Source organism: Mytilus californianus, unplaced genomic scaffold (genome assembly GCF_021869535.1).
Source record: "Mytilus californianus isolate M0D057914Y unplaced genomic scaffold, xbMytCali1.0.p SCAF_7, whole genome shotgun sequence".
In the NCBI taxonomy this organism is placed as follows: Eukaryota; Metazoa; Mollusca; class Bivalvia; order Mytilida; family Mytilidae; genus Mytilus; species Mytilus californianus.
The window spans coordinates 21,128,660-21,188,171 of record NW_026262723.1 but is presented as its reverse complement, the minus strand read 5'-3'; the positions used below and the strand labels follow the sequence as shown (position 1 = coordinate 21,188,171).

Here is a 59,512-nt window from a genome sequence, read left to right as displayed (position 1 = left end):
GGATAAAATTAGTCTTATTTTGCTTTAGTATAAAAACAAAGTGTGGTTTGAATGCATTTGAGACAGTTGAGTTGTCTTTCATTAAGTCATCAATATCTCGCTCATTGGTGTTACTTATGGATGGTTGTGTCCAAAGTGTTATATATCTTAAATTTTAGAAATATGGCTTAGTATTGTCGGGGCTAACTCAACTATCGTTATACAGAAAGAACACAACCATACAGTTTAACGTTTACTTCATATATATTCGAGCTGCTAATGCTACGTCCCGCATTGACGTCAACCCTAGATACAATTGGTAAAACGCGACGTCTTAACTCCCGCGGTATTCTCAACATTCTCCGGGCCGCTAAAAGTAAATATTAAAATTAAATTACAATAAAGTAAAAATAAATTAAAATTACTGTCTATCAAATCTAAAACTTGAACTTAATAACTTTAGCACAGTCATTAACTTCCAGATTAGTTATCTTCGAATTAAATCACAATGATTCTATCTCGTATACACAAATCACAGTATGTCTATATTTTCCATGCACCTGTTCCTTCTTTCAATGAAGTAGTATCATATAATAGGTTTTTGAAAGTAAGTCAATAAATCAAACATTTTCGTAAGGTCCATATTAAGTCACAACAGTTCATTAGATACGTATCATTCAGTCCATCTTTTAATATTTTCCCTGTCGGTTCTGCTTCCTCATCTCTCTCGATAAATCCACGACGTGTCTGTTCCTTTATAATTTCTTTTAAGCCAAATTCCTCTGATTTATTCGAAACCAGTACGTTCAAGATGCTGGATGTCGTAGATGAACGTACCCTTCTTGATAGTAAGTATCCAAGCTTTGACTTAACCGCGATCGGTCCGTCTCCTCTTATTACTTTGTCTTCGATAAAGTTCCAATAGTAGTCGGCACCAATAAGTAACGATATCTCAAAAGAATATTCCTGAGTAACTGGATGAGCGAGTCTTAATCCTTTGATATAATCCATATTTTGGTTTACGTACCGCATATGATTATGTATTGGAACTGCTATAGTAGGAACAATAAGGACTTCAATAGGAAATTTACGACTATTTTCGGTTTCGACAAATACGGTAGTTTTGCGTAGTTCTCTCGTACTTGTGTTGTCCTTTCCAAATGCCGATAGGTGTACAACTTCAGCTCCTTCAGTTTTCAAATTCAATTTCTTCGCTAGATCATCTTTTAAAAAATATCTTTGTGCACCCTCATCAAATAAATCATTCGTATCCATACATATATTACCTGACCATACAGGAGCTACAGCCGTTTTCAGTAGCACATTTGTACGCATCTGTGTCAATGAATGCAAAACTTTAGTATCTTCCTCGTTTTCAATGTCATTTATAAGATTGACGGGTGTAGATTGAATCTGTTTATTTGTATTGCTTGTAATGAATGCTAAACCTTCGCTGTTAACATTGCTACTTGCACTACAAAGTCTGGAATGATGTCTCTGGTTGCAGTGTCGACACGTTCGTTTCAATTGACACTCATTGGCATAATGATTACCTAAACAATTAAAGCATAAATTATCACGTTTTACGATAGACATGCGAGCTTTATGATTACTAACATTGGTACAGTGTACTGGTGCATGTATCTCTTTACAAAAAACACATGGTCTTTCCGTAATATTCCGGGGTTGACTTTTCGCGTTGTGTGATGTGTTTTCTCGCGATGATTCTGTTCCTGTATGAAACGTACATGTAGATGCAGTTGCGAACTGACTGAGATATGTACCTGTATTTGTCCTACCTCCATGATTTGAATTTCATTCTATATGCTCCTTCTCAGGTCTTTCAAATTCCAACTAGACGGTCCGTGTTCTCTGGCTAAGCGTTGTCTGATTTCACTGGGTAACTTTCTCATGATAATCGGTACCAGTAAAGTTCCATGTGACGTCTCAGGTTGTCCGAGCGAATCTAAACCTCTTACGTAGGCTTGACATCGGTCATAAAATAATCTTAAGCTTGACAAGGTGTGTCGTGGTTGGGCAATATCTAAAAGAGCTTGTAAGTAGGCTTCCGTAATTCTGTGTGTTTGTCCGAACCGTTCCTTGAGTACATTTATAGCCTCCATGTAATTATCATTTGTAAGCGCAAATCCAGTTATCATATTGAATGTCTCGCTTTCAAGTTGCGATTTAAGATAATTAAATTTTTCAATGTTTGTCAAAGTAGGATTGAAATGTACAGCAGATTCGTACGAGTCCCAAAACGTTTGCCAATCTAAAATGTTGCCATTAAACTTCGGTAGTGATAACTTGGGTAAACGATGGTTACTAGTACTAGCTATATTTTGTGGAGCAATATGACCTGTATCAGAGTCATTGTAGCTTGTCTGTGGTTGAACGGCGGATGAAGCATAGAGTGGTGTTGTGTTTTGAAAGTTATCAACATTTGCCGGGCGGAAAGGAGGGCTTTCTACATTGAGTACTTGATATGAAGATTGTGTTACATTGGAACTTGGTGTACGGTTTTGACCAATTTGTATGAAATTACGAAAATGTCTAAGTTTAGTGTCTAAATTATTTGAATACTCATCTGTATCTACTATTTCACTTTCAACGTTGTCTGAATCCGTTGCTTCCAATATCTGTTCGTTCAGTTTTTCATACAATTTCTTCTTTTGCGTAAGACTATCGTATGTTGCAAGTAGTTCATCTCTGTCGAAGCCCATGTTTTCCATCGCCTCCTAGAATTTTCGGAAAAGTCTCGTCACTGCACTTCTATTTCCAGTTCTTACATTCTTTAACTTCTCCATCTTCGATGTAATCCTTTGGTTACGGCACCATAAATGTCGGGGCTAACTCAACTATCGTTATACAGAAAGAACACAACCATACAGTTTAACGTTTACTTCATATATATCCGAGCTGCTAAGGCTACGTCCCGCATTGACGTCAACCCAAGATACAATTGGTAAAACGCGACGTCTTAACTCCCGCGGTATTCTCAACAAGTATGTCGTTCTATCTCGTCTTTACGCTATGTTTATTCGAGTGGCACTGGTTTTAAATACTTTTGAAGAAGCGCGCGTATGGCGTACAAAATCACAAACTTGGTATCTTTGATAAGTTTTTATCACATGAGAGGTTAATATTCGTTTCACATTAACAAGTTCTTCACCTGAAGCTGATTGTAGGCTTACACCAACTTTGCATCAATTTATTAAAAAATACTAATTTTCGATTGAAGGCATAGAATTTGTAAGTCTGTAGATCAATACTTGTAAACCTCATTGCCACTGCTGGAGGTTTACTTCTCGAGGTTATCACCAGGTCAGTAGTTAGCCACTGTTGATGGAGGTATCCTCCTCAAGGGAATCACCCGGTCAGTAGTCTGTGTTGACATGAAATATCATTGATATGTTCATATCTATGAATAAGCTGTTTACAAAAAATTGATTATCGATATACTAATGTTTTCTATCTGCGGAATAGATAATCTTACCTGTATTTGGCATAACCTTTCGGCATTTTGGGTCTCCTATGCTCTTCAACTTCGTGCTACATTTAGTCCTTAACTTTCTTTATTCGATCGTTACAGATGAGTCTTTTGTAGACGAAATGCGCATCTGACGTACAAAATTATAAGCCTGGTATCTTTGATGCCTTTGATGAGTTTTTTACACTACTGGGCAGATGTGACTGTTGTGAGAAGTTTCCTCCCCTAAGGAATTGCCAGCTCAGTAATCAGCACTTTTGTGTTGACATAAAATGTCTAAGGATTTCCTATCCCAGAAATAGATTACCTTAGCTCATTTTGGCAAAACCCTTGGGAATTTTCGGTCCCTTATAATCTTCAACTTTGTACTTTATTTGGCCTTTTAACTTTTTTTGATTTGCATCACTGATGAGTCTTTTAGACAAAACATGTGACCAGCGTACAAGATTAGGACCGGTATTTTGATGAATATTTTTCAACCACTTTGTCGATGTCACTGCTGGTGTTGGTTTCCTCCACGGTGATACCACCAGTCCAGTAGTCAGCATTTCTGTGTAGCCAGACGTTAAATATCATTGATATGCTCATATTTAAAGATTAATTGCCTACAAAATTTTGAATTATGAAATACTAAGCATTTTCTACACCAGGAATAGATTACCTTACCTCTATTTGGCAAAAGCTTTAAGAATTTTCAATTTTTGGGTCCCTTATATTCTTCAACTTCGTACTTTATTTTGACATTAAATATCATTGATATTGTCACATTTAAAAATAATTGGTTTACAAAACTTTGGATTTCAAAATACCGGTACTAAGGAATTTCTACCCCAGGAATAGAATACCCTAACTGTTTTGGGAAAAATCTGAATTTTTGATCCTCAATGCTATTCAACTTTGTACCCCATTTGGTATTTTAACTTTTTTAATTCGAGCGTCACTGATGGGTATTTCGTAGACGAAACGCGCATTTGGCGTTCAAAATTATAAGCACAGTATCTTGGTTGAGTTTTTTACAACCACTGTGTCGATGGCACTGCTGATGGAGGTGTCCTCCCCGATGGTATCACAAGCCCAGTAATCAGCACTTCTGTGTTGACAAAGACACATAAAATATCATTGATATGGTCATATTTATATATTATGATAATAAAACATCGATTTAGAAATACTAAGGATTTTCTACCCCATGTATAAATTACCTAAGCTGTAGTTTGCAAAATCTTTCGCAATTTTGGGTCCTCAATTTAGTACTTTATTTGGCCTTCTAACTTTTTTTTTTCAAGCGTCACTGATGAGTCTTTTGTAGATGAAAACGCAGGTCGGACATATAAAATTATAAGCCAAGTATTTTTGATGAGTTTTTTTTCCATAGGTTAGGTGCTGATGAGAAATGGAACTGTGCATGGTCACCAGCTGAGATGCATTATCAATTCCTTTGCCTCAGATACTGTATACAAAAGTTAACTGTAAGGCAAAAGTATAACAGCCTATGTAATAAAGAATAGGGAAACCAGTTCTTTGAAAATTACCTCAACATATTTGTCAAGCATTTTCTGTTGAATATTGCCTGCCAACTTGATTAAGTGTTGGAAGAATGAAAACTCAATTTGTCATCTTAAGAAGGGACCCATTTTTTCTGTGAAAATCACATCAACATATCAGTCTAACAGTCCAAAAATAATAGCTCAGCACGAATCTTTTGGTTATCATATGAACATTTCACCTTCAGTCGATTAAGGATAGTTTTTGCCAATCATTTAAGCCCTTTTTTGGACGCATTTCTACTATGGGGGATTAAGATATGTTCCTGTTCAATTTGTCTTTTGTGCATTTAAGAGTTATTTTGTTTTGTATTAATTTTTGTTTTTCAGAACATTCGCATTATGAATGTTACATATTACATAGAAATTCTAGGGATTAAACTCAGTGTCTCAATAGTTGAAGATGAAAATGAATTACAAAATACATGTTAAGTCCGCCAATAGTAAAGTGGAGAGGAACTGATCATTGTTCCTGACTAGTGAAGATGTGTAAATATAAAATTTCAAACTTTTGTGGTCTCTAAACACATTTGAAATCATTTACTACAGAATAGAACCTGCCATGCATACCGGAATTTAAGTGCTGAACATTTCTTTTAAAAACAAAAAAATACTGTTATATTATTTAAATTTTAATGAATATCAATTTACATCACATGTTGTAAAACATATATAATAATAAATATCAACAAAGAACCTGTTTGGGACACCCAACATCTATGCACAACTCTAGGGAGTCCAGGTTTTCTCTCAACTCCAGCAAGTGATTTTAAATGACTCTTCCTTTTATGTTTTGTGTTTTTTATAAATATAGTTAAGGAATTATGTCCAAAATATCCCTTTTGCTTATCGCATAAAACCCCATTGTGATATAGCTGGTAGGCTCTTCCATAAGAGCAATAATATTCTCCCCCACATGGAGCATAATTGTTATTGCCCTGAAGTCAAAACCTTCTACTTATAATTTCAATCTTGGTACAAAGTACTTTATTTTACCACTTCTGGTCTTATCACAAACCATAAGTCAAGCTGGGATTATGTGATCTATCTCAAAAAGTTGCAGACTAGTTTATAAGTATACAAATAGAGGTAAGGTAAAACAACAGATAGAATTTCAGGGCTTTCAATTACTTTTCAATGAACAGGCTGTTTACTAATTTGAAGTGGCTGACCCAAAAGGGGGGGTCAGGGGGGCTTGCCCCCCCCGAAATTTTGTTTGACTTTACATTGAAAATGGTGCACTCTGAGGCATTTTCACACTATTTACAAGTGCATAAAAAATGGGGTTTCATAGGTATGTTATCTTTTTTTTTAGCTTGTAAGGTCAATCTTGTGATATTGCGTATTAAAATAAGACAAATAAAAATATGTAAAAAACAATCTTAATTGTTATTGTATTGCCAGATTTCGCAAAAAGTAAGAAAGCAACGGAGGGTCAGCATAAACTATTAATACCAAGACTCTGTGTTGAAGGCCTTACTTTGACCTATAATGGTTTACTTTTACAAATTGTGACTTGGATGGAGAGTTGTCTCATTGGCACTCATAACACATCTTCTCCTATTTATGTATGACCTACATGTATATATGTCATCTGCAAAATCTGACAATTTCAGTTTTGATCCAGAAAAGAAATATTATTTTCATGTGTTCTATATTTCAATAAAAACATGCAAACCTGGGAAAGGACATATATGCTGAAGTGGGAAAATGTCCACCCAGTCTTAGCCAGCACTTTTAACAAAGGCTTCCATTTGAGATAGGTTTGGTTAATGTAAAAAAAAATCAAACTGAGGCAGGACCCATCCCAACATTGGTACTTTTTTCAATGAGTGGGCTAATGATCAGCAAGGGGAAATTATAACTGAAAAAAATAAAGAAAGCCTTTTCCCTAGCCTTGGCATTTACCCTCCTACCTACTTTTTCAGAAAACTTGAGGGGAAAGGTCCAACTATAAATAAAAAATGGGAAGCCTTCCTCCTATCCTAGGCTTCTTTGATGGCCCCATCCACAACAAATGGGCAGTGATAAACATGGAACTATATACTACAAACTGAAGAGAAAAGGTAAAAAAAAAAAAAAATGGGCAGCACCCCTCCTAGCCTAGGCACTATTTTCAACTCCCATTCCCTCCCCAAGAGTTAAAGGGTGGTAATAATAAATGAAATACTTGTAACATTATAAAAAGGGCATAGAAGGCAAGCTTGGGCAGGCCTCATTATAAACATGAGACTGTACAGACCTTCTAAGGCTTCTTTGAAATTTGATAACTTCAAATAAAAAGTTTTACCTGTAAATGGTTCCAATGATTTTGTCTTTTTGCTGGTAAAGAAATCATTCACTTTTGGTCTTTCATTTCATTCAGTTTCATTTAATTTATTGACATGCAATTTAAAAAATTGCCTCCTAAAACCTTTTTAATTTTGGTTTCTCATGAGTTATCCATTGATAACATACGTTTTTATTTTGATATCTCTCTTGATTTTACAATTATCAATCTTGATCATTCAAGCGATTGATTGAATATCGTATTTGAATGCCGGCAAACGTCTTACTGACGCCGATTTTAAGTTTACTTTCAGTCAGACAAAATGGTCCAGTCGGTTATAAAAAACCATCGTTTTTGAAAAATCTATGAAACTAAAAACTCCATGAGACAAAAGGTTAATAAAACTTTGTTTTTATTTTATTCTCTTCAAAAATATTTTTTGTTTAAGCATTTGAACCGGCGATTTCTGTCTTTTGAAACGGTGACATTCCGCCGGGTGCCGGCTCTTCATGAAAACCCTGGAATTTTGTTGAGAGAAAATAAAATTTCAGCTACATAGACTTTATCAATCTAGGTGTGCATTGCTCTGTCTTAAATGGTGATTCAGTTTAGATATTATTTACTGATGCATTATTAATAATAAAGTATTTTCTATACAATAATTATTACATTAAATATATGGTTTATCAGAATCAATTATTCTGATTGGCAGACAACAATCATGAGGCATTCCAAAATTATATTTTATTTCCCAATAAAATTCAAAATTTATGACGGCATGTGCTTCAAATGAAAAGATTACAACAATGTATAGGAAAACAAACTAAAAGCATGGTATCTTATCCAATGGTTTTAGCATAGAAATGTAATTAGAAGAACGGAATGCTCCTTTTTGTAATTTTATACTGTTGTTATGGGTTGATTATGTGCACATTTTTAGTATGAAGCACTTTCATGCTTTTACACCCCAATAAAATAACAAAAAGAAGCATTCAATTCTTTAGTAATATAAAGAAGTGGTTTGAAAAATAGTTGCTTCAATATCAAATCCAAACCATGAAAATGCAAATAAATGCCAAACAAAATTTCTGTTTACAAAGCATCTTATTTAATGATTCAAAACACACTTGGCACAACATTTTTCAAATATATCTACTTTTAGTAAAACAATTCATAACAGTAAATTTACAGATGTGGTCACCATTAACAAACATTCCTTAAGAGGAATCTTTTGATTCTCCAATACTTTTCTCAAATTTTACAAATTCTTGTTCACTAATACTGTCAACTTCGTCCTCAATCTGTTCCACTCCCATTACTTCTGGTATATAAAACTGTAACATATTTTGTACTCCATGTTTCAGTGTAACAACTGAACTTGGACAACTTGTACAAGAACCCTGCATCTTTAGTTTTACAATACCCTCTTCAAAACCCTGAAATTAAAATAAAGATTTAATAATTTGTAACAAAAGCAAGATAAAATACATTAATAAATTCTATTCTTTACCCACTCCTGTAGTTCCGCATCGTCCACAGTTATTTTCTTTTTTCAAAGTAGAAGGTATAAGATATGATAAGGAAACTTTTTTGGCCCCTTAAATGTCAAAATCAAAATCAAATAAACTGTTGACACAGAGATATGTTTCGCCTTTATGTAATTTGTACAGTAAAATGAAAATGTTGAAATTAAAATGGCAATACTTTAACATGTGAACTTAACATTCAAAGTCAATGAACTATGACTGAGGTTGCACTGCCAAATAACCTCAGTGGAAATTCGAAATTCAAATGCTAATACAACTGCATCCCAAATACCATTAAATGATCATAAGATGTCCCCTTAAGATGACCTAATCACAAACTTTAACATGTTAATTAAGCAAAAAAGTCAATAGACCATTAATAAGGGGACTGTGTTATCTTCATGGTAATGAGATGTGCCAATGGTGATACAACTGCATACCAAATATCATTGATGTTCCCCTTAAAATGACCTTATCATAAACTAATACATAGTATTGGCCACAGCCACCAGAAACAGTGTGCCTAAGTCTCACTTTTCAACTTCATCAAGACAAGACAGGGTTTTCCTGTTTGAATTGTTTTACAATAGTCTTTTGGGGCCCTTTATAACTTGCTGTTCGGTGTGAGCCAAAGCTCTGTGTTGAAGGCCGTACTTTGACCTATAATTGTTTACGTTTTACACATTGTGACTTGGATGGATAGTTGTCTCATTGGTACTCATACCACATCTTCTTATTTATATTATAAATAGTATTGTAAATCTATCAAATAACTTTCACCACATGTTAGCAAGACATAAGTCTGTGTGATATCATATACAGTATGTTTTTTTTTTCACGCAGGGTGGTGGTCCAACCCATGTCCAAGCAAGTTTTTATCACTCATTTAGTAGAAATGCAAATCATGTATTACAATAAACAAAAGCAATGTCATGTATACTCCATAGGGTTGGCAGAGTGGCAAAGCTTGAAATTTTATCCACTCTGAGCCCCAACCACACAATGGAAGAGTAGAAAAACAAAAACCAACTGTGCTGTATTGCATATACAAGACATAGAGAGTAAAAGAAGAACAACTGAAGTTAGAATGTATTAATATGTTACCATATAAACAATATCTCCACCATCTTCCTGTACAGTAGGTCTAATTCTTGTGTCAAGTAATTCCTTTATCATCAGGACAACCTCATCATCCTCAGGGTCTACAGCTGTAAAAATATATATTTGAGTTTTAAATTAATATATGGATAAACTCTGGGAAGAATTTTTTTTTTTCAGTATTGGCTTCAATTAAAGTTTTTTCGCCCAATCTTTAAACAGGAATAATAAACCAGACCATTGGTTTTCTCCTTTGAATTTGTTTTTCTTTTATTGTTTCATAAATAAGGCTGTCAGTTTTCTTTTTGGAGTTGTATCATAGTTTGTCATGTAGTATCAGTTTTGCTTATTGTTGAAGGCCATACAGTGACCTATAGTTGCTAACATCCACGGTTGATAGTGTCTCCTTGCAAGTCATACCAAGTTGCCTTATATAAAATATATGGATGAAATTGAAGCATAGAAATACATATTGAAGCTTTCTTTCACACATTCAACTGTGTGTTCATTGTAACTTGAAGATACTTTTCAGAAGGACACATTATAATTTAATCATTAAGAATAACTTATTGGTTTTATGTTCTTGAAATCTTTGGTTTAAATTTTAAAACAGCACAGGTTAATCAAAATAATTTTATATATATTACTCTTGTTTTACATTTCCTACGACAGATTTCCTTACAAGTAGTACAAAACATTTAATATAATATTCCTAGTGTTTTACGGGAAATAATACTGTTTTTCTTGGTTTGTAGTTCTGTTTTCAGAGAAGTCAGGTGATTTTTTTCCAAATTTGAATTGATTCTTTTTTTGAATTAAGATATTTAAGTTGAGTGCCATAAAATACCAAAACTTTCACTTTCCATTAAGGTGGCACATAACACTACAGGGAGGTAACTCTGTAAAAATCAGCTGAATGTTTTAATCACCTTCTATTGTTAAGGATATATTAAGCTTCTCAACGATCTAAATTAGTGATTGTCAAACTGCTATATATCCAATGAAATTTTTCCGATAAAGTGTAAGGTTCAAGTTTTTTGAAATTTTCATATTTTTTTCAAAGGGTCAAAGTAAATATTTTTTCAAAATTTTATGAAAATTAAATGAGCCAAATTAATTTTAGTCAAGGTGTTTTGTACCGCCTTAAAAAAACTTTATAGCATTGGCATTCCGTTTACACATTATATGTTGTAGTTACAAACCAGTATCAATAGAGGGTTGTTCATCAGTCAACACAGGTAAGCCACTGGCAAAAAAGTCCATAATAGTTCCATAGACGTCTGGCTTTACCACCTGCCAATCTACATCTTCATCTGTCTGTAAATTAATAAATACTGAATTATACCATAATAGCAAGTGAAGCAAGCAATAGTAAGGCCATCCAAAATCTCATTTGGCAATATGTGTATTTAATGAAAAGTCAAGAAAAATATTTAAGATACTATATACAACCCTTTTCTAAAAAGTATCCTTCTTAAAGGAGCAATCATAGTTATTATACTGGTTTTATCTACGTATATCATCTAAAGCTGTTAAAGGGTTTGACTTAATGAGTCCTACACTGTGTTCTCACACAACATCTGTTTTTGTTTTACCCTTACTTGAACTGTTACCCTCAGGATCAGACTGAGGGTTATAATTTACACCTGTTGAAAACTAATCAGAATTTTGCTTTTCATGACTTATACTTGTGGGTTAATATTTGTGCATTTTTCAATATGGCTGTTCCTTTCAAACTACAATGGTACCCAGGGAAGACACTTTCAAAATGGGGTTACCACCTATAGTGGCAAATTTAGTTGAGATTTCAAAGTGCCTTTCCTTGCCTTGGTCTCATGTTTGTTTTAATGGAAAAGCCCTTGATGAGTCTATAAATTGTATAGTTTTTTATGATATGAATCGATACCATACCCTTTGTTTTTCATTATATCCAAATATCCAAAAAGACTTACTTTAGTTACAGTTATAAAATCTGTTCCAAAAAACACACCCTTCACACCATCTATTCGAAACAGTTGTCTGAAATATTAGAAAAATGTTTAAACAATGAACGAGAACAATTTTAATTTTAGTAAAACAACCTCTTTCTTACACAATATAGAATGTGTTTTAATATTTGCTTTAGATGAAACATATTTTGCAGAAGCATAAGACAACAACAAAAACTGCAACAGAAGTATTTTGAACTGTTAAAAATTTACAATTTCATGATCATGATGATTATGATGAGTTTTACAATGGAGGTCTTGATAAGCATATTGCTTAATTCTTGTTTTATTGGATCTTACCAAAAAATTGCCACTTTTTTTTCTGCATACAAAAGTATCAATGTTTCTTGTTTTCTGGTAGTTAGGCCAGACTTTTTTTTTTATCTGTTTAACGAGAAAATTTGTAAAAAATTAGGGTCGAGGGGACGAAATAAAAAAAAAAATAAAAGTGCAAAGTTGGTCCAGTCGACACTAAAAATAAAAATAAAACCATTATAAGTGACTTTTTTTTTTTTTTTTTTTTAAGAATTTATCAAAATACAAGAACAATGAAATGAAAATAGACCAGTATATTTACCCTTCTATTAATATGAACATAAAAAATATCTTTTGATTCTGTATGTCCTCTAATTTAGATCCATGCATATGCACCAGGCAAATATATCAACCTCCCTGCATATACACTATACATGTATATATGTATATTACCAGTCAGGAACCTCTTAGTGTATGTTACATGTTTATACTGTATATACAATTCAATTAAAAAACTACTCTGTTATCATGTTCATGGAATTAATTATTTTTCATTAAAAAGATATATTCATTTAACCATTTAGTTTGGAAATAATATAATTATTTTATATTAGTGTAATAGACCAAGGCTTCCAAAACGGTCATATATTCCGGACATTTGTATAATGTTCGGTAAAAGTCCAGCTGGGCAAAGCATGAAACGGTCATCTACTTTTTAGTTTTCAAGGCTTTCTTAAGAGACGGTCATTTTAACATAATTCGCGATCTTTTTGACCCAACCTTTTGCCTTTAACAGCCAAACATTTCAGGTCATAAAAGTGACATGATCATTAAGTACTATCCAAACAACCCCTACTTTAATACCTTCTCATTTTAATCAAGGCTAATTCGTTGTGGAACAGCTGAAATTTACCTGTTCAGGTGACAGGTAAACTATTTTGAACCGGACATTGATCGGTCTTTTCAAAGTTATTTTCTTACATTTCAGCGGTTTGCATCTAATTAATTTAGTCAAAAAGATTTAAATTATCAGAAATACGTTTACAAATATGATTTGATGAAAAAATTAAAAAGATGAAAATGAAAAATTGTCATAACCACGTTGTTTGAACCAGAGACATGTCTCTGTTTGAACTAGTACAAGTGTGCGCATGTGCGCAGGTGTGAAATTTAATTATGCATCCTAATTTCTTCAAAAAATGCTTAAATTGTCATTGATACCTTTATCTCACGTTTATTTCGAATATTTTCTTCAAGATAACATCTGGTATAAGATTTTAACGAATGTAAAGTTTTTGACAACGTTATTTTGCACAAATAATGAGTCTAAGGGAGATATAAGTACGCTGATGCTGCACACTTCAAATGATGCACTGCCAATTTAACAGTTTACGTCAGAACTTCGAATTTGAATCAAAGAAAGTTTAATATCGTTTTTTTTTTAATGTCAATCATTGGGATGGCCAACTCAGCAACTGAATACCATAATTGCCTTTTGTTTATTTAGTTTTAAGGGATTAAAATCGGAATAATATATAAAATGTCCGGCTGGCTAAAAATAATTTTGGAAGCCCTGTAATAGACATGGTTGAGCAACATTAACTTATAAATTTAAACAGTGCATTAATAAGGAAATATAAACATTAATCAAAATATCTAACCAAAAGTACGTTAATGCGTGACTGGAATGCGTAATTTTTCCTTTTGGGATCAATTTTTGTCTGTCAGCAGTGCCATTCATGTGTCCGTAGTCATTATCGCAAGAATCCGGATTTCGGTCATAGCAGGTCCGCTTCCAATGAAATCCCGACTCCGATCCGTAGTTCTTCAAAAAACCCAATAATTTAAATGTCGGAGAAAACTTTACAAAAATAAACGATGTTTGATACGCTTTTTGGAAAGGAATATGACGTTTTCAATGCAATACATGGATTACAAATTTACTTCAGGCTAATTTCATCAAGTTCAAATGAAGTAATAACTTATTTAGCCGAAAGTTAGAATGATTTGTCTTTTGATGTACTCTCTCGTGTAACAAGTACCGTCGAAAGTGGTTTTAAACAAATTGTTTTTATGAAAAAACATGCCACCAGCTTAAAAAATGAATGCTTTAACCTCTTTTTTGAAGTCATAAATCGTTTATGCCTTTAATTTCTTTACTTTGAAATTGCTGTTTCATCGACTTGGTAAAAATTTAATATTTTATTTTTGTTCTGATGATTTCGTAACAGTCGGCGGGAAAAATAAAAATAAAAGTAAAAAGCACTTCTTTTATTTTTATTCTGAAATCGGGAAATTGGAGTCGGCGGATCTCGCTAAACAGATAATAAAAAAAGTATGGCCTTACCTTATCTTACAAATAACTTATGTTTTTATTAGTTTTAGGGGGATTTGCCACAATTTTCTGTCTTTGTTGAAGACTGTATGTTGACTTCTAGACATGCTAGATGTCTTTTATCTTTGTGTGTCAACAAAAAACAAATGTTTTGTATCATATGTCAAGCTTTCAAACACCCTAAGATAGACAAATTGTGTATAAAATATCTGTCTTTAACACCAAATTGGTTAAATTAATAAATAAATAAAAATTAAAAAAACACTTGCATACAACTATTAGAGCTATTTTCCTAATGCTTGTAGATTAAGACTTTGGTTGATTTGCTTGCTTTGTTTGTATAAATGTTTGCTCAAGCATTGTAATTAAGATTGACATCTTCAATCAATAGATAGGGTATAATGTATACAAGCTGAAGCCCCACCTATATATTGATTGCAGATGTCAATCTGAATTACAATGCTTGACTGATTGATTTGATTTTTGGTGTTTTTACGCCACTTTTAAGCACCGCTTTTGGGCTATTTCGTGGCAGTCACTTTTTATTGGTGGAGGAAGCCAGTGTGCCCGGAGAAAACCACTGACCTTCGATAGGAAAACTGACAATCCTAGTCAATAAAGATTGGAGTCTAGTGCACCCACATGAGCGGGGTTGGAACTCACAACCTCAGTGTTGACTGGCTAGTGATTACAGTAGTAACTACTTAGACCATTAGGCCACCGAGGTCCCTCACAATGCTTGAGCTAACGTTCATACAAACAAAGCAAGCAAGCCAACCAAACATTTAAACTACAAGCATTAGGAAATTAGCTTTAAATATATACAACTGATGAGGTTCCTGATGAGGTTCCTGATTTTGCATGATTAGTTTGGTTTTAGGTTGTTTTGTTCTAAAGCAAGTAAAAATCTAAACATTCAAAAAGTAATCTTCTTACTTTGCTAAGGTGGAACAGTAAGTTGATGAAGCATTGGGAAAATCTTTGGTTCCTGCCTCCAATACTTGTACTCCAGGTATGAACTTTAAACTGTTTGGATTGGGAGTCTCTTGTGTCTGAATGAACATATGTCTCACTGAAATTACAAGAATAGAAATTCCAAAATTATATATTCTTACAATTTTACTATCATTATAAGATCTGCAATTTAACAAATACATGTATTAGTAACATACAAACCAGGTTGATATTTTAATCTGGGAGAATTTATAAGTTGCTTTGAACTACACCATGTAGACATCAGTAGCTTAGTACTCTTGTGTCCATTGTTTTAATGCTAGTTGTTTTTGTGCACTTCCAACTAATCTGTTAAATAAAGCCATTTCCAACTGATTTTTACAATTTGTTCTTATCAGCACTTTTAAACTACTGTCCCTGCAGGTTCAATGTGTGTTAACTACTGCAAAATAATTTGATGGTGTTTAATATCCAGTATGCAAACAGACCACTTGCAAACAGATAAATGGTAGGATTTTTGTTCACTTCTTTGTTAAATGTAAAGATCCTTATAAAACTAACAAGGATTAATACATTTATGTGTTTTATGGGGGCGGGGGGAACTGAAACTTACATTTTTTTTGGAGGTAAAATTATCAAAATATTTTTAATTAAGCTGAGGACAACCCATGCTTTGCAAATTTTAGGGTGGGCGCATGCCCACCACGCCCCCACCTGAATCCGCCCCTGCTGCATACCAGTGGTATCCACTCTAGGGATTCTATTGCATTGAAGATTTAACAGGCATTGGTACATTGTTGTCTATAATTATTTTTTATTTGTATGAAATTGTACAAGTTCATGTATATTGTTGGTTGGCATTCATCACACTTTTGAAATGCATGTCTGCCATTCAGTAATTGAACATTATAAGCCTGGTATCTTTGACAAGATTTTTCAGTGACTTTGTCTATACTGTAAACCAACTTATTTTCGCGAGCAATTTATATTCGCGAGTAGAAAAATAACGCCAATATAAATCGTCGCAAATATATAAAACTTAGATCATTCCTTATTCAATTAATTCAAGTAAATTTGAAAATCGTGAAAAAGGGATAGAAAGGGCTTAACACAAAGTAAAGTATCCGCGAAAATAAGTTGGTTTACAGTATCATCATGATCATGACGGCTAGTTTTTAACATGTCTATAATGGTGGAGGATGGCAGAGAACCTGAAATAATCATGTTCACCGACCTTCAGCAGACTTACTAGCAATCCTTGTCAATTAAGATCCAAGTCAAAAACACTTAGCCACTAGCAGTGTTTGAACTCAATACTTCAGAGTAGACATGTTAGTGATCACTTTAGATATACTACTTAAGACAACTTGGTCATCAAGGTAGCTATATACATGTGCAAATTAAAATTCAAAAGTATATAGCAGTATAGGGCCAAACAAAATATTTGAAATGTGTTTTTGCTCTTACCTAATGATTTTCTGTTCATACATGGTGGCTGTAACAGCACTCTGTTGTGTGTATTTGGTATGGCCCTGCTTACATTGTTACATTGTGTACATGTGTGCATGCAGGAAACTCTAAGAAAGTGATAAAAAAAACTTTAATGCAGATAATTTAATTATACGAGGAATAAAATAATAAAGGGGACTTGTTAACACACTAGTTGTGTTAGTCTTAGCAGTTGGTCAACATCTACCTGTAATTACAATCATTCAGTATAACTAGTTTGAAAGTAGTTTTCTAGAATAGAAAATGGCATACAGTAGCTACAACTGATTGCAGACTTCTGTCACAGGTAAAACCTGCCAACTTACATTTATATTACATGTAGATTGTAACCAGTCTGTTTTATTTGATCACTGATCATATTGCGGAAGATCCTCATAAATGGGTATTATCATTTTGATTATAGATGAACGGGTCCTGGGTAAGTTTTATGTTACATGTATGAAAAGTACCCATATTGAAATAAAAAAAGTTACTTTGTATGGGAACCCAGGTCAATCGCTGATCTAAAAAGGCATACCCAGATTAAATATCGCGCAATTGCAATCTTTTATAACACTGATGGATGTTCATTGTCCATCGCTAACCATGTATACAATAAAATGCTCCGCTGGGGCGCAGCTTGATACGACCGCAGAGGTCGAACCCTGAACAGTTGGGGCAAGTATGGACACAACATTCAAGCTTGATACAGCACTGAATTTGGATTGTGATTAAATATTTGACACAGCATAGGTTTCTGACACAGAATGAATGTGGTCTAAGAACTTAAAAAATTTTAATTTACCTATTCAAACCATATCATTATTATTTGCTTTTATATACAAATCAGAAATAACCAATTTAAAATGGAAAATTTTAAAGAAAAAAAAAATCCCTCCACTAAATTTTTTGAACCCCCTTATGATTCATCACCCCCAAACTCAATCCCAGCCTTCCCTTTGTGGTATGGTACCTTGCAGTACAATTTCAGAGAGATCCATACACTTGAACACAAGTTATTCATGTTATTGTCTGGAAACTAGAAAAATGCTTGTTTTTTGCCCCTAATTCCTAAAATTTTGAGGCAATTACCCCCAAAATCATTCCCAGCATTCCCTTTGTGGTATGGTACCTTGCAGTACAATTTCAGAGAGATCCATACACTTGAACACAAGTTATTGTCTGGAAACTAGAAAAATGCTATATTTGGCCCCTTTTTGGCCCCTTATTCCTAAACGTTTTGGGCAATTACCCCCAAACTCAATTCCAGCTTTCCCTTTGTGATATGGAACCTTGTAGTTCAATTTCAGAAAAATCCATATACTTACACACAAGTTATTATCATGAAACTAGAAAAATGCTTGTTTTTTGCCCCTTTTTTGGCCCCTAATTCCTAAAATTTTGCAGCAATTACCCCCAAAATCAATCCCAGCATTCCCTTTGTGATATGGAACCTTGTGGTACAATGTCAGAGAGATCCATACACTAACACACAAGTTATGTCTGGAAGTTACAAAAATGCTTATTTTTTGCCCCTTTTTGGCCCCTAATTCCTTAACTGTTGGTACCATAACCCCCAAAATCAATCCCAACCTTCCTTTTGTGGTATTGAACCTTATTGTAAAATTTCATGGAGATCCATTCACTTAAACTAAAGTTAGAGTGCGAAAACCAATGTGTCTTCGGACGACGACGACGGCTGACGACGCCAACGTCATACCAATATACGACCAAAAAATTTTTAATTTTTGCGGTCGTATAAAAACCAATCCTACTTTTCTTTCTTTGAAAATACAAACATACAAATGTACAGCACCCTGGGTACTATAACACAAAACAAATAAATTTGGGTTCCATTTGATCAAGTAAAAATAAAGTACTTTCTTATTGTACCCAGGACGATAATGACCTGTTTAGCGATATTATATCCTTAAACACATATTAATTTACAGTGATCAAAAATGGATTTCAGGATATATGCTGTCATGGCACAAACATTCATTTAAATGGCAGCATTTTGCCCAAAGACAACATGACTTAAATATCTTCTAGATAATAGTGACCATCAAAAATTGAATTTCTAGAGTAAAGGCTATTAACATTTATTCAGTTCTAATTTGAACATACCCCAACATAGTCCAAATAATAAGGATGTCTTGAAAGCCTTTAAAGAGGTCGCAGCAAAAAACTAAAAGAGCCTTACATGTAGATGTCATAATTATTTGGATTAGAGTCAACAAGGAAAACATTGCCATTTACATGAAATGTTTGTGCTATTGTGAAAATACATGGATGGTACCAGCGGGATTTAAACCCTCAATCACACGATCTAAAGACAGTGCTCTAACCTACAGAACCATAGAAGATCTTCCCTAACTCAACCAGTTATACATGTACTTATATATCTCCAGTTATACAACACTCTTCCCCTTTTCTTTTTTCACGCTGCATACCATCCATCCAAGCAGCTCACAGGTCTACTTCTGAACAATCTGGGCAGTCTTTCACTCAGAAACCCTCTAGCCAGTTCCTTGCATGTCACCCAAACATGTCACGGTCATTTAATGACCTGGTCAAACCTCATGATCATATCTAACTGCCAGGCATTTACAGACACTTGTATGTACCAGTCGTAGATGCTTGCAGCATAAATATTGTGAAATCACATGGATGGTACCAGCGGGATTTGAACCCTCAATCTCGGGAACTAAAGGCAGAGCTCTAACTGATTGAGCCAACAGAGATCTTCCCCAACTCAACCAGTTAGACTACATAGACCTTATCACTATTTGGGTATCTGCAACACTTGACCTGAGAATCTGCGACACTTGTATTGACGTCATACAACAATCACTTTTCGTTAGTCATGTTAGTGGCGTCACACATTTTTACCTCAAATTTTTACGGGAACCTTTATGATGTCCAGTAATGGCGGACAAATAGCTATAAGGTGTATTGTACTTATATATCTCCAGTTATACAACAGTGCCATGACAGCCAGTATCATGAAATACAAAATTAAATTTAACTGACAATTGATACCTGATTTTGGGTTTAATATCAATTAATAAGGAGAATACAAATTTATGATGTCATCATGATCTTCCCCAACCTGTTAATGATGTTGATTGCACTGTGTCACCTTTTCGAGACACATACATAACTTGTCATAAGACTAAACATATAAACATCTTCCTAATAAGTGGAAATTTCCCCATTCCCTGTTCATTCAGCTGTGTTCTTCAATCATATTGAACGTTTATATAAAAATAAACCTTGTGAAGACGTGCTGTTTGCGAAAGAAAACATTTCTCAAGGCTCCGACGTTTATTTTGGTGGCCATATTGTCTAAGTCCTGGTGGCAAAAACGCTTGAAAAAGAAATATAAAAACTCGTCCCAAAGACAACTCGGACCTTGTTCAAAAAGACAATCTCGATATATCTAACATAAACCAATGAAGTATAGTAGATTGTGGAAATAATTTGAGCATAAGATATCAATGATAATGATGATTCTTTGGATACTTTCTGATCTTTGTTTCTCATTGATATGAAAAAAGTAAAATAACAAAATTTGAAAAATACCGAACTCCAAGAAAATTCAAAACGGAAAGTCCTTATCAATGTTTATCAAATGGCAAAATCAGAAGCTCAAACACATCAAACGAATGGAAAACAACTGTCATATTTCTGACTTAGTACAGGCATTTCCTTACGTAGAAAATGATGGATGATTTGGTCTTTCCTTTACCGCTCCAATTTATGTATTTAAACACGATTATGTCATGACTAATACAAGTGTAACAGCTTCGTGTTTTTCAACAGACTGTCGGAATTCCAATGGGAACCAATTGTGCCCCTCTTCTTGCCGACTGTTTCTTTATTATTATGAGGCTGACTTCATACAGGAAAACCTTAAGGAAGAAAGATAAGAAGTTAGCAATATCCTTTAAATCTACGTTCCGCTATATAGATGATGTTCTCTCACTAAATAATACAAAATTTGGTGACTATGTTGAACGAATCTATCCCATCAAACTAGAGATAAAGGATACTACAGATACAGTTAAGTCTGCCTCATATCTTGACTTACATCTAGAAATTGACAATGAGGGTCGGTTGAAAACAAAAGTTTACGACAAAAGAGATGATTTCAGCTTCCCAAATTGTGAACTTTCCATTTCTATGTAGCAACATTCCAGCAGCGCCTGCATACGGAGTATATATCTCCCAATTGATACGATATTCCCGGGCTTGTGTTCCCTATCATGATGTCCTTGATAGAGGATTGCTGCTCACAAGGAAGCTATTAAACCAAGAGTTCCAAATGGTGAAGTTGAAGTCATCCCTTCGTAACTTTTACGGACGCCATCACGAGTTGGTTGACCGTTATGGAATAACCGTTTCACAGATGATATCGGATATTTTCCTTATGTCGTAACTACAATACTCTTCCCTTTTCACGAATGTGACTTAACGAATTGGACTATTTACCGGATTTGTAATAACATAAGCAACACGACGGGTGCCACATGTGGAGCATGATCTGCTTACCCTTCCGGAACACCTGATATCACCCCCAGTTTTTGGTGGGGTTCGTGTTGCTTAGCAGTGGCGGATCCAGAGGGGGGCGTAGAGGGCGTACGCCCCCCCCCCCTTTGCATGAACTTTTTTTTTTTTTTTTTTTTGTAAAATGATTAATCAGACTAGACTTCGTGAACTTTGCCATTACCCGGCCGTGTATTTAATTTTTATGCGACAATTCTTTACTTATAAAGATATTTTTCGCTCGTATTTACTGTAATATATTATTGATTATGTCAAAGTCATGTGATTCGCTACGGTGGAGTTGATCAGTACGTCGAAAAAAACGTCACTCAGTCATTTTGAAATTTAAATTACAGTAACACATTGCTTTCGGCGGAGGATGACAAGCATGACTCTTTCAAAGCGACAAAGGTTTGAACAAGAACCACGTATTGACTTCTATTTCACAATTCCACTCAACAGAAAGTAATACTCTATTACACTCTCATAAAAAAAAGTTCCACAGCAATATTATTTACCTACAAAAATATGTTGAACCCCAGACGCCCCAGCCAATTAATAACATTGCTGAATAGTGATCCCCAGTCAGTAAGCTCTAGATAGATTTAAAGTCTAAGGTACGGACCATTTGATTTGATAGGGCAGTCGGAGATATTTTAGAGAAAAAATTCTGACCCTGATTTTTGCCTTAAACCAAAATTCTGGCCGTATCTGTATTGAAAACAATTCTCGTGTCCCCTTTTTGCTATCAGAAAAAAAAATCCAACAGAATTATTCAGCATTAAATGAACATGGTGAATAAAAAAACGGGCGTAAATTTTTTTGGGGGTTTGCATGTAAATCCCATATCTGACCGAAATGTCTGTTTCGCCGAACTGATATACTGAATACTTTTTTCAAGGCCCAACTGCAACCTGCCTGCTGGGTGTGGCCTGTCTCCATTTGTCGACCGTCATTCACAACTTCGTTGTCATTTGATTTTCAGACTCATTCGTAGCCTTTGGTTGATTTGGGACCTCTCACTTCCCTTGTTGGGTGAAACATTTCAACCAAACATTTGGATAAAAAATGCTTGTTTGTCTTTGTTCGTGTCGGTCGTATTATAAACTTCATTGAATAGCCGCATATCATCATACATGTTTACAAAAAGAAATCTGTGAGGTTATGCTAACTAACCATACAACAAACGAGAATTTTCCATGTCCATTTTTTACTGACAAATCCCACATCAAATATATTAGTTGTACATAGCTTTGGATCCATTCAGTCATTTTATAATAGACAATTAATGGGGAGAATGCGGCATCAAAAATGTCCAACCCTAGCTTACACTTTATTTATAAAATATACATGCCTCACATCAGGAACCGTTAAAAATGTGCATTTTACACTTATTTTATGTTTTTTAGCCCCAAAAGAGGTCTAAAAAATTTTCGCATCGCTCCGCTCGGCGAACTTTAAATACTACGCCCCCCCTTTCCAAAATCCTGGATCCGCCCCTGCTTAGTCTTTGGTTTTCTATGTTGTGTCATCTGTACTATTATTTGTCTGTTTGTCTTTTTATTTTTGGCCATGGCGTTATCAATTTGTTTTCGATCTATGAGTTTGACTGTCCCTCTGGTATCTTTCGTCCCTCTTTTCATGTACATGAGACACCAATCACATTAAAAATAAGAATAGACATTTTCTTAGATTGGAAATCATATATTAGGATTATTTACCTTAAGGGCATACGATACAGTTACAGGGGAGGTAATGACGTTGCTAACGTAAATTGTCATTTTCGCGACGTCAAACGTTGACTTATCGGGGAAATATGCAGTTTTCGGCTGATTTTTATCATTTCAAACTGATTTAACTTGAAAACGAGTTCATGGATCCCTCTTTTTTAAAATGACATTTGGTTTGATTACGTAAGAAGATTATGTGTACCAATTTTCATGAAAACGTAAATAGTGCAATTTTTTTAAATTTGATTAATATACAGCAAAAATTGACGGTTTTTTTCTACATTCATGAACATTTGAGAAATTTGAGTTATTTGTAAAAATAAAATGTACAAATTTATACAATATTTATATAACATATTAATTACAAATTATTTAACAAAAAAACAGCTCGTGTTTATCTTTTAAAACAAAAAAGTTATGTATTTCTATCGAAAGGAAAAATAAGTCCATAAATCCGTATTTTGAGAAAATATCTGAAACTTGAACCTCAATTTACTCAAAAAGTAGCACATGAAGGGATATTTTTTATTACATATTTGATTTAATCAGGTAAAAAATAGCCTACATGCAAATTTTTATCAAAATTTCAATATGGGATCAAAACTGTATCGTATGCCCTTAACTATTCACTGTGGTAAGTTTATATTACGTCATTATAGTATGTACATGTACATGTACATAAAGATAAATAAGATAGATATAAAGATATTTTTATTCCAAGTAAAGGGCCCATGATAAGCAAAGTAATTTCTTACAATGATTTTTTTATAATTGAGAGACAAAAATAATTTTGACAATCTTATACAAATATGAATATAATCTGGAACATAATATTAGTATACTATTCCCAGATATAATCAACTTAATCTATGACCGTACGCGCCAGACCAAAACCATAAGCACATGTGTAAAAAGCAGTAATAAAATACATTATATAAAATATTAACAGGAAAATATTCTTAATTGGTTATATATGAAAAAATAGAAGATGTGCGGTTTACGTCGATGACACAATTTGACAGGCCAATGATAAAATATATCAAACGACACTAAGCGGGCAACATACAGTTTTTAACAATGGGTAGTGCTCTAAATAATCCCGAGTCTATAAAAATTGTGAATAGATTTAATAGAAAGAGATCTACATGATCTGTTTAACAATGTCAAAATACTAAGGAGGTGTGGTATGATTGCCAATGAAACAAATATCCACCAAAGACCAACGCCGTTACGGACGTGGATGTAAGCAACTATGAGCCAAATTGCGGTCTTTAACCACGAGTTACGGCTATTGACAATGAGAAAAACCATAATGTAGTCACTGGCTACAGTGGAGTAGGGGTAGACTAAAAAGTAAGGGGCACACTTCAAAGAAACCAGCAAAAAAACTCAAAAATGCTATATCAGGCTAAAGGTTAGTCAGTGTCCTTTTCCATTTAGTTTTTATTTCTGAGTCAGGAAATCTTTTTGGCCAAAAGGGGGGAGGGGGAGCAAAAACATAGGTTTGCACCCACGGCTCCTACTCCCCTTGTCCATAAAGGTCCCGGCATGACAAATATGATACAATGCAAACGAGAAAAACCAGTGGCCTGATTTATTCTAAATCAATTAACTAACTAACATGGCAGACAGCAACCCACAGCAACCACTGAATATACACGAAGGGCAAACGAAGACTGCACTGCGCGATAAAACATGTTTCTCATGGCTCAACCCTACCACTAAGCTTGAAACAGTGGTGTAACAGCAATATATTAATGAAAGAAACTGTAAGAAACTGTAGGAAAGTGCGTGACTCATCACAAAAAAGGAGATAATAAAAAAAAAAAAAAAAACTCGCACATTCTGAAATAATATATGTAATTAACAGCTCTTAATCTGACTATCATACAAAAATTCTGAAAGAACACAGCATATTAAATGAAAAAAAAGGTATTTGAATAGAGGCAAGCGTATACAATATGATTTATTTTTTCAATATTTTTTTTGGGCCTTCAGATACGTTGCGCGTGATGTCAGCGATCGACCCCCAATGTGCCCAGATTGTAGGTGATCAGTCAGAATATGTATTAATCAAACTCGTGATTATAGAAATATTGAATCGCACGATATAAGGTGATTGAATCTATTTCACAAATGAATTGAGACAGTATGTAGGGAAGCTTTGTTCAACATTTGCAATGAACTGTAAAAATGATGTGGTATTTTTCAGCATGTGTCATTAGGCGTGTTCACATTTTTTGGTAACGCCACATTCAGAAGAAGACAGGAATTTGTGACGCTCTTTTGTAGCTTTGACAAATGATGCTAAAATTTCTAGTGAATACACCGAAAGAAATTACTGGTTAAGCATATTCAACCACGAATGTGATTGATTATTTTTTTCTTCACTTATCACGTGTTAAAATTTGCCTCAAAAGCTAACCAAACCTTTAAACAGATGTATTCGGAACGGATATAGTTACGATACTTTTGTCAAGTCATTAAGGATTGCATAATTTGGTATTTCTTCTTCCGTTAATACCCATATATCAGAACCTCATATTATTCTCATAATAATAATAACAAGAAATAGTAAATTGCAATACCACACGACAGAGCCGATGGCAGGTTTAATTACCATTTAATAATTATATATTACATATACAGAATCCTAAACATCTTTATAATGTCCTCATATAAATATGTAAATAGTTCAATGAACACAAACACTTATGTAAAGTGAACAAATCTCTTAATGCATGATACAAAATCTGAAATAACGAGTATCTAAAAAATTAACGTGACCGATTGAGTAGACCCTGTCGTGCCGAATGATTTAACCGCCAAATCACGTAAAACACATAACCTAAAAACGCCACCTATGGGCAGACAATCCAGAAGAAAATAATTTCATTCTAATTCTTAAAATCAACCGATTGAAATTATATTAATATTGATTCACTCATAGGGTCTTTGCATCGGAAATAAACACATTTATTCTAAAACCAGTTGTTGGCATAATACGGGTTTTGTTCTTCTCGTATATTTTATGATGGTATGATACTAAACCCCTAACAGGAGGGATTGTACTTGATTTTCATATGATGACATAATCTTTCAATCAGTTAAATTGAGGTCTGGAGCTGTCATGTCAGTAACTGCTAGTAGTCCTTTGTTAATTTATGTATCATTGTCATTTTGCTTTGTTTCTTTTCTTACCTATTCTGACATCGGACTCGGACTTCTTTTGAACTGAGTTTTACTGTGTGTATCGCTGTGTGTTTCTTTATTCTACATTGGCTAGAGGTATAGTTGACAATAGTACTATATATAATTATGCTGATGACAACACCTTATCCTTTGCTGATTTTGATATACAGAATGTCATAAAAAATTTAGAAAGTGATAGTCTTAAAATGTTGGACTGGTTTGATTACAATTTAATGAAAGCTAATCCAGATAAATTTCAAGCTCTGGCAATTGGCAAAAAAACTTTTGATCATGATATTGTTTTTAATCTTAAAGGAAATAGAATAGAATGTGAAAATGATATAAAGCTACTGGGAGTCACATTAGACTACAGATTAAATTTTGATAAACATATATCTGAGATTTGTAAGAAGGCCTCTAATCAACTTAATGTTCTTAAACGTATTGGTAAATATCTGAATAGACTTGGTCGTCTAACAATTTATTATTCTTTTATTTTGTCTAATCTTAATTATTGCCCAATCACCTGGCATTTTTGTAGTGAAAAAAACACAGTTAAGATGGAAAAAATCCAAGAGAGAGCCTTGAGATTTGTTTATGAGGATTATAATAGCTCCTATGAAGATCTTTTACACAAGTCAAAACTTCCATCTCTTAAAGTCAGAAGATTACGAGCAATAGCTATAGAAACTTTTAAAATAACACACAAAAAGAGTCCATCTTATTTACATGATTTGATTAATATAAAAAATCACAAATATTCTTTCAGATATAAAAATACAGTTGAACAGCCCCAGGTGAGAACAACAAGCTATGGCATCAATTCTTTTAGATACACAGCTGCAAAAATTTTGGAATGAACTACCCCAGAGTTTTAGAGATGAAAACAATTTTAACCAATTTTCTAAACTTATTGTTACCTGGAATGGTAGTTCATGCCAATGCAATGCCTGCAAATAATTAATGCTTTAATTTTTATTGCTTTTTTTCTTCTTAATGTGCTGTAATTGCTTATGTGTTTTAAAGTGCTTTATATGTTTTTAATATTGAGTTGCTTATTGTACTTTTAATATTTCTGCATGGTATTACATACTTAACTTCTTCGTGCCATGTGTACTGTATATGTATGCTTCAATGTAATGTTTTGTTTTGTGTAGCTTTTGTGTGTGTAGCATGCTGCTTTGTTTTAAACGTGCACGTTTTAGATGTTTTGTTTGTAATAATTAAGACGATATAAAAGCTCAATAGAGCTTATGTTTTCTGTATAATGATCTCGTCTATAAATAAAGTTTTGAACTTGATAGGGGTAGATATGTTTTTATTGTTCGACATTCAGATTGTCTTCGACTCTTCATAGTAGAGGGTTGCATATCCTGCCTAACAGACTGAGTCACATAATAACTCTTATAATGCACAAAAGGGTAACAGAAATCCCAAAAATATATTGGACAGAACAACATACATAATATAAACAAATTATAATTGAACAGAATTTGGATAATGATGTCAGAACCGTTTTCACAATAACAATCTCCCGTTTGCAGATAACTTAAAAAAAAAAACACCCCAAATTTCATCACCATATGTTAGAATTTGATTCACTGTGTGGTCAAATACATGTAGTCAAGTTTTTATTCAAGGTTTATGGCCTTAAAAGATTTGACATATGGCGTGCGGTGAAATGTCCAGCACAATTTAACAAAAAAGTCTTGTATTGTTATATGAAAAAATCTGTTATGCTTATGCTATAAACAGCACAGTATGGACTTCGGTCTTAAACCTTTAATTGAAGATATGAAATTCGACGAGTTGTCTTTATAAATGGTCCGAGTTGGTTTCGGGTCGACACAAGGTTGACTCCTCCATATTCGTCACAACTTCAGTCCATTCTTGCAACCGACACAAGAATAATTTCGCGGAGTATGTAATAGTTCTATAAGAGTGGCTCTTACCTTAACATAGTTAATTTTTTTAGCATGTTTTTTTTTTCAATAATATTTAAAGATTTTTTTATACACGTATAAAGAACCGAATGCCAATGGGGCGAGTTAGTCTATTTATTTTCAAGCGTTCACAAGACTAAGATCAAATAAGTGAAATCACACTTCCTGGAAACACGACGCCGAAAACTGAAATACCATCCAATACCTGAAAAAGAAAAGGTTAATAACTTACTTAGAACACAAAGTATATTAAATTTATATTAGAAATACACCTGTATTTGAAGAGTTACCACTTATATCCCGTCAGGAATGCGATTCATTCAGTGATTCACCGAATTGGTTGAAAAATTAATTTTCAATACAAGTTTCACAGGCACTTGTTTCTATCCATGGGAAGCCCCACTATCAACGTATACTCGTAAATATACGTTGATAGTGGGGCTTCCCATAGATAGAAACAAGTGCCTGTGACAAGTTTGCATCACCGAATGTGACCTACTACTTACCATGAGTAACAACGACGGGTGACACTAGTTGAGTAGGACCTGCTTAAAAGGTCCATATATGAAAAATGTGAAACTATTCAAAAGAGGAAACTATTGGCCTAATATATAACAAAACAATTCATCATAAACAAATATTACACAGACATGAACCAACAACAACCACTAAACTACAGCTACCCTTTTCACAAAAAATCTTACGAGTAAAACTGATCGTAAGTTATAATGAAATGTGTATGGCTTATGAATATTTTTATTCTTCAAGAGCTGCTGGCTCCTAGCTTTGGACAAGGACATGAATAATATGGCAGGGTTAAACAGCAAAGAAATTTGGTAAATAAGTTAAAAAGGAAATCTATGAAAATATATTTTTTAGAACGCTGTTCTGGAGGATCAAATAGTGCTGATTTTTGGAACACTGTCAAACCTTTCTTTTAAAAAAAATGCAAATCCCAAGGGCAAAAGACTATTTTATTTGAAGAAAATAAAATTATAAATAATTCAAAAGATGTATCAGATATTTTTTAATAAATTTTTTGCTACTGTTGCTGAGAAGATAGGAAATGATGTTATATATGATCCATTAAACCATCATAGCATAAATGCCATACATGAACAAAATTACTTGAAAACAGATACAAAATTTGAATTTAAAAAGGTGACATCAGAAAAAGTGGAAAAAATCATCAATAAAGTTAACGTGAAAAAAGCAACAGGAGCAGATGGGATACCAGCAAAAATAGTTAAAGCAAGTAAATCTGTCGTTGCACCTCAGCTGACCAGTCTTATAAATTTGACTGTAGACACGGGCATATTTCCAGATCGACTTAAAGAAGCCCAAGTTACACCCTTAAATAAAAAGAACGACCCACTACTGAAATCAAACTACAGACCAGTCAGTGTGTTACCTATTTTTCCAAAATTTTATGAAAAGATATTTCTTTGCTTCCCTTTTTAATCATTATCTATGTGCTTTCCGTAGAGGACATGGATGTCAGACTACGCTGCTCAGATTACTGGAAGACTGGCGTAAAGCCTTAGACAAAAATTTTTATATAGCTGCCGTTCTTATGGATTTATCAAAAGCTTTTGACTGCTTACCTCATGATATTTTACTAGATAAATTATTAGCATATGGTGTTTCTCCACATTCTGTATCTTTATTAAAATCATATCTTTCTGACAGAAAACAGAAAATTAAAGTAAACAGTGTTCTGAGTAGCTGGGCTGCCATCCAAAAGGGGGTACCCTAAGGTTCTATATTGGGGCCCCTTTTATTTAATCTCTTCATAAATGATATTTTTTATTTTGTTAAACATAGTACCTTATACAATTATGCTGACGACAATACTCTGTCTTTTTAAGCAGTCCGGATTATGACCATCTCGTATCTATATTAGAATCTGAGTCTCAAGTGCTGATTGATTGGTTTAAAGAAAATAAGATGCAGGCAAATCCTGATAAATTTCAAGTTATTGCTGTAGGGAAAAGAACCTTTGCAAAAAATCTATCTATACAAATTCAGCAAAATATTTTATCATGTGAAGAAACCGTCAAGTTACTTGGAATTGATATTGATTACCAACTAAAATTTGATGCACATATAAGTAACTTGTGTAGAAAGGCATCACAACAGCTGAATGTTCTCAAGAGAATTAGATCCTTTTTAAACAGATTAAATAAACTTACAATTTTTCATACTTTCATTTTGAGTAATTTTAATTTTTGCCCTTTGGCTTGGCATTTTTGTACAGAGAAAAATTCTAAAAAACTGGAAAAAATACAAAAGAGAGCATTAAGATTTGTATATGACGACTATTTATCATCCTCTGAAACTCTTCTTGAGAACGCAAAGGTTCCAACCCTACAAGTAAGACGCATCAGGACAATGGCACTTGAGACTTATAAAATTTTAAATAATTTGGCTCCTTTATGTTTACAAAATTTACTCCAAATTAAACACACTAAATATTCTTTTAGATACAGTAATATTTTGGAAATACCACAGGTAAGAACTACCTCATATGGAAAAAAATCTTTTAGCTTTGCTGCTGCTTCTTTATGGAATAGCTTACCAGACCATTTCAGGACTGTTAACAGCTTCTCACATTTTAGAAGTCTTGTTCATTCCTGGAGTGGAACAGACTGTTTTTGCTCTGCCTGTAGGTAATTTGTGTTACATTATATATGCTTTTTATGCTGCATTAACAGCTTGCATTGCAACTGAAATTCTGTTTTGACATTTTAATAATTACGAGATTTGAAATTTTTACTTTATAAATTATTTTAAAAATTTTAAACTGCAAATTTTTAAAATTATTCCTGTATTAGTGCTTCATATATATGTTTCGGCATTTAGCAAGATACATGTATATGCTAAAGTTAAATGTGGTGCTGTTTTTTATTATTTATTTGCATGCTGCATGTCTTGTTTTATTTGTTATTGCATATGTTTTTATATTCGGTGAAAAGCTCATTAGAGCTTATGTTTGTATGTTTGTCAATATGCCGAATCAAAATAAAGTTTTTACTTACTTACTTACATGTTTGTAAGAGCCAAATCCTCCCTCTAACTTGACGCAGTGGTATACATGTAACAGCACTTAACATAAGTGCAAACTGTAAAAATCAGTTGAAATTGTTCAGTATACATTATACAATGTACTAACAAATTGAACTTGGCCATAAGTAATTGTCTCCTACAATTTTTTGCTATATATTTACTATACAGCTTTGTCTGAAAAAAAATATTGTGCTGTCATTTCTAGTTGGATTATAATCCACTTGGTATCAAGAAGAAGAATTGTTACACGTTTATTTGGTTATATTTTTTTTTCTAGGCATTCTCATTGTCTAATGTTGTAAGGCCAAGTCTTATTTTTTTACAGAAATTTTCTACCTGTTTCAACCAAATTAAAAATAGAAAAAAAAATTCTGGATCTACTTCTTTAGTCATCCTAATTTCTTTTGGAAACGTGTGTTAGTGTATGGATCAAATTTTGATCGGCCGAGGTCTGTTTTGCTGTTGCTGATGAGTTTCTGTCTGTCATGTCTGTAGACCAGATTGATCTATCTGTTTGAAAATCATCATTTATGGCTGGTGGCATTTCCATAATCTTGTCCTGTGTTGTTTGTAAAAATAAAATATAAAAGTAGAGAACTATTATAAATGTATTAAAATCATCTTATTTAAGATTCATTCTAGCTGATAAAAAGTTTTACAATTCTGATTTCCGCATATAAGTTAATCATATAAATTAATAAAAAGGTTTCATTCATTATAAAGAAAGAAGATGCCACCAAATGCTCAAGTTCTTGTAGCCCATGGTCCATATGAAGCATGTGGAAATGTTGATTATAGAACTTCAAGACTGGAAGGCTTACAAGGTAAGTCAGTAGTGCATTGTGATTCTACTAAAGTCACTCTTGTTAATCTAGAGTGAATCACTGTCAATCAAAATGACTGGTGATTTTGGGTGATGACAATATTGTTTTATGAACCCTAGTTGGTATGCTGTTAAAGTTACAGAAATTTCAATGATTCTATTTTATATTGTTATACTTTAATTTTATTCTTCATTACATTTGAATTATTCCCCCTGAATTATGTGTATAATTGCACTCCTGTTTACATGTACATAAAGTAGTGATAATTTTGGGGAGGTATTGGTGAAATGTTTCAAATAATACTCCATGTAATAGCTGAAGGACCTCATCTGTGAAGTTTAATCAAAGTTGATCATAATTTCTTTCTTAAATTAAGTAAACAAGATAAAGCATATTTGACAAATTACAAGTTTCAAAATTATCAACATTTCCTGGCATGAAGAAGAAATACTTGTATCATGTAACTTAAAAGAGTATAGAATCAGTCTTTTTTTTTTTAAAGAAATCCTCAAATATTCAGGTTTTTAATTTATTTTTCTAAATTTTTGTAAAATAAAGTAAGCAACAATTACATTAGTGTTTCCTGTCCATTACAGCAATGTTACATAAAGAAGGACACACAGTAGAACTAGAGGAGATAGAGGACTGGAACAAAGTTGAAATCTGGGTCAATGGCGAAAAAGTCTTTGATTGTAAAATTCAAGATTTAGAATATGGTAAATATCTCGGTATAAACATTTTTAGCTCACCTGGCCCAAAGGGCCAAGTGAGCTTTTCTCATCACTTGGCGTCCGTCGTCCTTATACTTTTACAAAAATCTTCTCCTCTGAAACTACTGGGCCAAATTTGACCAAACTTGGCCACAATCATCATTGGGATATCTAGTTTAAAAATGTGTCTGGTGACCCGGCCAACCAACCAAGATGGCCGCCATGGCTAAAAATAGAACATAGGGGTAAAATGTAGATTTTGGCTTATATCTCTGAAACCAAAGCATTTAGAGCAAATCTGACAGGGGTAAAATTGTTTATCAGGTCAAGATCTATCTGCCCTGAAATTTTCAGATGAATCTGACAACCTGTTGTTGGGTTGCTGCCCCTGAATTGGTAATTTTAAGGAAATTTTGCCGTTTTTGGTTATTATCTTGAATATTATTATAAATAGAGATAAACTGTAAACAACAATAATGTTCAGCAAAGTAAGATCTACAAATAAGTCAACTTGACCAAATGGTCAGTTGACCCCTTAAGGAGTTATTGCCCTTTATAGTCAATTTTTAACCATTTTTCGTAAATTTTTGTAATCTTTTACAAAATCTTCTCCATCGAAACTACTAAGACAAATTTAACCAAACTTGTCCACAATCATCATTAGGAGATCTAGTTTAAAAAATGTGTCCGATGACCCCACCCGCGAACCAAGATGGCCGATATGGCTAAAAAATAGTACATAGGGTAAAATGCAGTTTTTGGCTCATATCTCTGAAACCAAAGCATTTAGAGCAAATCTGACAAGGATAAAATTGTTCATTAGGTCAAGATCTATCTGCCCTGAAATTTTCAGACCAATCAGGCAATACATTGTTGGGTTGCTGCCCCTGAATTTGTAATTTTAAGAAAATTTTGCAGCTTTTGGTTATTATCTTGAATATTATTATAGATAGAGATAAACTGTAAACAGCAATAATGTACAGCAAAGTAAGATCTACAAATAAGTCAACATGACAAAATTGTCAATTGACCCCTTAAGGAGTTATTGCCCTTTATAGTCAATTTTTTACAATTTTCATAAATTTCGTAAATTTTTGTAAATTTTTGCAAAATATTTTCCACTGTAACTACTGGGCCAAGTTCATTATAGATAGAGATAATTGTAAGCAGCAAGAATGTTCAGTAAAGTAAGATCTACAAACACATCACCATCACCAAAACACAATTTTGTCATGAATCCATCTGTGTCCTTTGTTTAATATGCACATAGACCAAGGTGAGCGACACAGGCTCTTAAGAGCCTCTAGTTTAATTTGCACATGATATTTACGGACAAAAAAGCTCATATTCATTTAAAAGTGTAATTGGCTCGTTTAATTTTCATAAAATTTTAAAAAAAATATTTACTTTGGACTGTTCACAAAAATTTTCAAGAAATTTGAACCACACAATTTACAGGAATCATTTCATTGCATATATAGCATTTTGACAAACACAGATGTTGATCATTGAGAAGCTTGGTTCCTTTCTACTATTAATATCTTATTAGAATGTTAAGCTGATTTTTACAGAGTTAACTCCCTTAGGTGTTTGCTACCCTCTTAAAGGATGTTAAAGACTGCTTTTATGAGCAAAATACAATAAATCGATTTATTTTTTTGATTAATTTTACTTATTTCAGTGATTTTCGAATTTTGTTGATGTTTTCATATAATAACAGATTCAATTTTGACATTATATTTGAGATGATTTATAATATTCATATTATATATCTACTTACTAAAATCATGTAAATAAAGCATTAAAGGGAAAGTCCGCGATTTTTTACTTATCATCTAAATATGTTCATCTTAACATAAAAAACACATTCACAAAGTTTTAAATTTATATTCTTTCTAATAACGGAGAAAATCAAGTATTTGTAACTTTTTTGGTTGACCTACGTCACTGGGTTGTGACGTTTTAACCCGATTTGTTGAATCATGGGAAAAAATAAAATCTGTTAAAGTCTTAATTGCTTATCAGAATTTTACGTAATTAAAAGCGCATAGATGACCGTTGGTCGTAGTTAATAACCACAATACAAGAATGAAAGAAAATGAATATGTGTGTACCGTTTTGTATTGATTGAATAAAACTTCCTATATGAAGTTATCTAAATATAAATATTTTCGAATTAATTTCATAAATTATTGAGATTTTTTCATAAAATATCTATAGAACATTTTTACTGATATTGAACTGAAAATATTTTAAGTTTTATTTACCGTTATAACTTTGATAACCATTTCAATGCAAAATATTTGTGAACAGAGTGTGTATATTATTTTGTAAAGTCATTGTTTATTTCTCGATTTGAGGAGAATTCGTTTGAACTTTACCTTGCAGCAATTTAGCCTCAGGCGTACACAGGTGTGAATTCAAGCGTACACAGGAGTGTATATTGTCATTTTGAATGGATTAACAGAAAGAGTATAGCGTGTTTAATATACCCAGATGAAATACCCGATGACAATAGAGAAACAATAATTAAATTGTATAAATTAATTGAAAATTAACATTCAACTTTTTAATTCCGGAAGTGTTACAATATTAAAATGGAACAATTTTCGGTTACGTTCTATGCAATTAGCATAAAGTTAAGATATGAAGTTAAAAGAATAGTACTTTTAATCTTAAAAATTAAATGTTATTATTCCCAATTAATAATCATTGCACATCTGTTTAATTTACTTTACCGGAATTCTTTAACTTGTATTTAAATCTGGCGATGTTTAAATGCTAACAAACGTAAAACTATCGCAATTTTAAAGTTTCAAGTTAATTGAAAAAATACAACAGCACAACATGCATGATTTTTTTAATTTTCTTATTAACATTTCATTCTTACATAATTAAATTCATTTGACAATCACTTGCACAAATTATTTGTGAAAAGAATACCAATTATCGTTTATTTCATTAAGCAATATACATACATTATAAATCTAAGCTAATACATTAATTTGTTTGAGGATTATTTTTAGGATAGCCGTCATTAATCCAAATTAGTAATACAGTTGTTGTAATTAAAGACATATCTTAGTAATGTATTACTGATATTGACGATTTTAGAACAGTTCGTCCTAACCTCGTTGTTCTTGAAACAATCTTTACTAGTATACTTGTAAGTTTCCTGACGTATAAGCGCCATTAAGGATGAGCTCCAGAGATAGCAGACTAGTAGCGTTTTTGTTTGTTGGGGAAGGAGAGGCCATGCAACCACTTGTACAGATAAACAAGCTTATATGTTGTCAACACTATCAGAAAGAGTTCCCATCGTCGGATGGGGTATATGTAGGTTCCAAGAATGAACTATTGACATGTCTGACTCTGAACAGTTAGTAAACGGATTTAACAATGATCTATAGACATCGACCACTTGTTCTTGATATTTGAAACTGCATGCATATATACGTTTATGAGAGTGATTATTTATCTTATGCCTGACGAAAACTAAATGCCTGCATGGTTATATCTTGCCATACGTTTGTATTGGTTTGGTGGGTGTTCACTCAAAATCGTAATTCAAAAATTGTGTTTGTGAGATGTAGATTTACTTCAATACCGAATTTCGTCTATATATTTCACAAGTGTATACCACGGAGAAGATCTGAAGGTATATTACTCCCATTTTGTTTGGGTGTGAACCATCGATGTTTACCGCAATATTTAATGAATAAAATGATGATGGTAGAAAGAACTATGAGCGTCATGTGGCAAATATTACATGCATGTCGGACCATGAGTTGTCAATCTGTATGAAAAGATTTCCAATACAACCATATTGAGTAGGAATTTTTACATGCTTTACTCTCGTACTAGTATTACAGGGTTCTTGTGTCGTTTAACTCAGACACACATCTTTTACTTTAAGATGTATGAACGGTTCTAAATATATATATATATATATATATCTTAAATGTAACAATAATCAAACGCCTATAGGCAATCACTAAAATGGTATGAAGTTTTTATACAGATTTATTCTTATTTACACAATCATTAACAAACTAAATAAATTTAACAAAATAACACTGTGACACTACGATATAACAAATGGGATACTAATTATTTTTAACCATGCTATGCAGAAACCTAACACATCAAGCAGGAACATATATATTAATATACTGTTCCCAGCATCAAGTTAGTGCACGTGAATACCAATTAGGAACACGATGTGTGATTTTGTATAACTAAAAAATATCAAAGCGAGCAATAACTTAATTTGTCAAGCAAACATTTTTTTTCACTATGCCTCTCTTTATCTCCGCTCCTTTACAATAACTATTTCGCTTTTTGTCGATCATTCTCTATATTGTTCTCTATTCGGTAATTTTTTTTCATTATGCCACTCTATCTCCGCTCCTTTTTCCCCTGTCGTCCTAATCCTTATAAAGATAGGAACATTAGACATAGAAGGGGCTCTCTTATCTTCAATGAATTAATATTGATAGTGACTATAAGTGCTGCATTACTTTAAATATCTGCATGTTTGCCATTCAACAAAAGCTTGTATTTGCGTGAAGAATTTTTTTCTTTCAAAAATATGGTCCAGAATCATGACAAAACAATATTCATTTCACAAAAATGTTCAAAGGTCATGTTTATAATTTTCTTTAAACTTATTATCAGCAAAAAAAGTGGATAATATTATTATCAGAACATCATTCATTAAAAGGTTGAATTATAATTTCAAACACACACAAGATAAACAACGTTAGACACAAATATATGGTTCAATAAATGTTACCTGTGCACAGCGGGTACCTCAATAAAGAGGCCATGCATGAACCTGTATTATATAATTGTGTAATACGAATTTTTAGTTGACAGGATGTCACTGGAATACCCAGGGACGTGTATCTAATATACGTTCCTGGAATACCTAACTGAATGTGTCGCTCTGACACGACATCTATCAATAATTCTGACATACCTATTATCAATTCGGGAGGAAGCCAAAATATATATATAATAAGATAACGTAAATAAAATTTAAAAAGAAAAAAAACCTATAAAATTTTCACCGAACATACCAGATAGAGTCACACATTTAACTGTAAAGCTAAGTGTCTTTATAAGTGACCGTTCCGAATTGATCCCGTATCAATTTGATATAATTTAAAGATTAGTTAAAGAAAACCACTTTTAATAAAAAAAAATTGAGATGTCCGATATTTACATATTTACATATCTATAACCTGGGAATATTATACTATATCAACATATTATGTCCCAGCTTAAACCTCTTCCTAACATTGCTCCTTGTCAATAGCCGTTAAATATCATAATTAAAAAAATGTTATTCTATATCGTATAACTTTATTAATTGAAAAATTATCTCGTCTTAATACGGAACTATTCTTTATACAAATCAATGCACTTTATATAAAAGAGGCATACTAATGAATCTTCTGTAAATCAGTGATTGTTACAAGAACACTGCATTTGTCTTTCTTATAATTAAAACTGTTATTCCTCATCAAATCTATATTTTTTTTTTATTCAACGAAATCTTATCATATAAGGATTTGATAACTATAGCTATCAGAACTGCTAGGTTATTTTGTTATTAAAAAAGGATAATTACCATCGAATCTCCCTCGAAACAATATTGTTCAAAATGGTCTTCACACACCAACTTGTGCTTGCTATAGATGCAACTATTTGCTGTTAGTTTAAGGTTGTACAACCATGTCTGATACAATTCTTTCTTTTTTTGTGGGATTGGGAAAACTATGTAGACTTTTGTCATAACTTTGTCTGACAGAACAACCTTACGCTTGACAAGACATTTTGACACTGAATAACCGTCTACGGTAATCCCCAATTGATGATGGGAGTTTTTAACGCACGGTCAGTAAATCCCCGATTCTTTTTGTTCTTTGTGGTTTATAGATATCACGTGACTTTTTAGATCGAACATGCCGACAAGATGGCGATATGTCGAGAACTGATAGTGAATTTCAAAAATCGATTTTGATCTCTTTACATAGAGAATAAAAGTTTTTTATTTATGAACATGACGTTTTTTATGCTTAAAGAACAAAATATCAATTTTTCATTTTTTTGCGGAGTTTCCCTTTAAACGATTTGTAAAAATTAGATGGTTTACGGTATATCTCTCTTATATAATGGTAATTGCAATAATGGTACGTCTAGAAATAGTTATTATTGGGACAATTTGTGAATTTTTCATCACGTATGTTTTATTTTGGTTTCTTATATATTTGCCACATTAATTTAAATAAGCATCAATTGGTAAAATATCCTTTTGAAAACAAAATATCCCTTTTTCTATTCCTTGGTCAATTAATAATAAAAAAAATATTCTCTCATTTAATTTTTTAGGAAGTGATGGAGAGCTGGATCCTCTTTGCCAGAAAGCTGTTGAAAATGTAAACAATGCATTCTGATCAGGAAAAAAATGCAGGAACTCATCAAGGGGCAATAATTTATTTTGACAATTATATTTATATGTTGTAAATAGTTTTACTGTATAATGTACTGTAAATAATGACAGAAGTAAAGTATGTTTTTTAAATTTTGTTTTTTTTTCTATCATAGTTTTTTCGAAAGAAAAAATCAGGTGATTCATTTGTGATAGTAAAGGTGGCATTCAGGTGGAAGGGCGCCACCAAACCATTTACTGTGTGTTAACTTTTTATTTTTCTTTCAAAATCTTATATTTTGTTTCTTTACAATTTTCACTTTTCCAGTTCAGGAGTTATGATTCCTGATTGATTGAAAAAAAAAAAATTTTGGGTCTAGTTTGCTTTTGACAATTTCAACTTGTGCTTTCAAGGAGTTACAGTAATTGACTTCAGACATTAAATTGTGTCACAATTGCAAGACAATATGTATCCAACCAGTAGCATTTTCAGATACAAATAATAGAGAGGCAAAAGATTCTAAAGGTATAGTCAAACTCATACATTGTGTAAGTCAAATACAAACAGACAATGCCATGGCAAAATACGAAAAATTACCAAAACACAAGCAACAGTATACAAAACACAACATAGAAAATTACAGACCAAGCAAATAATCTTTGTCCTATGTTAATTTGTATACTGTTGAAATAAACTTTTGTATATTGTTCAAATGTCAGCTACTACTTTTCTATTTCTGTTATGAGGGAGGAGTATAGTAATTTTATCTTAATTATTGATTATGTCACAATTTGTTTTTGTGTCTTCTTCACAGTCAACTTCAAGGCAATACATATTTCATTAATTAAAAAAAACAAAAACAACATTAAAAACTGAAATCTAAATTAACCCCCAATGTTGAATAACAGGATAAAAACAAAATAGTAGCTAGGACGATAGGAATAAATTATATTGATTCACTTATAGGGTCTTTGCATCGGAAATAAACACATTTATTCTAAAACCAGTTGTTGTCATGATACGGGTTATGTTCTTCTCATATATTTTATGACGGTATAATACTAAACCCCTAACAGGAGGGATTGTGTCTGATATTCATATGATGAAGACATAATCTTTCAATCAGTTTAATTGAGGTCTGGAGCTGGCATGTCAGTAACTGCTAGTAGTCCTTTGTTAATTTATGTATCATTGTTATTTTGCTTAGTTACTTTTGTTACCTTAATTCTGACATCGGACTCCGACTTCTTTTAAACTGGGTTTTACTGTGCGTATTTCTGTGTGTTTCTTTATTATACATTGGCTAGAGGTATAGGGGGAGGGTTGAGATCTCACAAAACATGTTTAACCCCGCTGCATTTTTGCGCCTGTCCCAAGTCAGGAGCCTCTGGCCTTTGTTAGTCTTGTATGTTTTTTTAATTCTAGTTCATTTATATGTTTTGAAGTTTAGTATGACGTCCATTTTCACTAAACTAGTACACATTTTTATTTAGGGGCAAGCTGAGGACCACATCTGGGTGCGGAATTTTCTTGCTGTGTTGAAGACCCATTGGTGGCCTTTGGCTGTTATCTGCTCTTTGGACGGGTTGTTGTCTCTTTGACATATATTCTCCATTTCCATTCTCAATTTTATTTGAGATTGATTTTTGCCTGGGTACAACACAGTTGAAAAGCAAAATATCCATTTAATGTCTCGCCTTGACGGAGTCAAAACAGGGGCGGATCCAGCCGTTTTAAAAAGGGGGGGTTCCCAACCCAGGATAAAGGGGGGGTTCCAACTATATGTCCCCATTCAAATGCATTGATCGTCCAAAAAAAAGGGGGGGTTCCAACCCCCAGAACCCCCCCCCCCCCCTCTGGATCCACCACTGCAAAAAGCGAGATATATGTATGCTGTTTCCGGCGGCGGCGGCATCAATAATGTATTAGTTTGTGATTAGGTCTAGTTCATGGTGAACCACTAGTGGTAGGTCAATGATATTTGGTATGCAGTTGTATTAGCATTGGCACATCTCATTACCATGGAGATTATTTGGCCCCGCCCCCTCAGTCAAGGTCTATTGACTTTGAAACTTTTCATAGTTTACATGTATTAGTTTGTGATTAGGTCAATTTATGGGGAACCACTAGTGGTAGGTCAATGATATTTGGTATGCCTTTGTATAAGCATTGGCATATCTCATTTCCATGGAGAATATTTGGCCCTGCCCCCTCAGTCATGGTCTATTTACTTTGAAACTTTTGCTTAGTTTACATGTATTAGTTTGTGATTAGATCAGTTTAAGATGAACTGCTAATGCTAATTAAGTCAATGATATTTGGTATGCAAATTTATTGGCATTTGCAAGTATCGTTTCTATGGAAATTATATAGCCCCACCCTTGATCATGGTTCATTGACTTTGAAACTTTTACATAGTTTACAAGTTAATGTTTGTGTTTAGGTTTGTTTAAAGGGAACAACTTATAATGAGTCAATGGTATTTGGTATGCAGTTGTATTAGCATTGGCACATCTCATTCCATGGAGATTGTTTAGCCATGTACTTTCAGTCATGGTTCATCGACTTTGAATATTTGCATAACTTACATGTTAAAGTATTGCTATTTTAATTTCAACATTTGCATTATCAAAATTACAAAAAGGCGAGACATATCTCTGTGATAACAGTTTATTAGAATTTTTAAGCAATTGATAGATAACGCTCAGATGTTACAGCTTGCTTCTGACCACTTTATCTTAAAGGAGAAGGTATGATCAGAGCAATTATTTGGCGCTGAAATTGCAGAAGAATTAAATTTATTCTAGCCTTTAAAAATTATGTTAACTTTACTGATGAATGAGCTGGCCGATATAATCTTGACAATTTAGTGCAATTTCAACTTGTAATGTCGCTAAATCGTTATAGACATGTAAAACTGACAGGTTTGACTGAAAATGGCCATTTTACACATAGTTTTTGGTCAAAGCAGATATGAGCCCAAGCCATACCCAAACGAGATATATACTTCTTGTAACAAATTATCCTTTGCAATAAAGCTTTTGCTCATAACTTAATATTAACGACAAGATCTCAAAATGAGGCCATTTTTGGCAATGTTTACACAAAATGCAAGAACTTTGAAGACATTATGCAAAAATGTATGGTTAAATGTTCATATTTTATCATCCTATTCATATGTCAATAGAACTAACATATAGTTTAAGAATTTTGATAATTTCTGGATTTTCAGGGGCCGAATTATATGACTTAATATTTTCTATCATGATTTCCTTGATAGAGGTTTGCTGCTTACAATGAAGTTTTTAAACCAAGAGTTGCAGGTAATGAAGTTGATATCATCCTTTCAACAATTTTACCAAGGACGACATAAGTTGGTTAACTGTTATGGAATATCTGTTTCAGGGATGTGTTACAATTGTCGTACCACAATCCTTCTTTTCCTTGAATGTGACATAAGGTGCCACACGTGGAGCAGGAACTACTTACCCTTCCAGAGAACAGCGCTTTTATTGCTGTTCTTCATCTCAAAGTCACAGTGAGGCCTTCAACACTAAGCAGAAAAAACTCCCACCTCACTGCAAGTTCAAGACGGCCCCTAGCACCGGCTGGAGCGGAATTCTTTGCAAAAATAATTTGGATAGTCTTTGTAAGGGGACGACCATTTGATATTCTAGGGGGGCCAGGAGGATTTTGAAAATAAATAACTCCGCCTTGATAATCACAAAAGTAAATGGTTTGTTCTGTGGTAGTTTGAAAATAAATTACCTGACTTGCAATGTATTGAAAATAAATAACTCAGCAGGTCTAATCGAAAGTATGAGATGGCACCAGATTCTTCATAAATTCATCTTTTTTCCAAAAAAAAAATCGGGAAACACTTCCCATATCTTTTAAATTAATAATAAAAGTATAAATATTATTTAAATATACTTGCTGTGACCTATAATGGTTTACTTTTATAAATTTTGACTTGGATGGAGAGTTGTCTCATTGGCATTCATACCACATCTTCTTATATCTATTGAAATGTCAGAAAACTGGTTTCATTTAACCTGAGGTTAATTGTCTCAGGAACACTTACCTCACTTTTATTAAATCAGGGCTGTAACTACATTGAGACAAATGCCTCATGTAGGAAATTTCAAAACCAAACGCTTGTCTCCATATCAAATTGTGTTCACCGTGAGTGCCTTGCAAGAAGCAAGTTCTGTTCTCCCTCAGACGTAGCCCCTGACTTTTCGGGATCAATGTTTCTTGTTTATTTGTCTTTTGTTCTTTGATTGCCCTTCTGTATTCTGTTAGTGTTGCATTCATTTTGTAATTTAGTAATTTTATTATTAACTTGATACTGAGTTTAAAAAAACACAGCAGCCACAGACTTAACTATGTGAATTACATTTTTGCTTTATCATGCATATTTGTCTTTTGATGTTGTTCCTAGAAACTTAAGTCTTACACTGAATCTATAACGTGATTTTGCTTTGAGACCAAAATATTGTCATAAAATTATTAAAACAGAACTTGCATTTTCAGTTTAAGAAAGGGTCTGGGGAACACCCAGAAGGCATGATTTTGCATCATTTGTTCTACAGCTTCTTGGGCCTTCAGCGGTTCAAAAACCCTTCAAAAAAATTTTTGCCTCGCTCCGCTCGGCAAAATATGTTTGCCAATACTTTTAAAAGAGTTTTAGTTACAAACAAACTTTAATACTGTGTATGTATGTATGCAATACATGTATATGCATTGGGGGATATAGGAGATTCATTTCTGCAGAGGATAATAATTAATTCTGATTAAGTGGTACATAATGACTTGACTATACATGAATTATTTATAATAAACAAATAATTTAAAAATTGTATGTTTTCGAATATATAAATATAGTTGTGAAAATAAATAATCAGTCCCTTGCTTTAATGAAAATGAAAAATCTTGCTTCAATAGTGCAGAAAATAGATAATCTGTCCTAGTAATCTGTCCTCTTAGTTTACAAAAATAAATAACCCATCCAAAACAAATCCTCCTGCCCCCCCCCCCCCCCCCCCCCCCCCCCCCCCCCAGAATATCAAATGGTCGTCCCCTAAGATGTAATACCACCAATCGGGCCTGGTCAAAAAAGAACATACTGGAAAGTAGTACATACATTGTATTTAAAACAAAATAGTTCCTACGCATAAAGGTACTGTAGCATATATTCTAGTAATTAAGGTATCAGATGAAAGGTGAAGGACTTGTGATCCTTGTAGAACACACAATTTACTGATAATTTTGAGGTTTGTTTTCAACTATTGAGTTTGATCATCCCTTTAGTATCTTCCGCCTCTCTTTTTGATAAAAGATACATACTTTTTTTCAACCAGCAATTGTTCTGCTTACTTCCATTAATTACGCGACATATTAAGCTAGAGATAAAGAGACAGCCTTTGATAAGTATCAACTATTCTTCAAAGTGATAGAATTTCTATACTTTAAGAAAAGAAATGGAAGTATCCAAAGGGATATTCAAATTCAAGTCGATAACTAACTTATAATAAACGCAATGGGGAAAAACCGAAAAGCGATCAAATACAAACAACAGATGGTTATCTTTAGGTTTGTTTTGTGTGTGATATTTTTTTAATCTATTGTTTGTTCGAATTTTACTGCGTCGCAAAAGGCGAAAGCAGGTCTTATAACCGCTCGACTCAGTCCGGGTCAATCCATTTGTCTGTCATTCATTCTATCCGTCATTAAAACTTTGGATAGGAAACTTTCACCTTCTATGAAAGGGAAGTACTTTATATTTTGTCTGCAGTTTGATATATTGAGCTGTAGAGTGTACATGGTGTACGCAATTTCTACATCCGCCGTGCAAACACTTTTTTTGTCAAAAGTTTGAATTTTTCAACGCTCATTACACAAGGAAATAATCGTCAAACTTTTCTTGGCTTCTATCAGAGGGAATGATTTTTATTTTGGTCTGAAGCTTGATAATGGTGAGTTGTAGCGTGTAAGCATTTTTTACAACTGCAGTCACGGTATAAACACTTCCTTTTTGCCGATAGTTTGAAATTTTACAACTTTCTTTGTGTACGTAGAAACTTTCGTCAATTTGCCGTTCCTGGCTTCTATGGTTCTATCAAAGGAAATAATTTTATTTTTGGGTTGAAGCTTTACAATGTTGATATGTAGCGTGTAAGCATTTTTTACATCTGCAGTATAACCACTTCTTGTTTGATGATAATTTTAAATTTTACAACACTCATTGTACAAGGAAAATTTTCGTCAAATCTATCTTGGCCTCTATGGAAGGGAAGGATGTTATATTTGGTCTGTAGCATAATAATGTTGAGTTGTAGCGTTTAAGCACTTTTACATCTGCCGTGCAGCCAACTCCCTGTTTGCCGATAGTTTAAAAGTTTACAAAACTCTTTCGGTACAAGAAAAATGTTCCGTCAAAGTTTTAGTGGCTTCATTGATTTTAGGAAATGATAATCTTCTTCAGTATACATGTTACCTCAATCAATTGCACATAACAACTCAGGTCCAGACACGGTATTGGTCTTGTTTCTTTTGGACGTGCTGTTGTCTTTCTTTTCTAATCATTGTTTTTTATTACACATTAGTATCTTACCCCCTTTTTCGGGACATTATGTACGGTAAATTTGTATTTTGTTGGAGAGGATTTTTAAGGAAGCTTAAATAGCATTTGGATCTGATTGGTTAAAAGGGTCCAAAAGAAAAATGCGATATAATAACTTTTCCTAAAACCAGGTTCATATTAAATAGCTATTGATCATTTTATATTCAAACCCCTGTCATATAACTTTTTACATTGAGTTTTCTCTCCAAATTGTTGGATATCCGTGTCGAAGTACACTCAGAACAATACAAAATGTAATTTCAGTTGATTACACTTTATCTTGTTTTATTTGATTGTCAGATAAACAGAAAAAGTAGTTAAATTGAACATCGAAACACTGACTGTTCTTTCATTCATGTAGGGCCGAAAGTTGTATTATTCACTAAATTGGAAAAGTTCTATTAAAACAATGTAAAATTAATCTGATTTTAGTACATACATAGTTTCCTTTCAATATTAAACAAAACTACACAAAGAAGAAGGATTTTTTTTGTATTCGTTATTCATAAAAATATTGTCAATAGGAGAAACACCTTGATATGTTTTGGACCCTTAATTAAGTACGTGTCTGATATTTTGCCAACATTATAATTACTTTTCGCATCCAATTAACTTAAAAGTCAAATATTTAGGACGAATCGATTAACATGGTGGTTTTCATTGATCTACTTGTTACTTAAATTCCATTCTCTGGCTTACTTAATCAATGTAAGTGAATATTATTACCCTTGCAGTTTAATACAAATTGGGAAAAAAAAACAGCAAATTAAAATTATTAGCAAACGTTTAACGTGCTCCTAACGCAGAAACTGCTCCAACAAAGTTATGAGGAGGACAGATTTAAAATGACACTCCGTAAATTTTACGGACACCATCACGAATTGGTCGATCCAATTGATGGGTCTTTGTCCAAACTAACTAAGGACATTTTTACCACGTGTTAGATTGTGGTTTGACATTACGTCGTCTGATCTTTTAATTACCAAACGTGACTTATTCCCGATTGTAACTGTTTTGCTGAGTGTGAATTCGAATTACTATAAGACGTGTCACGGTACTTTTCTATCCAAAATTCATGTATTTAGTTTTGATGTTATATTTGTTATTCTCATCGGATTTTGTCAAATGTCTTATCGTTTGTAGTTGTAAATCTTATTTTTTTTCTGTTGTATTCGTGTGTTATGGTAAAGATAATTAATCACCCATTTCCTTAATTGGATTTTAGTTTGGGTCAACTAAATTTATACGATATATTTGGTTTACAGTTTGATTTAGAAGAAACATCGACATAGCTAGATAATACTATTAATTATCTAATTACTACCACATTTTATATTAATTAGTATTGTAATTTTCATTGTTATTAATAAATGTTATACGAGTATTTTAAACCAAATCTTGAATTCTATCCTAATTCTATCCTATTTTGGGGAAATTTCAGAAATTCAAATGTGACGTCACTTTTTTTTTTTTTTTTTTTTTTTGCGTTGATCTCTTTGGCTAACTCGGCTGCGAATTTTTATGTGCTGGTTTATGTTGTTTTATGTATCCGGTCTTATTCTGTAGTTAGTCACCACTTCGGTGTTATCATGTATATCTATTATATAGTCATTTTTATAAATTTACTGTTTGCAAAAGTATGAATCATTCTAAATACTAAGGATTTTCTTATCCCAGACATATAACCATAGCCGTATTTGGCACAACTTTTTTGACTTTTGGATCCTCAATGCTCTTCAACTTTGTACTTGTTTTGGCTTTTGAACTTTTTTTATCTGAGCGTCACTGGTTAGTCTTGTGTGGACGAAACGCGCGTCTTGCGTATTAAATTTTAAACCTAGTACCTCTTGTTAGCTATTATTCGTATTTTCTCTGTCCTATATGTTCTCCCATTTATTTGTATTGTTGTCCTGTCATGTAATGTTGTCATTTTAATGTTATACTGAACATTGCCATAAAAGCGGGAGGTTTGGCTAGCCACAAAACCAGGTTCAACCCACCATTTTTTTCTTAAAATGCCCTCTATCAAGTCAGGAAAATGGCCATTGTTATATTATAGTTCGTTTCTGTGTGTGTTATATTTAAATGCTGTGTTTCTGTTGTGTCGTAGTTCTCCCCTTATATTTAATGTGTTTCCCTCAAATTTAGTTTGTAACTCGGATTTGTTTTTTTCTCAATTGATTTATGAATTTCGAACAGCGGTATACTACTGTTGCCTTTATTTAAGCTGATAAACAACGAAAAGTAAAACAAATGTCCAATGTCACGAAGATTTATTGACAGTGCTTTTTTTCCATATTTCCCCTGTATGCCTTATCCCCACTTGGTTTCTATAAAAAAAAGTACACACAAAAGTAGCATTTTGAAGTAACGATAGTTATAGAATTCAACTTCAATCTATAATTTCGTAACCTTTCCAAAATTTTCGACCGAATGAAACTGTGCATATAACTTTTCCTGTGAAAATATATAGAGTTTGCGTATCGTTCTTTCGGTAAAACACATTGGAACATCATGAGTGACCGACACATTAAAATAGGTTACACAAACTTGACACGAAAGATTTGTTTTTGAATGAATACCTAAGACTGCTATGCACTTCTCTGTCGCATTTTTTTTTCTTGTTAAAGGATTTATTATGTATCATATGAATGATCTAAAGCAATAAACCTTTGCAGAAATATTTCTACTTGCATTAAGTAATTTGTGTACACGAATACTTGACTTAATAATTTACCAGTGATACATAAATCGCGGTCATTGAAATCTAATACGTCACTACAGACACGGGTATAGCGAACGAATTGGGATATGTATAAACACCAGAAGATGGGATCAAGGAACATCGCCGTCCGAAAAGGGAAAATTAACAATAGGGAACGAAAAATTGATGCTTTTGTGGTAAATTTTTGTGAACAGTGAAACTGGAGTATCTAAATGTAGGAAAGGACAGATATTGCTGTTTATGATTGATTTACTTAAAGTAAGTTCCTTTGGGTACATTGTGGCAGTATATTTAAAGAAGTCTTGGTTATTCAACGAAAGAATATCACCAAGATCAGTGTTGTTTTGTTGCTCATGCAAGTACAAACCCGGTGATTAGTTGAACTCAGTATGACACATTCTAGGGAAAGAAGACAGGATTGTGGTTACCACAATTAGAACATGTATGTCGTCATCTGTTATTCCATCATCCATCACGTCAACCAACTCGTAATGGCATCCGTAAAATTTTCTTAGGGATGATTTCAATTTCACCATATGGAAGCATTGGTTTAAAAGTTCCTTGTAAGCAGCAACCATCTGTATTTGTTGTATCCTTTACTTCAAGTTCGATGGGTTAGATGCATTCAACATAGTCACCAAACTTTGAATTATTTAATGTGAGGACATCATCTATATAGCGGAACGTGAAGTTTAAGGATAATGCTAGATTCTATTCATTCTTACGAAGAAGCTTCTTACTGAAATATATCTCATATGAATATAGGAACAAGCCGGCGAGAAGTGGAGTATTGATTCCAATGAGAATGCCGATTGTTCGTTGAAAAACACGTTCTCCAAACGTTACATATATGTTGTCATTAAAAAAAACCAAGCATCTTGGTGATGGCAGTTTCAGAGAATTTTTGTTTGAGTTGTTTTTTACAAAGTACATTTTATTTCTCCCCAAGACAAGATACATCCATCAACGTTGGCCATTCTTTTTTATGAAATAAAGCAGGACCAATTCTTTAAACCAGTTGTTTAGTTTTGAATGGGGAATAAAACCATACATCCTGACAAAACCAAATACTTTATCAATCAACGAAACGAATGGAAAACAACTGTCATATTCCTGGCACCGACATTTTCAGAGGAAATAGTGGGTTGAACCTGGTTTTATAGTTAGCTAAACCTCCTACTTGCATGACAGATATGATAATAGTTTTCAGTAAGAAAGTGAAAGCTGCCATGAATGAAATAGTAAACGCATATGGAAACGTTCTTTAATTCCATTAAAGATCACTGTTATATCAACTGTTAACAAAACTTTGAAATTTTCGAGATACTAAGGATTTTCTAATCCAGGAATAGACTATCTTAGCTGTTTTTGGCAAAACCTTTCGGAACTCTGGGTCTACAATGCTCTTCAACTTCGTTTTTATTTGGCCTTTTTTTAAATCTTTGATTCTAGCGTCACTGGTGGGTCTTTTGTAGATGAAACACACGTCTGGCGTACAAAATTTTAATCCTGCTATTTTTGACGAGTTTATCATATCGCGATTTAACAAACCAAAACTCAGTTTTCTAGGATCTTTTAATCAAACTGACCGGCATTAATATACAATCAAACAACAGTTCATTACAAACGACAGGTGATAACGGATTTTTCCCGGAATTACGATCATGTGTGATTTAAGATTAATCTATATAAATCAAGGGGGACTTGTTGTTTCGTTTTATCACTTTGCTTGTCGATTGTTTACTGATATACATATCTCTTATAAGATGTGATTCACGAAAACGGATACCAGAAAGATTGTTTCTACATTTTGGTACTTCACAATGTGTACATATGAACACTTGGGGTTTTGAATACAAACATCATTATCTAACAAAAATGTAAGACTACATGCTTGTCGATGTTTCAATTTGATTCTCCACATAGAATATTTGAACATAAATTCATCTAGAATAAGTTGAAACACGAATATAATTTTTACGTAAATCCAAATCCAATTTACCTGCTTGCTAGCGTTAATTTCTGACCATGATTTATTGCTGTGAATATTAAGCTTATTGTGATTAATCAAATTGCTTTTTCAAATAATATGAACAAAAAAACACTTTATAAATTTTATGAGTCTTAAGTGCTTTTCTTGAATTACCTTCAACAGAAACGCTCAAAGGCAAAAAGTTAAAAGCAAAATTACATTTTGTTTTAAATTCTGTTTTTTTTTTCGGATATCAGTTCTCTTTGATGGTAAGGAGGTGATATTTTATTTTGTGAAATTACTTTCTTTGAAAATGTTTAACCCAGATACTTCAAACATTCTAATATTTATTGGCAATATATACTGTAAACATCTCAAAGTGTGTAAACATTTCGAAAGTATTCTTTATTGTGCAATTTACTAAATTTTTCCCATTTTTATGAAAATTATTCAAGAAGAATATTTTAAGGTGAATTTTTTAAAACCTACCATACCGTTAGCTGATCTACAAGGAGCTTATTGAAAACGATAGCATGATCAGCCCAATAGTCTGTTGTCAATATAATGGAATTTGATGCGACTGTCATACAAGTGAGAGGTTTAGCTACCTATAAAACCAGGTTCTATCCACCATTTTCTACATAAGAAAATGCCTGTTCCAAGTCAGGAATATGACAGTTGTTATCCATTCGTTTGATGTGTTTGAGCTTTTGATTTTGCCTTTTGATTAGGGACTTTCCTTTTTGAATTTCCTCGGAGTTTAGTATTTTTTGTGATTTTACTTTTTAATTATTCCTAAAGGTTTTACGATATTGGAACATCGGTAAACTACTTGACCACTATTTTATATTGTTCGGTTCAGTTGATAATGAGTGTGCATAATCATTTTGAAATCAATCAAAAATGTTCATTGACTATGTGTTCCCCTTACATTTGTCTTTTAACGTTGCTGATAAGAAAATCCTAGTATAATACTCGTACGGAGCAAAATAGATATATTTGACTTTGAATTCCTACAACCAGGTGGAAACAACTGCAAGCGGAGTCTTAGTTTACAAAGGTTTCATCTGCATAGATGTCAATGTGCTTCAAATGGGCATTATTATTTTTTTTATGAGTTCTGAGGTGACATTTTACCAGTTTTTGTGAAAACTTAGAGTGCAACTACCTACTACAGAGTTAAACCATTATAACGGTTTAGTTGCAAGTATTATTTCACAGCTCTTTTCGTAATAGAGCAAGCAGTGAATTCATGTCTTTAGCATTAACATGTAGTTACAAGAAATTTTTTCTTTTTTGCAGTATTGGAGTATGAAAAAAAGACGTTGACCAAGAACATTCCGAGCTTCATACATGATGTGCTCCGGCCAACGCTTATATACCCCAATAAAGCTTTAAATGAAACATTCAATTCCTGAAACATAATCGTCAAAATGTGATAGTTAAATGAAATAATAGATACTAATAAAAGTAATAAAGGTAACCATTTATTGACTAAAATATGTTGGTTTACAGCTGCTTAAATTACATTTGTAAGCAATAACGTGTAATGCATATTGTCCAAATTCCTAGTCAGCACTGTTTCTTTGTTACGATAATAGTATGCTTCTAACAATAAAATAAAAAGAAATTAATTTAATCCTATGAACCTGAAAAAACTTAGACCTAAATGAACAATGATATACAGAATTCTTTTTTTTTTTAATATAGCAAATGATTAAGAAATCTGTGTGAATTTATGGAAGTATGTGAATAAACTCCTCATAGATACCAGGATTTCAAAATATAAACGACAGAAATGCACACCTTGAGCAACCAATTTTTTTTCGAATTGGATTTCCTTGATATAATTGTTTTAATGATGCACTAAGCTTTACATTGATAATAATATAGCAAAATAAAATTAAAATTGAGAATGAAAATGGGGAATGTGTCAAAGAGACAACAACCCGACCATAGAGCAGACAACAGCCGAAGTCCACCAATGGGTCTTCAATGAAGCGAGAAACTCCCGCACCCGGAGGCGTCCTTCAGCTGGCCCCTAAACAAATATGTATACTAGTTCAATGATAATGGGCGTCATACTAAACTCCAAATTATACACAGGAAACTAAAATTAAAAATGATACAAGACTAACAAAGGCCAGAGGCTCCTGACTTGGGACAGGCGCAAAAATGCGGCGGGGTTAAACATGTTTTTGAGATCTCAACCCTCCCCTATACCTCTAGCCAATGTAGAAAAAACAAACGCACAACAGTACGCACAGTAAAACAGTATAAGAGAAGTCCGAGTCCGATGTCAGAATAGGAAACAACAGAAAATAAACAAAATGACAATAATACATAAATAACAACAGACTACTAGTAGTTACTGACATGCCAGCTCCAGACCTCAATTAAACTGATTGAAAGATTATGTCTGCATCACATGAATATCAGGCACAATCCCTCCTGTTAGGGGTTTAGTATTATACCGTCATAAAATATATGAGAAGAACATAACCCGTGTCATGCCAACAACTGGTTTTAGAATAAATGTGTTTAATTCCGATGCAAAGACCCTTTAAGTGAATCAATATTAAAGCCAAAATATGCAATCTTTAATGACCTGACAACAGTATCGTAACTATATCCCTTCTTAATAAGTCTGTTTAAAGGTTTTGTTAGCTTTTGAGGTGAATACTGACATTTTTGTGCTTTGTAAAGAATATTACCATAAAAGATTGGATGTGAAATACCCGAACGTATAAGATGTCTGCATGTTGAGTTATATTTACAAATGATGTCCTTATACCGATGATAAAATGTAGTAAATATTTTGACTAGTTTATGATATCGAAAACCCTGATGTAATAATTTTTCAGTAATACATAAATTTCTCTCGCTAAAATCTAATACGTTGTTACATACACGAGCGAATCGTACAAGTTGAGATATATAAACACCATAAGATGGTGACAAGGGAACGTCACCATCTAAAAATGGATAATTAACATTAGGAAATGAAAAATCATCTCTTTTATCATAAATTTTTGTATTAAGCTTACCAGTAAATGATATAGATATCAAGATCGAGGAAAGGACAGTGGTCATTGTTAGTATTAGCTTTATTTAAAGTAAGTTCAACAGGATAAATTTCTTTAGTATACATACTGAAGTCGTCATTATTGAGAGCCAATATATCATCCAAATATCTAAAAGTATTGTTAACTTTTTATATCAGATGTTGTTTCGATGGGTATTTGTTTTAAACATATTCCCTGTCATTGTATTTACGGAAATACTAAGTGTGCAAAAAACTGTTATAAACGTTATAAATTAAAACATGTTGGTTGTGAAAAAAGCCATACTTTTGATTTATTTTGTTATTTTGATTAACGTGCTTCATATTGTATTGTTAAATGTGATATCAAAAGTTTATACAAATAAAAATTTAGTACAAAGTGTTTACAACAGGGGTATTTAATTTTGTTGGGGGAATATATATATATGTGTATACACAGAAGCGCGAAATGTTAAGTCTTTCGTACTCAACAAATATATCTTCAGTAGAAAAATAGAGCATCTTTAAAATATATCTTTTCAAATCAAGAATGAAATTGTATTAGAAAACATTTTCATTAAGATGTGATCAATAAAATCTTATATCATTGTTTTTGTCACTGCAGGAATACACATACACACTTGGAAGGTAGATGTCATATTTACAGATCATCATAAACTTCGTTAGGAAATCCATACAATCATGTTTATACGATTTTTCATTAAACAAACAACCCAAACTAGTACATTATATAAACACAGATTCGTATATTCATATAGCAGCAACCAGCTATTCACAGAAACAAAGAATGATGAACAAACAATGAATCCAGAAAATAAAGCAATAATTACCATGAACCTTATTATAACTCTACTCAGTTATGAGCATAGGGTTGATTGTAATCCCCTTACGTCCGTGCGTCATACAAATATTTTTGCCAGAATGACTTCATGACTGCTGTACCCCTATTTTTGACATTTTTACCTATTATGTCTGTTTTTTTTGTTCACACATCACTGTCAATATAATGGAGTTTTATGCGACTGTCATACAAGTGAGAGGTTTAGCTAGCTATAAAACCTGGTTCAATTCACCATTTTCTACATAAGAAAATGCCTGTACCAAGTCAGGAATATGATAGTTGTTATCCATTCGTTTGATGTATTTGAGCTTTTATATTTTGCCATTTGATTAGGGACATTCCGTTTTGAATTTTCCTTGGAGTTCGGTATTTTTGTGATTTAACTTTTTTCATATTAGTCAGCAGATTCACAGCGATGAGTAGTAACATGTGAATCACTTTTCTTATCTGTTAGATACATACTTCCTCTTTGTCAATACTTTGAATTTGTCAATATGTGGAATGAACTTAATATTTTCGTCACGTAATGCTCCAGTGCAACTAAACATAATGACGTCATATCTAGTCCCCGGTTTGCCAGTGAAGATTTATAACGTGTTAGCACCTTTCGGAGCTGTCGGATACAAAACCTTTTGTTATTCAATACGTTTTATTTAAAGTGGGATTATGCTTAGTATGACAAAGCGTTGAACTTCTTGTTCAAAGATTAATTGTCTACGGTATAAAGAAAAGGTACACATTACCGCCACCACTACTAATATTTGTTGCGTACTTTCGTATAAAGTTTCTGCAGCGCAGAAACGCTCCATCAAAAGTAGGCAGTTAAGACTATCACTGTAATTGGGGAAATATTATATGTAGAGGGGATATGGACTCATATTTCTTGTCAGTATTTTTATGTCGCATGAGCCGCTAGGGCACTGACAGGGAATATGAGCCCATATCCCATGTAAAGCCCGAATAACAATTATATCATATTGAAGTGTCCTGATGTTAAGGCCACACCAATTTGGTTAATAGTTCTTTGGATTTTCCCGCTCCTAGCTGTTTTTGAGAAATTGACTTTTCAATAAAAAAAATAATTACCGCTTCCGCCAATTTTTGGGCCGCATGCCGCTCCAAAATCAGTTTATCGTTGAATTTTTTTTCTCTTAGACGTTTTTCTTGTGCACATATTGCTCCGATCGATTCAAACGCACATGTGATAAATCGATTTGTAAATAAAAGGTCAAAAATCGGGATGCCAACATGAAGTTGTGTCAGATCATTGCCGAGAACAAGTAGTTATTAAACACAGTTATTTGAAATGCATTTCGTTTTACCTATGACGACCTGTTTTAGGAGACAAAAAAAAAAATCATTAGATGACCACGATCACATCAGTACATGTTAGAACCATTGTCATCCTCGATCATAAACATTGTTTTAACAGACATAGACTGTCATAGTCCGAGATTACTCTGACTTCCAACGGCTGTATTGCCAGACATGATGGGGCGCTGTTGTGCCACGGCCCCAGCTTGTCTGGCAAAACAGCCGTTGGACGTCAGAGTAGTCTCGGACTACAACAGACATAGATAGAGCTATCAGTCTTGGATGAAATTAATATTAAATTCACATGAATTTAAAAAAAAATGACAAATGAAAACCCCATATCCCCTTGTTAGTCTATTGACATGCAATCAGAAGTCTTTTGTAATGGAAATTTTAAGAGTTTCAACGTTCGAGACCAAAATGGTGGTATTGTGATTGCCATGCTTATAATAATTAGGGATGTGTTATTGGTGCAACTACTTTCAGTTTGAAATACATTGCAGGTTTCAAGGGCAAAACGAAAAGGATTTTGCTTAGTCAGAATAATGCATGTGAATGTGGTTAAAGGTATTTTAAGGGAATGTTTTAATACATTGAGATCTACATGCATAGCAATATAACTATCTTACTCAGAATGTTGTTGAAATATTCACCTCACTCATTATGTTGATCCTATTATGGATAAAAAGTTCCAACTGGATGTCAAGCAGCCAATAAACAATCATTACCATATAATGAAATAAAATGCACCGCTGGACGCAGCTTGAAACGACCACAGAGGTCGAACCCTGAACAGTTGAGGCAAGTATGGACACAACATTCAAGCTTGATACAGCCCTGAATTTGGATTGTGATTTAATATTTGACACAGCACAGGTTTCTGACACAGAATGAATGTGGTCTAAGAACTTAAAAAAATTTAATTTACCTATTCAAACCATATCATTATTATTTACGTTTATATATAAATCAGAAATAATCAATTTAAAATGGAAAATTTTAAAGAAAAAAAAAGGGAAAAAAAATCCCTCCCCCAAATTTTTTGAACCCCCTTATGATTCATCACCCCCAAACTCAATCCCAGCCTTCCCTTTGTGGAATGGTACCTTGCAGTACAATTTCAGAGAGATCCATACACTTGAACACAAGTTATTGTCTGGAAACTAGAAAAATGCTTCTTTTAAGGCCCTTTTTTGGCCCCAAATTCCTAAACGTTTAGGGCAATTACCCCCAAACTCAAACCAATCTTTCCCTTTGTGATATGGAACCTTGTAGTACAATTTCATAAAGATCCATACACTTACACACAAGTTATTGTCCTGAAACTAGAAAAATGCTTGTTTTTTGCCCCTTTTTGGCCCCTAATTCCTAAATTTTTGAGGCAATTACCCCCAAAATCAATCCCAGCCTTCCCTTTGTGGTATGGTACCTTGCAGTACAATTTCAGAGAGATCCATACACTTGAACACAAGTTATTGTCTGGAAACTAGAAACATCCTTATTTTTTGCCCCTAATTCCTAAAATTTTGAGGCAATTACCCCCAAAATCAATCCCAGCATTCCCTTTGTAATATGGAACCTTGTAGTACAATTTCAGAAAGATCCATACACTTACACACAAGTTATTGTCATGAAACTAGAAAAATGCTTGTTTTTTGCCCCTAATTCCTAAAATTTTGAGGCAATTACCCCCAAAATCAATCCCAGCATTCCCTTTGTGATATGGAACCTTGTGGTACAATGTCAGAGAGATCCATACACTAACACACAAGTTATGTCTGGAAGTTACAAAAATGCTTATTTTTGGCCCCTTTTTGTCCCCTAATTCCTTAACTGGTGGTACCATAACCCCCAAAATCAATCCCAACCTTCCTTTTGTGGTATTGAACCTTATGGTAAAATTTCATAGAGATCCTTTACTTAAACTAAAGTTAGAGTGCGAAAACCAAGTTGTCTTCCGACGACGACGACGACGCCAACGTCATACCAATATACGACCTATATCAAAAAACTATATCAAATGCTATTTAATATTTTTCAAGGGCATTTTTTGGAATACATACACATATTTTAATAGTATTCAACACATTTCATTTGCCTAACTAACTTAATTCCTCTTGTTAAACTGCATCTGCTATGCTTCCTTAATATATACACATGTATGAATTTAAATGAAAATTCACACAGTCAAAGGTTATTTGACGAAAATAATCAAAATTATACTAAACCAAAGCGAACCAGAAAGTTGGATATGGTACAGACTGTACTACAGGCACAAATACATCATATTATATGCATATGAGCATGTTTCTTCTCCTTTTTCTTTGAAGTAACTTAGTCGTAATATGTACATAAAATTTTAAATCGCACAATTAAAAAAAAATCATACCGCTCGCTCCACTTGTAGAGCACCCGCCTCAACAAAACTCATTTTCAAGAAATAAATACAATCAAAAAAAATTTCGCTCGCTCGCCCCATATTTTTGGAGCTTTTGTCCGAAGAACTAAAAATCAAATTGGTGTGGCCTAACAATAATTGCCATTTCTATCTTTATTTTCCTTCACAAGGGATATGGGCTGTTTAGGTAACCAATCAAATTTAATGATTAACCGGGATATCTCAATCCAGTATTATATACACCGATATCCCGGTTTCTTTGCTGATGTACACAAATAAATAATTCAGACTGAAAATATGAAACGGAGGTTGATACGAAAATCATATAGAAGTCTCGCAAGCACCTTCGATTTATAATACTTTGATTTTACTCATAAATGAAATCTTTCGGTAAAGATTTCAAGTAACAATATCAGTGTTGTAATTTTTATATAAATGAGTTGCCCAGTTATCCCCCGGATTTGAGTTATTTTTATTCATTGCCCCTTGGTAACACGCATCAAAGATACCAGGTATATAATTTGGTATGACAGATGCGTTTTACGTCAACATAACACTCATCAGTGGCGCATAGAAAATTAACAGTTTAAAGGTAAATCGGACACGAAGTTTAATTGTTCTCTTTTTTCAAAGCTATGTCGTCAATTCGGTTTGAATTAACAAACAAATTTTTCACAAACCTTAATAATATATTGAACTAATTAGTTAAAGAGGTTTAAAAAATAAACGTGATGTAAATGTCCAATATCTAGGTAACTTCCTTAATCTTTATTGACCTGGTTATATTTAAACCGTGCAATTTAATTGTATTCCTGTCACATAGTGTTGTCATTTTAGCGGGTTTTTTAACATTGCCATATAAGCGGGAGGTTTGGCTAGCCATACAACCAGGTTCAACCCACCATTTTTTCATAAAATGTCCGGTACCAAGTCAGAAATATGGCAGTTGTTATCAGATAATCCATTTCTATGTATGTTGGAGTATGCTTTTGTTGTAGTTCAGTGTTTCTGTTGTTCAGTTGTTTTCTCTTATAGTTGATGTGTTTCCCTCGGTTTTAGTTTGTTATCCGGATTTATTTTTTGCTTAATCGAATTATGACTATTGAACAGCGGTATACTACTGTTGCCTTCATTTAACATTGTTTTTTTTCTCATCTACTTCATCTATGATGAACGTAGATGTCACTTAGTATGAAC

General features: G+C 33.2%; 2 protein-coding genes across 3 annotated transcripts; one reads left to right on the top strand and one right to left on the bottom strand.

Annotated features, from left to right (window-relative positions):
• Nucleotides 1-5,629: 5,629 nt before the first annotated feature.
• LOC127707774 (NFU1 iron-sulfur cluster scaffold homolog, mitochondrial-like) lies at nt 5,630-20,279 on the bottom strand. The gene is made up of 7 exons (XM_052212535.1): nt 20,202-20,279; nt 16,906-17,015; nt 15,421-15,556; nt 11,859-11,925; nt 11,109-11,223; nt 9,913-10,016; nt 5,630-8,718 (listed from the first exon to the last, which is right to left on the bottom strand). Exons 1-7 carry the CDS (start codon nt 20,267-20,269, stop codon nt 8,500-8,502), a joined length of 819 nt encoding a protein of 272 aa, XP_052068495.1. The 5' UTR covers nt 20,270-20,279; the 3' UTR covers nt 5,630-8,499.
• An 8,191-nt stretch (nt 20,280-28,470) lies between these two features.
• On the top strand, nt 28,471-39,524 carry LOC127708051 (UPF0728 protein-like). 2 transcript variants are annotated; one of them, XM_052212848.1, is made up of 5 exons: nt 28,479-28,558; nt 30,823-30,850; nt 32,129-32,229; nt 32,826-32,945; nt 39,336-39,524. In XM_052212848.1, exons 3-5 carry the CDS (start codon nt 32,136-32,138, stop codon nt 39,398-39,400), a joined length of 279 nt encoding a protein of 92 aa, XP_052068808.1. In that variant the 5' UTR covers nt 28,479-28,558; nt 30,823-30,850; nt 32,129-32,135; the 3' UTR covers nt 39,401-39,524. The 2 variants fall into 2 exon arrangements, with proteins under 2 accessions (XP_052068807.1, XP_052068808.1); XM_052212847.1 differs by lacking the exon at nt 30,823-30,850 and having other exon boundaries at nt 28,471-28,558.
• The last annotated feature ends 19,988 nt before the right edge of the window (nt 39,525-59,512 follow it).

Coding starts and splice junctions, on each gene's coding strand:
- LOC127707774 (XM_052212535.1), bottom strand. CDS start 20,269: ATGGCCACCAAAATAAACGTCGGAGCCTTGAGAAATGTTTTCTTTCGC. Junction 11,926..15,420: donor TACTGTTCCACCTTAGCAAA/GTAAGAAGATTA, acceptor CTAATATTTCAG/ACAACTGTTTCGAATAGATG. Junction 10,017..11,108: donor ACAACCCTCTATTGATACTG/GTTTGTAACTAC, acceptor ATATTTTTACAG/CTGTAGACCCTGAGGATGAT.
- LOC127708051 (XM_052212847.1), top strand. CDS start 32,136: ATGCCACCAAATGCTCAAGTTCTTGTAGCCCATGGTCCATATGAAGCA. Junction 32,230..32,825: donor AAGACTGGAAGGCTTACAAG/GTAAGTCAGTAG, acceptor TGTCCATTACAG/CAATGTTACATAAAGAAGGA. Junction 32,946..39,335: donor AATTCAAGATTTAGAATATG/GTAAATATCTCG, acceptor TTAATTTTTTAG/GAAGTGATGGAGAGCTGGAT.